This window comes from Pseudophryne corroboree, chromosome 1 (assembly GCF_028390025.1).
Source record: "Pseudophryne corroboree isolate aPseCor3 chromosome 1, aPseCor3.hap2, whole genome shotgun sequence".
NCBI classification, from domain to species: domain Eukaryota; kingdom Metazoa; phylum Chordata; class Amphibia; order Anura; family Myobatrachidae; genus Pseudophryne; species Pseudophryne corroboree.
The window spans coordinates 846107700-846179788 of NC_086444.1; the positions used below are offsets into that span (position 1 = coordinate 846107700).

Here is a 72089-nt window from a genome sequence, read left to right on the forward strand (position 1 = left end):
GAGCCACGTGTAGTGAGAATCTGGGGGTTTGCTCTTCAGTTTGCGCGGCACTCTGGCAAAATACGGGAGCCTCCCTCGGGTACCGGTAGGCAAGTCTGCTTGGTGGGTGGGTGGTCTGAGACTCCGGAGTCCGGCAGCATTTCCCCCCCTGCAGCCCGCCCCCTCTCCTTTACAGTCAGTGCTGCCGCTATTGGACGCTCAGCCCACGCTGTTAAACAGCAGACACAGCCCAGCCAGAGTGCTCACCTGCTCCGGAGCTGCTGTCGGCTGCCTCTTCCTCCAGCTAACCCCACAGACAGGTGTGCCTGCACCCACAGCGGAACACATGTCTGCCCAGCGGGGGACTCGCCAGTGCTGCCACATTAATACACAACAGGGCAGCCAATTGGGTGGGTCAGCGCACATTGCGCCTCCATCACAAGTGCGCTGTGTGCAATGCCCACTCTGCACACACGTGGTTACGGCCCTGTGCTGGGTCACGCGACCCAGAATATTTCAACAGGGTGCTTGTACACCGCACAATATCCCGGGTTGCTGCTCCTTCACAAGCAATAACCCCAGATATTAATGGCAATGTAAAAGGTATATCAGGTTCTCTTTCTCTGTGCAAATCCTCAGGATCTGTACAAGGATTAGAGCATTCAGGGCCTGATTCAGGTTTGTTAGTAATGCAAAAAAGCACACAACTGGGCAAAACCATGCTGCACTGCAGGTGGGGAAGATGTAACATGTGCATGAGAGAGTAGCTAAAACTGTGGCTGGGCATGCTGGGATATGTAGTTTCACAACATCTGGTGAGCCACAGGTTGGCCAGACCTAGTATAGTGTATGCCCACCTTCACCCTTATACCCCTACACCACCACTAAATGCCGGTTATTGCCGTGATGGCTCGGTGTAAACGGATTCACTAGGCTTTAGTTACCCAGGAATTCAACACGGCTAGCTTGCAGTTTTGGCCACGGGAAGGACCCGGGTCGCTGTGCAGTGTAAACGGGTTAGCCGGGTCGAGGCTACCCGGGACCCGTTTACTGCATAGAGAAGAGGCGGGTTTGACCCAGGGCCAGATTAAGGGAGGGGCAAAAGGGGCGGTCATCCCGGGCCCACCACACATTTGGGGCCCCCACAGCCAGGAGTGTAGTAGTCGCCACCCTCCCGTCGGCTCAGCTCTGCTGTTCATTAACAGCACCACCGAGGAGGTGTTCCTTGCACAGCATTTCATAGTCTCGCGGGATATCAGTGCAGCATCCCGCAAGACTATTAAATGCTGTGCGAGGAACATCTACTCGGCGGCGCTGTTAATGAACAGCTGAGCCGCCGGTAGGCGGGAGACTACTACACTCCTGGGTGTGGGGGCCCTGACTCCGGCATCTGCTGCACCGCCGGACGGACAGGTAGCGTGCGAGCATATGTGTGTGTGTGTTGTGTGCAGCATGGGTGTATGTGTGTGTGTTGTGTGCAGCATGGGTGTATGTGTGTTGTGTGCAGCATGGGTGTGTGTGTGTAAGGGGGGGGGGCTCAGGGGTCTGTCATCAATTGTAGTGGGGGCCCCCACAACTTGCTTAGCCGGGGGCCCCCACCATGCTTAATCCGGCCCTGCCCAGGTCACCTTTAGTGTGAATGTATACAACCTGGATTTTTAGAATAGATCCAGGTTGGAAGAAAAGTGTCTGATTGGCTGTCGGCTAGCCGCTAATGGCTATAACATAACCAAGCTTAGTTTAGACACACATTACACAGCAGACTCTGGAAATGCTGTATACTTACAGGAAGTTCACATATGAGAAGGGCAGATCAGAAATGGAGGTATGGTAATACTTGCTGATAACTGGGTATGGAAGGGGGAATGTGAGTGGGAGCATCTTAGTAGTAAAAAAAAAACAATGACCTAGCAAGTAGCATAGCTTTAAAGCAAAATGTATTTAAGTAGGAAATAAAACCACAAATTTGCCATTATCAAACATCAAAGGATGAATAAATTACATGAAAGCGCCCCCTTTAAATACACACCAAATTCCAGGGCAGACCAACTTGGTTCAGTGTGAACTCATCTGACCAGGGAATTTCCCAGGTTTTTGGTGTAGTGTGAATGGGGAGACCCAAGAAATTCACAGGTAGATAGACCTGGGTCATAACCCTGTATTTCCCAGGTCTTATGTCTGAAAGGGGTATGATTGGGGTATATAGTTTATAATAAATGATGGGTTTTCCATGCAGGACATAATAAATGCAACTTTGAAAAGCGGCCACTTAGTAAATATAGCACATTTTATTGTACTGTTCTTGCAAATTCTCATGATTTACAACACATTGCAACTATATTTCTATTCCATTTGTCATCATTAAGGGTAGAGAGCATAAAGCGTGATACATCTCCACGTGATACGGTGTTGGTAATTGGGTACCCCTTTTCATTTGGAACAAAATATCCTTCATGAGTCAATATTTCTTTCTCTGCAGAAGAGAGTACAAAACATTATTAGCTGGTTCTAACTATGTACTAGGGTGGGATGTTATGGTGCCTGAGTTTGGCAGCCATGTGTGATGCCAGACCAAACTCATACTTTTTTTAAAGGGGCAATCACTTACAATGCAAAACCATGCCTTGTAAGCCATTGCCCGTCGAATTCATGCGGCATAACTTCCCACCCCTATATTTTGACAACAAGTAGCAGGGCCGTAGTAACAATGGGGCGGATGGAGCTGCAGCTCCAGGCCCCCCATTGAAAACAGGCCCACAGGATCCCCTGTAGCTCAAATAGTGCTGACAGAAAAAAAACAACTTTTTTTTCTGTCATCACCAATAGTATTCTCCCGTTCGATTCGAGTCCAGTCACTGCCAGGCAAGCCTCAGCTTATTATGCCCTCCGTCTCAACCGACCAACAGATGAACACACAGTCGCCTCCCACCCCGCGCTGTCAGCTGAAGTTCGTATCTAGTAGGGAAACAAGCTCCGCCCCCATGCCACGGTAAGCTCCGCCCCTGATTGCGATAAGCTGCACCCCGGGTCCGTTTGCTGCTGTTCCCTTGATTTCCGAAAGTACCTCATCTGAAGCTGAGTCATTGGACCATCATAAGATCCGGCCCCTTGTCCTCCCACTGCAGTGCTGAGGTACTGTACAAAAAAAGTACTACTCTGGCTGTATTGTGAACTTGAAGAGGGGTAAGAGGCATGTACTGTACTCCTATGCCCAGTCTCACGCTGCGGATCTGTGTCCTCATCAAAAATCACAGTGTTAAAAGTTCTATATATTTATATGTAGTGTGTGTGTGTGTGTGTGTGTGTGTGTGTGTGTGTGTGTGTGTGTGTGTGTAAAAAAAATGTGTGTGTGTATATATATATATATATATATAAATTAGTAAACAAATGTCCATAGTGCCTATACAGTATGTTTTAGCTGTTGGTTGCATATCTTCCCTAATGCCTTCACATTTAAAAAAAAAACCACTGGCCATACTCTCTCCCTACCATTTGTGTGTCTCACCACCATCTTATTTAAATGAAGACGGGCTATACTGTGTGGAGTAGTGTGAATAAGTGACTGTGTGACACAATGTGTATAATGGCTCAACTGTGATGTAATGTGACTAATGGACGCTACTGTGCTGTGTAATGTGAGTAACGTTCGCCTCTGTGTGGTGTAATGTGACTAACGGACACCTCTGTGTGGTGTAATGTGAGTAACGGATGCCTCTGTGTGGTGTAATGTGATAACGTATGCCTCTGTGTGGTGTAGTGTAAGTAACGGACGCCTCTGTGTGGTGTAATGTGAGTAACGGACACCTCTGTGTGGTGTAACGTGAGTAATGGACTCCTGTATGTTGTAACGTGATTAACGGATGCCTCTGTGTGGTGCAATGTTCTGTAAGTAACGGATACCTCTGTGTGGTGCAATGTTCTGTAAGTAACGGATGCCTCTGTGTGGTGCAATGTTCTGTAAGTAACGGACGCCTCTGTGGGGTGTAACATGACTAACGGACACCTCCGTGGGGTAACATAAGTAATGGACGCTTTTGTGTGGTGTAATGTGAGTAACGGATGCCTTTATGTGGTGTAGTGTAAGCAGCGGATGCCTCTGTGGTATAATGTACTGTAAGTAACGGATGCTGCTGTGTGGTGTAATGTGAGTAACGGACGCCTCTGTGTGGTGTAATGTGAGTAACGGACGCCTCTGTGTGGTGTAATGTGAGTAACGGACGCCTCTGTGTGATGTAATGTGAGTAACACACGCCTCTGTGTGATGTAATGTGAGTAACGCACACCTCTGTGTAGTTTAATGTGACTAACGGATGCCTCTGTGTGGTGTAATGTGAGTAACGGATGCCTCTGTGTGGTGTAATGTAAGTAACGGGCGCCTCTGTTCTGTGTAATGTGAGTAACGGACGCCTCTGTGTGATGTAATGTGAGTAACACACGCCTCTGTGTGATGTAATGTGAGTAACACGATTGTGTGATGTAATGTGAGTAACGCACACCTCTGTGTAGTGTAATGTGACTAACGGATGCCTCTGTGTGGTGTAATGTGAGTAACGGATGCCTCTGTGGTGTAATGTAAGTAACGGACGCCTCTGTTCTGTGTACTGTGAGTAACGGACGCCTCTGTGTGATGTAATGTGAGTAACACACGCCTCTGCGTGATGTAATGTGAGTAACACACCTCTGTGTAGAGTAATGTGACTAACAGACGCCTCTGTGTGGTGTACTGTAAGTAATGGATGCCTCTGTGTGGTGTACTGTGACTAACGGACGACTGTGTGTGGTATAATGTGAATAACGGACGGCTCTGTGTGGTGTAATGTACTGTAAGTAACGGACACCTCTGTGTGGTGTAATGTGAATAACGGACGCATCTGTGTGGTGCAATGTGACTGACGCTACTGTGCTGTGTAATGTGAATAATGAACTGTACTGTGTGGTGTGGTGTGACTAATGGACACTACTGTGGTTGACTGAAGGCGCAGGGGGCCGTTGAGAGAGATTGGCCCGGGATAACACATCCCCTGCCCCCCCCCCCCTCCCCTCTTAATCCATCTCTGCTGCAAAGGCACACAATAGGCCCTTCATAAATTGCAGCTCCAGGCCCATGTGGGCATTAATCTGGCACTGACAAGTAGTATAATAGTCTGTTTATTAGGGTGCAGTTAGCTTCTTAAGAAAGGAAGATCACATGCAAGGTGGTCTTTGCTTGGCAAAGTGTGTTGGTACTATACTACCAGGGAGTACTGCAAGAAACTGCAACTTCCCAGGCATCACAAGTAGAAGAGTTTAATCCAGAAAGATTAATAGTTAATTTTTAGGACCAATTATTATTTGCAAGCTAATTTATTTAATAGATAAAAGCACAAATTACATTGAAGACTCCAAAATGCCATTCAAACCCCTGCTTGAAAGTAACAATATGATTGTGTATAATCCTCTTTATAAGCAGGCTTAATATAGAAACAATACTTTCAAATTTTTCACAAAATAACCTAATACTCATTCTTATTGGGAGCGTCCCGTTAAGAAAAATGTGAACCTAAGCTAGATACACACTGGACAGATGTTTCAGAAATAATCCACAATGTATTTATATTTTTATTCTTCTGACATTAAATCTAGAAAACAACCAATTTCCAGTGTATAAATGGTCATTATATATGAACGAAGAATTGGCCCTGGGTACTGTGTACCAGGGGCGGATTGGGATGGAAAACCAGCCCGGGAAATATCTGGAAGCAGCCCTAGTGGGGGCGGGGTCTGAGGGGGTGTGGTTGGCTAAGGGGGCAGTACCCCCTTGATAGGACTTGATTCTGAGTTGGACTCGGTTGTGGAATCCTTGCATCTTTTGCTGTTTGTGACCTTATGTTAATGCTGCTCCACTGCCCTTCCATGGTGTACATCCGTGCATCTGAATGTGCATGGACTGAGGTGCCCACTTTCACCCCACTGAAACTTTCACTGGCCGTATGCTGGGTGCAGATCATCCTCTAATGTGAGCAATACACCATCTTTATAATTAACCACTTTCAGCTACATGCCCATTCTACATCACATCTGCGTCTGATAAGCCAACCTCCTGTAATCACCTAGGAATGCCCAACACATTCATTGTACCCTTTTATGTGCGTCTGTAACTGTACTGTGGCTCTGTGTAAACACCATCAAGAGCATTCGCAGTACAACCTAGACGCAAAAAACATTGCACAAGAAAGAAAGAAGAACACATTGGCACCCGACAGGAACAAATAAAACACATTGGACCAGGCTTGTCTGCAGTACTTGCTCCAAGAGTGAGTGATTGGCTGGGGGATTACTGATAGTCTAGAAGGCTGGTGGGGTGTGGTGTGGGCAGGGGTGTAGTAGATGTTCCTGAGGCCTTGGGGGTAGAACGGATAGTATATGTACCTGGGCTGTATGTCTGGAAGGCTAGTGGGGGGGGGGTCTTAGGGCCCAGTGGCCCAATACACTGCTGTATATACAGTTTGCATACATAAATAGGTGTAGATATCTATATATTTAGAGACAGAGAAAATGTGATTTTAATATACTTTTCAAAAAAATTAATAACATATAAGTTATTATGAATCGAACCAGGTCAGCAAACCAAAATATCCAATGCAAACTGTATCTACAAATATATAACAACGATTACAAATAATTGTCACATGAATGTACCAGCACTATCGTACAGCTGAATTCAATTTCTTATCGGACCAATGTTATGAGTGACTGTATTGGTCATCAATAAAAAAATAATTTTTCTCATTGTCAGTAGTCAGGACAGGCTTTGGGTCTCGTACTATATGTGATCAGGTACAGCAAACAGCAGCTAATAATCCACCAAAAATAATGAATGCTTCCAATGTAATTGCTATTAACTATCCATGAAGGCATGTGTGCAATAGTGATTAGTTGGTCCCTGCCCCTGCCCTCTTACGTCCCAGGATGGGACCTTTCAACTATGCACTTGCAGAGCTTGCAGACAGTGTTCACCTTACACCCACCCCTTGCTATCCAATCAGATTGTTCCCCAGATGATCCTTATCTCCCAGCACACTGTCTGCAGGCAATGTTGGGAGAAGTAAATAACCCCTACAGTGCCAGGCTACTGGCTAGCTACAGCAGCCTTATGTATGCCTAGTACAGGTATTTCTGTGTGTGCATGCAGGGTTCTGCTGTTACACGTGTGTTGGGAGTCCTCATCCCTATGGATTGTGTCAGTGCACCTGCTATATAGTACTGTATCAGTTCCAATGCTCCTAACCCTGGCCATAGGAAGGGCAGTAAACAGTTAACAGCAAGGAGCTGCAGGACGGGAGATGATTAGGGAGAAGGCTGGACACACCTCGGGGCTGCTCTGTGTGGAACGGACGCTCTGCATCAGTTCTCAGTGAGGAAGTAGATGACATGGACAGTGAATAACAGTACCTGACACTTATGAGCGAGCAGTCCACCTCTGACCACCCTGGCAGCATTTTCCAGCCACAGCTCCTGCACAGCAAAAGGCAGTGGAAACAGAAGTGATCCGGCGGCAAGGACGTACATGCCACTTGTTCCCACTGAGACCTAGCACTGCTGCTGCTAGAGCCCAGCAGCCGCCTACAGTGCCCTTCATGCTAAGCCGCCCACTACTCCCGGCAAACGGCACCAGGAAGTCGCTAGGTAATGCAGATGATAGCGTCCGGGTTGTGTTCCAGCAGCTGGAACACATCCCGGATGCGCGGCAGCAAGAGCTGGCAGCCACTGTCAGTGTCAGCCAGCCCGCAGATAAACACATGGAACCGGCCAACCGGGTACTTCACCGGTACCCCGGTGGGCCAATCCGCCCCTGCTGTGTACACACTGGGCAATAATCAGACCAAGCAGCTGAGAACTGGCGGTTCAGCGTCCCTGTTGTACAGTGTGTATTCAGCTTTATTGTTGGTTTTAAAGATGGTTATTTTGGGCCTTCCCTGGTGGCGCTTTTATGCTTCCAGCCTTATCTGGAGTAAATCCAAAATTCTGTCTTGGGGACCTTGCTGCTTCCAAAAGACCTTGCAGTCAATGGCTCCTCTGCATGGGATTGTTCAAAGTACCACAGTGAAAGAAGTGAAAATAAACCTCTTCTGAAGCAGTCTTGTTTTCTTCCAGTAACTAATAAAGTAAAGAAGCCTTTTGTGGGTTGTTTGTGCCCAATCCCAGAGAGGTGGGAATGTCACAGCTCACTGGACCTCCAGATTGTTGGGTCCGGTGACAGTAGTTCTCCCTTGATTGCAGCCCGCTGACTCCCCTCCTTACAGCATACCTGGTGCTGGTCAGCAATAACCATACTTACCTACTCTCCCGGAAGCTGCGGGAGGCTCCCGTTTTTTGGGGTAGCCCCCCGCACCCCCGGAAGAGTGGGCAGGTCTCCCGCATCCTGCTCGCACCCTAGTGATGTGAGCAGGATGGATAGATAACCTCCCCCGGGTCCGTCGGGTGGAGAAGGGGTTAAAATGACGCAAATCGCGTCATTTTAGCCCCCGCATCGGGAAATGCCGCGATTTGCTGGGGCTTAGTGATGTCACAGTCCGGCCCCGCCCCCCGAAGGCACCTGCAGCGTCTCCTCTCCGGGCTTCTCCCGGAGAGGAGAAATACAATGTAGGTAAGTATGGCAATAACCCTCCACCGCCATAGTACCAGAGGTTCTGGCTTTTATCATGGCAGCTGCTGTGGGGCTGCCTGGTGTCTACTCACCTCTGGCTCTGCTACAAGTGGCTGTGGCTTCCATAAGGATGCACGTGATGCTCTGTTCAAGATTTAAAGGCACAGGTGCACCAAAAGTGTGACCTCATGCTGCCCCCCCCCCCCCCCCCATTTGAATTTATCCCTAGGGGGTGCTATCACTGACAACGTAAACAGGTATCATGCATGTAGTTAGAGTAGGTCTATTCTGCATTTCTCTTACGTCCTAGAAGATGCTAGTGTCCACATTACTACCATCGGGTATAGACGGGTCCACTAGGAGTCATTGGCACTTTAAGAGTTTTGAGAGTGTGGCCTGACTCCTCCCTCTATGCCCCTCCTACCAGACTCAGTTTAGAAAATGTGCCCGGAGGAGCCGGTCATAGCTAGGGGAGCTCTACAGAAGTTTATTTTACTGTTTATTATTTTACAGGGAGGCTGCTGGCAACAGCCTCCCTGCATCGTGGGACTAAGGGGGGGATTAGTGTCCGCCATGCGGGGTCTGAGCCACTATCTCCGCTAACAGAACACTGAGCTTCTGAGAGGATAGAACGTTCCCCGCCACAGGGGATCACTCACCCCGGCAGCATGCTGCCACCCCCTTACAGAGCCAGAAAATCAGTGGCGAGTGAGTCACTAGCAAGCGGGGAGCCTGTGTGAAGATGGCGGCAACAGGGTATGGAGCGCAGTACTAACTGCACTCCGGGGCTCAGCAGTACATAGTGCGGCGCTGTGAGGGGCGCCCTGAGCCAGTGCCTACACCCTACACTGACCTCTCAAGCCTGTCAGGGTCCCGGGATCGCTGCCAGCACAATTCCTCAGGCCAGTATAATCTCCAGAAAAGCGGGAAGACAGCGCCATTAAGGGAGTGGAGCTTCCCCTCAGAGCGGACCCAGCAGCGTTCAGCGCCACTTTCTTGCCTAGATAAACGTCAGTGAAGAGCAGTCCCTCCACAGCAACTCCAGCTATCTCTTACGGTACCAGGGGGTTGTAGAAGGGGGGCGGGGGAGGCTGTGTAAAGACTGTGTAACCTATTAAGGTGCACAGTCAGCGCCGTTTGGGCTCTCCCTATACCATTGAAAGCGCTGTGTGTGGGTTGGCTCCAATCTCTGTGTCTCTCTTGCCATTCTTGGGGGTGAAACTCTGTCTAGTTTCCCCTGTGTGTGTGTGTGGAGTGTCTGTGGTCTCCATTTAGCTATGTCCAGGGACTATGTGTCATGTGCTGCAGAGGATATGTCCTCTCATTCCATGTAATCAGGATTGCACTGTTTTAGCGCAGATACCAGAAAGGGAGCCTGAATGGTTATCCTCTATCAAATCTATGATAACTCAGATCTCTACTAGGGTTGCACAGAATGAATCTGCAACTCAGGCTTTACAGAACTCTGTGGCAGTTTGGTCCAGTTCTGTTTCCTCAGGGCCCCCCTCTGTTGGTTCCCACAAACGTGCTCTTGCCCAGATTATGCAAGATGACACGGATACCGATTCTGACATGGCAGACGGTGATGGGGATGTGCTGCGGGGGGCCCGCATCTCTTGCAAAAGGGGTGCAGTTGATGATAGAGGCTATCAGGGATGTGTTGAATATTGCTGATATAACACCTGAGCAGGTTGAGGAGGCTTACTTCACTGACAATAAGAAAGCCTCGCTAACCTTCCCTGCGTCCAAAGAATTAAATGCTATATTTGAAAAAGCGCGTGAAAACCCGGAGAAAAAATTCCAGATCCCTAGAAGGGTTCTGGTTGCTTTCCCCTTCCCTGAGGAGGATAGGGGAAAAATGTGAAAACCCACCCATAGTGGACGCGTCTGTATTCAGACTCTCGAAAAAGGTGGTTTTACCTGTCCCAGGATCTACCGCCTTAAAGAGCTGGCTGATCGCAAAATTTATGCTATGTACGCTCAAGTCCATATACACGGCTTCAGGGGCGATACTACGTCCTACTATTGCCTATGCATGGATTTCCAAAGCTATTGTAAAGTGGTCAGGCACATTACTTGAGGATTTGGATACAATGGATAAAAGTGACGTTGAATTGTTTTTACATAACATTCAGGATTCTGCATGCTTTATAGTGGAATCCATGAAGGACCTGGGTTCAATGGCTGCAGGAATATCTTCCATGTCGGTCTCAGCTCGTCGAGGATTGTGGCTGCGCCAGTGGTCTGCCGACACGGAATCCAGGAGAGGTGTGGAGACCCTACCCTTCACAGGTCAGGCTCTCTTTGGGGAAGCGTTATATGCATGGATCTCCACGGCTACACCTGCCACGAAGAAACCGTTTTCTTCAGCTGCATCACAGTCCTTTCGAGTTGCTAAAACAATAAAGGCCAAACCGTCCAACACCTTTAGAGGAGGTCGACGAAAATCCAAGAAACTTGCTGCTGCAGGTTCCCAGGAACAGAAGCCTGCTTCAGGTACGCCAAAGTCCTCAGCATGATGGTGGACCGCGCGTCCTGGAAGTAGGGCCGGTGGGGGCGAGACTCAGACATTTCTGGGTGTCGTCCGGCCTGGATCCCTGGGTACAAGATATTGTGTCCCAGGGATACCGGCTGGAATTTAAGGATCTCCCTCCTCACCGGTTCTTCAAATCAGGCTTGCCAGCTTTGCCGACAGACAGAGCTACTCTACTGGGAGCCATCCAGAAGTTGGACGAGGCACAGGTTATTGTACCAGTTCCTCCCCAGATGCAACACAAAGGTTACTATTCAAACCTTTTCGTGGTGCTGAAACCAGATGGTTCGGTCAGTCCATTCTGAACTTAAAATCACTAAACCTCTTTCTGAGGGAGTTCAAGTTCAAAATGGAGTCTCTAAGGGTGGTGATGTCAGGTCTGGAGGAGGGGGAATTCCTGGTATCCCTGAATATCAAGGATGTATACCTCCACATTCTGATTTGGCAGCCGCATCAGGCTTACAGTATCTCCGATTCGCACTGTTGGATTGTGATTTTCAATTCCAGGCCCTGCCATTCGACCTCTCCACAGCACCGAGGGTGTTCACCAAGGTGATGGCGGAAATTATGGTTCTCCTTCGCAGACAGGGGGTGAACATAATTCCATATCTGGACGATCTGCTGATAAAGGCATCGTCCAAGGAGGAGCTGTTACAGTCCATAGCTCTCACGACCCACCAACTTCTCAAGGAACATGGTTGGATCCTGAATCTTCCAAAATCACATTTGGAACCAACCAGGAGGTTGTCCTTTCTGGGAATGATACTCGACACAGAAGTGCAGAGGGTGTTTCTTCCAGAGGAAAAAGCGTTGATGATACAAACAATTGTCCGGGATGTCCTGAAGCCAGCCCGGGTGTCGGTTCATCAGTGCATTTGCCTTCTGGGGAAGATGGTGGCCTCTTACGAGGCTCTGCAGTACGGGAGGTATCATGCTCGGTCCTTCCAACTGGATCTCCTGGACAAATGGTCGGGATCTCATCTACACATGCACCAGAGAATACGTCTGTCACCAAAGGCCAGGCTCTCACTCCTCTGGTGGCTGCAATTACCTCACCTTCTGGAAGGCTGCAGGTTCGGGATTCAGGTTCCATAAAGGTCCAGATTTCGGCCATATCCATTTTCTTCCAGAAACAGTTGGCTGCCCTCCCTGAGGTTCAGACCTATTTGAAGGGAGTTCTGCACATCCAGCCTCCCTTTGTGCTGCCTCTGGCACCCTGGGAACTTAACGTGGTGTTGCAGTTCCTCCAGTCGGACTGGTTTGAGCCTCTACAGGAGGTTGAGGTCAAGTTTCTCACGTAGAAGGCTATCACTTTGTTGGCCTTGGCTTCTGCTAGACGTGTGTCGGAGCTGGGGGCTTTGTCATGTAAAAGCCCCTACTTGATTTTCCATGAAGATAGAGCTGAGCTACGGACACGTCCGCAGTTCCTTCCGAAGGTTGTGTCGGCATTTCATATCAACCAACCTATTGTGGTGCCAGTTGTTACTGACTCCTCAGTTTCATCAAAGTCCTTGGATGTTGTAAGGGCTCTGAAAATCTATGTGAAGAGGACTGCTTGTCACAGAAAATCGGACTCTCTGTTTGTCCTGTATGATCCCAAGAAACTTGGGTGTCCTGCTCCTAAGCAGACAATCTCTCACTGGATCAGGTTCACTATCCAGCATGCATATTCTATGGCAGGATTGCCGTGTCCTACATCTGTTAAGGCCCACTTTACTCGTAAGGTGGGTTCGTCCTGGGCGGCTGCCGGGGGGGTCTCGGCTTTACAGCTTTGCCGAGCGGCTACTTGGTCTGGGTCAAACACGTTTGCACAGTTCTACAAGTTTGATACTTTGGCCTCTAAAGACCTCCGCTCTCCCTCCCGTTCTGGGAGCTTTGATACATCCCCATGGTACTAATGTGGATGCCAGCATTCTCTAGGACGTAAGAAAAAAAAGGATTTTAACTACCTACCGGTAAATCCTTTTCTCGTAGTCCGTAGAGGATGCAGGGCGCCTGCCCAGCGCTTTGTGATCCTGCAGTGGTTACTTAGTTCAGTACTGCTTAGTTCTTGGTTAAGTACTGTTTTGTTTCTTGGTAAGTAATATTGTTCAGCCGTTGCTGATGTTTCAAGCTAGTTAGCTTGGGTTGCCTTGTGTGTGAGCTGGTGTGAATCTCGCCACTATCTGTATAAAATCCTTCTCTCAAAGATGTCCGTCTCCTCGGGCACAGTTTCTAGTCTGAGTCTGGTAGGAGGGGCATAGAGGGAGGAGCCAGCCCACAGTCTCAAACTCTTAAAGTGCCAATGGCTCCTAGTGGACCCGTCTATACCCCATGCTACTAAAGTGGATCCCAGCATCCTCTAAGGAATACGAGAAAAGAATTTACCGGTAGGTAATTAAAATCCTATTTCTCTTACGTCCTAGAGGATGCTGGGGACTCCGTAAGGACCATGGGGAATAGACGGGCTCCACAGGAGACATGGGCACTAAAAAGAACTTTAGATATGGGTGTGCACTGGCTCCTCCCTCTATGCCCCTCCTCCAGACCTCAGTTTGATACTGTGCCCAGAGGAGACTGGGTGCATTACAGGGAGCTCTCCTGAGTTTCCTAAAAGAAAGTATTTTGTTAGGTTTTTTTATTTTCAGGGAGCCTGCTGGCAACAGGCTCCCTGCATCGAGGGACTGAGGAGAGAGAAGCAGACCTACTTAAATGCTAGGCTCTGCTTCTTAGGCTACTGGACACCATTAGCTCCAGAGGGAGTCGAAATGCAGGTCTCTCCTCGCTGTTCGTCCCGGAGCCGCGCCGCCGTCCTCACAGAGCCGGAAGATAGAAGCCGGGTGAGTATAAGAAGACTTCAGATCTTCACTGAGGTAACGCGCAGCGGTAACGCTGCGTGCCATTGCTCCCACACAGAACACACACGGCAGGCACTGATGGGTGCAGGGCGCAAGGGGGGCGCCCTGGTCAGCAATTTACACCTCTCGGACTGGTAAAAATAGATATATTGGCTCTGTGGGCTGTATATGAGTATCCCCCGCCAGTTTTTGAATAGATTCGAGCGGGACCGAAGCCCGCCGCTGAGGGGGCGGAGCTTGACCCCTCAGCACTAACCAGCGCCATTTTCTCCACAGCACACGGTAAGAAGCTGGCTCCCCGGACTCTCCCCTGCTGAACGGTAACAGAGGGTTTTAAAGAAGGGCGGGGGCACATAATTTGGCATAAATCAATATATATATAAAAAGCGCTATCTATCTCGGATTTTTTTTTTTTCAAAGTAATTGGCGCTGGGTGTGTGCTGGCATACTCTGTCTCTCCTAAGGGCCTTGTGGGGGAACTGTCTCCAGATTACAGATTTCCCTGAGTGTGTGGGGTGTCGGTACGCGAGTGTCGGCATGTCTGAAGCGGAAGGCTCGTCTAGGGAGGAGGTAGAGCAAATGAGTGTGGTCTCTCCGTCGGCAACGCCGACACCTGACTGGTTGGATATGTGGAATGTTTTAAATGCAAATGTGAATTTATTGCACAAAAGATTGGACAAAGCAGAGTCCAGGGAATGTACAGGGAGTCTAGCCCTGCCTTTTACTAAGTCGCAGGAACCTTCTGGGTCTCAAAAGCGCCCACTATCCCAAGTAGTAGACACAGATACCGACACGGATTCTGACTCCAGTGTCGACTATGATGATGCGAAGTTGCTGCCAAAATTGGCTAAAAGTATTCATTATATGATTATTGCAATAAAAGAGGTGTTGCATATCACAGATGACCCCTCTGTCCCTGACACGAGGGTGCGCATGTATAAGGAAAAGAAACCTGAGGTAACCTTTCCCCCATCTCATGAGCTAAACGAGTTATTTGAAAAGGCTTGGGAAACTCCAGACAAAAAACTGCAGATTCCCAAAAGGATTCTTATGGCGTATCCTTTCCCGGCTAAAGACAGGATACGGTGGGAATCCTCCCCAAGGGTGGACAAAGCGTTGACACGCTTATCCAAAAAGGTAGCGCTACCATCTCAAGATACCGCAACCCTCAAGGATCCTGCTGATCGCAGGCAGGAGACTACCTTGAAGTCAATTTACACACATACTGGTACGTTACTCAGACCGGCGATAGCGTCGGCTTGGTTTTGTAGCGCTGTAGCAGCGTGGACAGATACCTTATCTGCTGATATAGATACGCTGGATAAGGAAACCATTTTATTGACCCTGGGTCATATTAAGGATGCTGTCCTATATATGAGAGATGCTCAGAGAGACGTTGGCCTACTGGGTTCAAGAGCCAACGCTATGGCGATTTCTGCTAGACGAGCCCTATGGACCCGACAATGGACGGGTGATGCCGACTCGAAAAGGCATATGGAGGTTTTGCCTTACAAGGGTGAGGAATTGTTTGGGGAAGGTCTCACAGACCTAGTTTCCACAGCTACTGCAGGTAAATCAACTTTTTTGCCTTATGTTTCCTCACAGCCTAAGAAAACGCCACATTATCAGATGCAGTCCTTTCGGTTGCATAAACCCAAGAGAGTACGGGGATCTTCCTTTCTTGCCAGAGGTAAGGGCAGGGGGAAAAAGTTGCCAACTACAGCTAGTTCCCAGGAGCAGAAGTCCTCCCCGGCCTCTACAAAATCCACCGCATGACGCTGGGGCTCCGCTGAGGGAGTCCGCCCCAGTGGGGGCACGTCTTCGACTTTTCAGCCACGTCTGGGTTCACTCACAGGTGGATCCCTGGGCAATAGAAATTGTTTCCCAGGGTTACAAGCTGGAATTCGAAGAGGTGCCTCCTCGCCGGTTTTTCAAATCGGCCCTACCGACTTCTTCCCCGGAGAGGGAGATAGTTTTAAATGCAATTCAAAAATTGTGTCTTCAACAAGTGGTGGTCAAAGTTCCCCTGCTTCAGCAGGGGATGGGGTATTACTCAACCCTGTTTGTGGTCCCGAAACCGGACGGTTCGGTCAGACCCATTTTAAATTTAAAATCCTTAAACCTATACTTAAAGGTTCAAGATGGAATCGCTCAGAGCGGTCATCGCCAGCCTGCAAGGGGGGGATTATATGGTGTCCCTGGACATAAAGGATGCATACCTTCATTTCCCCATATATCCGCCTCATCAGGCGTTCCTGAGATTTGCTGTACAGGATTGTCATTACCAATTTCAGACGTTGCCGTTTGGGCTTTCCACGGCCAAGGATTTTCACCAAGGTAATGGCGGAAATGATGGTGCTGCTGCGCATGCAGGGTGTCACAATTATCCCTTACTTGGACGATCTCCTAATAAAAGCGAGATCAAGAGAGCAGTTGCTGAACAGCGTATCACTTTCGCTGAGGGTGTTGCAGCAGCACGGCTGGATTCTCAATATCCCGAAGTCACAATTGGTTCCGACGAACGTTTGCCTTTCCTAGGCATGATTCTGGAAACACACCAGAAAAGGGTTTATCTCCCGATGGAAAAGGCCCAAGAACTCATGAATTTGGTCAGGGACCTCTTGAAGCCAAAAAGGGTGTCGGTACATCACTGCACTCGAGTTCTGGGAAAGATGGTGGCGTCTTACGAGGCCATTCCTTTCGGCAGGTTCCATGCGAGGACTTTTCAGTGGGACCTTCTGGACAAGTGGTCCGGGTCACTTCTACAGATTCATCAGATGATCAGCCTGTCCCCCAGGGCCAGGGTATCTCTCCTGTGGTGGCTGCAGAGTTCTCACCTTCTAGAGGGTCGCAGGTTCGGCATTCAGGACTGGGTTCTGGTAACCACGGACGCAAGCCTCCGAGGTTGGGGAGCAGTCACGCAGGGAAGAAACTTCCAAGGTCTCTGGTCAAGCCAGGAGGCTTGTCTACACATCAACGTACTGGAATTAAGGGCCATATACAACGGCCTTCGTCAAGCGGAGAATTTGCTTCACGACCTACCGGTTCTGATTCAGTCAGACATCACCGCAGTGGCTCATGTAAACCGTCAAGGCGGAACAAGGAGCAGAGTGGCAATGGCAGAAGCCACCAGGATTCTTTGCTGGGCGGAATGTCATGTAAGCGCTCTGACAGCAGTCTTCATTCTGGGAGTGGACAACTGGGAAGCGGACTTCCTCAGCAGACACGATCTACATCCAGGAGAGTGGGGACTTCATCAGGAAGTCTTCACAGAGATTGCAAGTCAGTGGGGACTGCCTCAGATAGACATGATGGCGTCACGCCTCAACAAGAAACTACCGAGGTATTGCGCCAGGTCAAGGGATCCTCAGGCGGTAGCAGTGGACGTCCTGGTGACACCGTGGGTGTTCCAGTCGGTCTATGTGTTTCCTCCTCTTCCTCTCATCTCCAAGATATTGAGAATTATAAGACGAAGAAGAGTACAGACAATTCTCATTGTTCCAGATTCGCCTCGAAGGGCCTGGTATCCGGATCTGCAGGAGAGGCTCACAGAAGATCCGTGGCCTCTTCCTCTCAGAGAGGACCTGTTACAACAGGGGCCCTGTCTGTTCCAAGACTTACCGCGGCTTCGTTTGACGGCATGGCGGTTGAACGCCGGATCCTAGCGGAAAAGGGCATTCCGGATGAGGTCATTCCTACTCTGATAAAGCCTAGGAAGGACGTGACAGCAAAACATTATCACCATATATGGCGAAAGTATGTATCTTGGTGTGAGTCCAGGAATGCTCCTCCGGAAGAATTCCATCTGGGCCGTTTCCTTCACTTCCTACAGACTGGAGTGAATTTGGGCCTAAAATTAGGCTCCATTAAGGTTCAGATTTCGTCCCTATCTATTTTCTTTCAGAAGGAATTGGCTTCTCTCCCAGCAGTACAGATTTTTGTGAAGGGAGTGCTGCATATCCAGCCTCATTTTGTACCTCCAGTGGCACCCTGGGACCTTAACGTGGTGTTGCGGTTCCTTAAGTCTCACTGGTTTGAACCAGTTAAAACGGTGGAATTAAAGTATCTCACTTGGAAAGTGGTCATGTTGTTGGCCTTGGCATCGGCAAGGCGAGTGTCGGAGTTGGCGGCTTTATCTCACAAAAGCCCCTATCTGATTTTCCATGTGGATAGAGTGGAGTTGCGGACTCGTCCTCAATTTTTGCCAAAGGTGGTTTCATCTTTTCATATGAACCAACCTATTGTGGTGCCTGTGGCTACGCGGGACTTGGAGGATTCCGAGTCCCTTGATGTGGTCAGGGCATTGAAAATTTATGTGGCCAGAACGGCTCGGGTTAGAAAAACAGAGGCACTGTTTGTCCTGTATGCAGCCAACAAGGTTGGCGCTCCTGCTTCGAAGCAGACTATTGCTCGCTGGATCTGTAACACGATTCAGCAGGCTCATTCTACGGCTGGATTGCCATTACCAAATTCGGTAAAGGTCCATTCCACTAGGAAGGTGGGCTCTTCTTTGGCGGCTACCCGAGGTGTCTCGGCATTACAGCTGTGCCGAGCTGCTACTTGGTCGGGTTCAAACACCTTTGCAAAGTTCTACAAGTTTGATACCCTGGCTGATGAGGACCTCATGTTTTCTCAATCGGTGCTGCAGAGTCATCCGCACTCTCCCGCCCATTTTGGAGCTTTGGTATAATCCCCATGGTCCTTACGGAGTCTCCAGCATCCTCTAGGACGCAAGAGAAAATAAGATTTTAAACCTACCGGTAAATCTTTTTCTCCTAGTCCGTAGAGGATGCTGGGCGCCCGTCCCAGTGCGGACTACATCTGCAGGACTTGTATATAGTTTTTGCTTACATAAGGGTTATGTTACAGTTTTGATCAGTCTCGGGCTGATGCTATTTTGTTTCATACTGTTAACTGGTTCGTATATTCCAGGTTATATGGTGTGGGCTGGTATGAATCTTGCCCTTAGATTAACAAAAATCCTTTCCTCGTACTGTCCGTCTCCTCTGGGCACAGTTTCTCTAACTGAGGTCTAGAGGAGGGGCATAGAGGGAGGAGCCAGTGCACACCCATATCTAAAGTTCTTTTTAGTGCCCATGTCTCCTGCAGAGCCGTCTATTCCCCATGGTCCTTACGGAGTCCCCATCATCCTCTACGGACTAGGAGAATAAGATTTACCGGTAGGTTTAAAATCTTATTTTTTAGAGATGAGCATCATATGGTTGCTCTGGTTTAATAACTGGAAGGGTGGACAGATTTTAAACTGCCCTCTGTCTCTGGGAACAAGGCTTTTCCATCCTCTATTGTGTAGTTTATTTAACATGTCTAATATTGCTCGATAGTTATCCAGCAATTAATTTTAATATTATTTGTACCTTGTAAAGTAATGTCATACCATGCATACCTGTTGCAGGTTTGTTCTGAAGTCCTGGTGGTCTTACAACAGTCCAATTAAGATCAGAACATTCTTTTTCCAGGTATTTTTCCATCTCAAACATGTTTGTAAGCACACTTTTGATTATAGGTATGAGTAGTTTGCGCACAAGGAATGAAGCATTCTGTGCTGAGCTAGCTGTAAAGAAAAAAGACAATTGTTTATATAGAGTGTATGTAATAAAAATGCTATCACTTGTATTGTACATTTTTCACCTAAAATTCATAAAGTAATAGATTTAGGCCCAGATTTATCAAGTCTTGAAGAGTGATAAATAGCACAGTAATAAAATGCCAGCCAATCAGCTGCTAACTGCCATGTTACAGGCTGTATTTGAAAAATGACAGGAGCTGATTGGTTGGTACTTAATCTCCATGCAATTTAGCTTAAAGGCTTGATAAGTCTAGGGCTTAATGCTTATTTTTCACTTTACAGGACATATGGGGCTAGATGTAATAGGGTGCGATTTGTAGGTGTCTAAAAAATCGCACCAAATCGCACGTTTGTAATGTGCAATTTTTTACTAAAAATTGCAAATGTAATAGGGTGCGAATATTAAGATTAAAACGAAATGAGCATGAGATTATTGCCGTTTTAGTAAAGGAAACATGCGATTTTTAGTAATAAAAAAGTGGTTTTTAGGTGGTTTTTATTACTTAGAAGCATGCACAGATCAGTGAGATCCGTTCATGCTTCTGTATGGAACAGAAAAGAAAGTGTTAACAATTAAAAAAAAAACGACATACAGGTCCCCCCAAAAAGCATAATCAACCCTGGGCTCTTTGAGTCGTTCCTGGTTGCAAAAATACGGGGCAAAAATTAATTGGTGTTCCCCCGTATATATTACCAACCAGTTCCGGGCTCCTGGACCTGTCCTGGTTCCAAAAATATGGGGCACAGAAGAAGTAGAGGTTCCCCATATTTTTCAAATTAACACCGGGCTCCACTAGCCAGGGAGGTCATGCAGCAGCCGGGGGACACTTTTATGCAGGTCCCTGCGGCCACAGCATCACTCCCCTCAACTAGTCACCCCTGGCCAGGGTTACCTGGTGGAGTGGGGACCCCTTAAATAAAGGGGTCCCCCACTCCAGGCACCCAAGGGCCAGGGATGAAGCCCCGGGCTGTCCCCTCCATCAGTGGGCTGTGGATGGAGGGCTGATAGCCGTGAAAGTGTTAAAACAAATATTGTCTGTTGCTGTGGAACTACAAGTCCTAGCAAGCCTTCCCCGCATGCTGGTACTTGGAGAACCACAAGTGCCAGCATGCAGGGAATTAAAGGCCACACTGGTACCTGTAGTTCCACAACATAAGAAATACTCCAAAAAAGACAAAACACACACACACACACACACCGTGATAGTACAAGTTTATTAGCACACATTTACACACTCACACATACTTACCTACATCCCACGCCGTTATTCTTGTCCCCTTGTCCAAGCGGAATCCTTTAGGGTACCTGTTTTGTTTTTAAATATACTCACAAGTAATCCTGTGTAGATCTGTCCTCTTCGATCCATGTAGGCATCCCAGGGGTTAAAATAAAAAAATGCATTGACCCGAAACAACGAACATGTGGAAGTGTATGTGTAAACATACACTTCTACTACGCGAATGAGGACCCTCTACCAATAGTATTATTACTAGAGGGTGACACCAGCCAATCAGGGGCCGCTGCAGCTTCCTGATTGGCTCTATGTTGCTAGGGTACAGCCAATAGCGGCTTCCCCAGTCTAATGCTCCATTCATTACTAGGCTGTGTGACGCTTAATTGATGTAACCGCAAGGGTCAGCATTAATTGACCTTGTAGTTTGTGGGGAAACCACAAGGTCAATTTTGAAAGGCAATGCATGCTGCTATGGGGCCCAGAGCTGAGAGGGGCCACCTTCCCTGTCACAATTACATGTGCTATGCTATATACATTTTTCACCATTGGGTGATTCATAGGGGCCCTTACAACCTTTTGCCTTGTGGCCTGCAATAAATCCAGGTAAGCCCCTGAACCTGCTCATTGTAATGTGGTATAAAATTAAATGGAGGGAATTTTATTGTTACATAATATGAACACTGTAATATGGCACAATATGAAGTGGAGGCACTAAAGTGTGGCATAATATGAACTGGGGCATTGTTATGTGGCACAATATGAAGTGGAGGCACTATATATAGTGTGGTATAATATGAACTGGGGCATTGTTATGTGGCACAATATGAAGTGGAGGCACTATAATGTGGTATAATATGAACTGGGGCATTGTTATGTGGCACAATATGAAGTGGAGGCACTATAGTGTGGTATAATATGAACTGGGGCATTGTTATGTGGCACAATATGAAGTGGAGGCACTATAGTGTGGTATAATATGAACTGGGAGCACTGTAATGTGGCATAATAAGAACTACGGAAACCATGGGGGTAATTCATATCTGATCGCTGGGCTGCGTTTTTTGCTGCCCTGCGATCAGATAGTCGCCGCCAACAGGGGGAGAGGAAAATCGCTGTGCAAGTGTGCAATCGCTTCTGTTGCAGAGCTGCACAAAAATCAGTTTGTGCAGTCTCTATGCAGCCCAGGACTTACTTATCCTGTGCAATAGAATGCTGCTGATCGAGGCCGGAGCTGATGTCAGACACCCACCCTGAAAACGCTTGAGCCTGCCTGCGTTTTTCCACACTCCCTGAAAACGATCAGTTGCCACCCACAAACGACCTCTTCCTGTCAATCTCCTTGCGAATGTCCGTGCACAATCCTGTCGCTGACCAGTGATCCCCGTTGCCGCCGTGCGACACGCCAGTGCAGTGCATGCGCAGTTCGGATCTGATCGCCCGCTGCGCGAAAACGTGTGTTGCATAATGTGTACAGGCAGCCCTATAATGTAACAAATCCCCCCCCCCCCCAGAAGTGCAAAAGCATCGTACAGCAGCGATGCTTTTGCACTTGAGGAGTAACTCCCGGCCAGCGTAGCTCCTGCGGCTTGCCGGTAGAATCTCTTTGCTGCCCAGGTCGCAGTGGCTGCGTGTGACATCACGCAGCCACCGCGGCCCGCCCACCCAACGATCTGGCCACGCCTGCGTTGGCCGGAACGTGCCCCCTAAGCGGCAGCTTAACACCGCCATCCAGCCCACTCCCGTCCAGCGATCGCCTCTGCCTGTTAATCAGGCAGACGCGATCGGTAGGCAACGACGGCCTTCAGCCATCTGGCATGCGCCGGCGCACCACGGCGCCAGTGCATGCGCAGTACTGACCCGATCGCACTGCTGCGATAAACTGCAGCGTGTACGATCAGGTCAGGATGACCCCCATTGACCTCTTGGCTGCTGAGCTTTTTCTCACCCCTTAACTGCACCTATTTTGGTACTTTTTGGCTGGTCAAATTTCAACATCAAAATCAGTATATTATTATTTTATTCAGTACCAAAGACAAATTATCTTTTTATTTTTATTTTTTTACTTTACTTTCCAGAAAACTTAGAATTAAAAAATAATTAAAAATAATACCATTATTTTGTTTATAATTCATCACGATAAATAAATCTACCCATAACGGCATTATTTATAACTGATTTTGCAAGAAAGAGAACTAATTGCAAATGTGCTTTCTCATATGTCCTAGAGGATGCTGGGATCCACTTCATGACCATGGGGTATAGACGGTTCCGCAGGAGCCATGGGCACTTTAAGACTTTTCAAGGGTGTGAACTGGCTCCTCCCTCTATGCCCCTCCTCCAGACCTCAGTTATAGGAACTGTGCCCAGGGAGACAGACATTTTGAGGAAAGGATTTACTTTTATACTAATGGTGAGGTTCATACCAGCTCACACCTCAACCATGCCGCACAACATGGCATTCAACATAACACACGCCAACAGGCATGAATCATTTACAGCAACATGCTAAAAACAAATGTAACACACTTGTTTAACTAACTGAACAAAACTGCAGGTAAAGTACGCACTGGGTCGGGCGCCCAGCATCCTCTACGGACTAGGAGAAAAGGATTTACCGGTAGGTATTGAAATTCTGTTTTTGTGATCCTTGCTTCAGAATTATTCCACCTTTCCAAAACAGAAAACAGCTAGATTCTGCCTATAGGTTTTCATAGTAAAATCTACACTTGAAGATGCTAATTCAATTGTTTTGCTACTTTTAATTAAACTCATAAATTGTGAAAAGATAATATGGTAGTGTGATGTTAGTGTATTAGAATGCTTAATATTTGTAGACACTCCCTTACTAATCTGTGTAAGCCTGCATCTTCAGTGATGGTCCCTGGGACCAGGGGGATGCTGGGAAGTGGGTTGTGCAGTGTGCCTGGAGTTGGTGAGGCAATAAACAGCACAGCAGTGAACTCACATGTCTCTGTGTCCTGATGACTGGATTTACAAACGTATGAACAAAACATGGTGTCAGAAGAAGTTTAACTTGGACTGCTAGTGCACTCAGAGTGTGAAAGAATCTTGCAGAAGTCTGTGGATGTGATACCCTGTGTCTGCAAAGCCTGCTGTGTGCTCCTATCTTCAAACAGTGAGTAACCATGGATAAACTAGCTCCTCCAACCGGCATGCTGATGTCTGGTAACTTGTCTGAAAACTGGAAAAGATTTAAGCAAAGGTTTAATATATATCTTGCTGCATGTGGAGCTGATTCAGAGTCTGACCAAACGAAGGCACCCATTTTCCTCCATGTGATAGGAGAGGATGTGCTGGACATTTATAATAGTTTTCAGTTTGATGAGGGGCAGAATATGGTGCTATCTTCTATAATGCAAAAGTTTGAAGATTACTTTGTGCCAAGGAAAAATGTGACATATGAAAGATATAAGTTTTTCACATGTGATCAGAAGTCTGTAGATGGATTTGATCAGTATGTTACAGAGCTGCAATCACTCAGTAAAACCTGTGAGTTTGGTGATTTAAAGGATTCACTGATTAGAGATCGTATTGTCTGTGGAATACCTGATAATGGACTCTCAGAGAGATTGCTGAGAGAGCAAGACCTAACACTAGAAAAGGCAGTGACTATGTGTAGATCTGCAGAAATAACTAGATTTCAAACCAAAAAGTTACACAAGGAAGCTGATGTGCATGTAGTGCAGAAAACAGAGCCATGCAAACCTCCATTCTCAAGAATGAAGCAGTCTAAGCCACAGTCTAATAAGGAAATGTGTAGTAGATGTGGAAATGCTCACAATCCTAAAATGTGCCCTGCTTATGGTAAAACCTGCATGAAATGTGGTAGACTTAATCACATTGCCAAATGCTGTAAAATTAAAAGTAAAACAACCAAAGTGCATGCTGTTAAACAAACAGATGAATTCTTTGTGGATTGCATTGAACTCTGCAGTGCAGATAAGAAAGAATGGATTGTCCCGTTAACTGTGAACGAGATTGTCATTCCCTTTAAGCTTGATACTGGTGCGCAGGTGAATTTAAAATCATTTCAAGACTATAAGACTTTTAGAGTAAAACCTAAAATTCACCCAGCCAAAGTGAAAGTTACAGGGTACACTGGGGAGGAAATTTCTGTGAAAGGTACATGCTTAGTGACACTGAAATATAAGGGACAACAGTTTAAAACATCTCTACTGATTGTGGATAAAAATGTGCAACCAATTCTAGGATTAAGTTCCTGTGAGAAACTAAGCTTGCTAAAGAAAGTTTTTATGGTGACTTCACAAGTAGAAGATGACTGCAAATCGATGTTTACAGAATACAGAGACTTGTTTGAAGGTCTAGGTTGTTTGCCTGGAGAGCATAAAATAAATATAGACACGCAAGTTTCTTCAGTGATACACCCCTGTAGAAAAGTGCCGTTTGCGCTGAGAGAAAAACTGAAACAAGAGTTAAATCGCATGGAAGCCTTGGGTGTGATACAGAAAGTTGATGAGCCTACTGAATGGGTAAGCTCCTTAGTAATTGTTGAAAAGAAAAATGGACAACTCCGAATATGTCTAGACCCCAGAGATTTAAACAAAGCTATTAAACGAGAACATTTCAAACTACCAACCAGAGATGAAATCATGTTGCAATTTGTGGGAGCAAAATGGTTCAGTAAATTGGACGCATCTTCAGGATTCTGGCAAATGAAGCTAGATGAGGCCAGCTCAAAGCTTTGTACATTTAATACACCAGAAGGTCGATACAGATTTCTTCGACTACCATATGGAATATTGTCTGCTCCAGAAGTATATCACAAAAAGATACACATGATTTTTGAACATATTCCAGGTGTTAAAACAATGATGGATGACATTATTGTCTGGGGATCTACAAAGGAACATGATTCTAGATTGAGACAAGTAATGGAACTTGTCATGAAAGTGAATCTAAAGCTAAACAAGGACAAATGAGAATTTGGTGTGAATACACTTACCTTTATGGGCGACGTGGTCTCGGATCAAGGTGTAAAACCAGACCCAAGGAAAATATCGGCCATAGTGAACATGGAACGTCCTAACAACAAAGACGACGTCAGAAGATTCCTAGAAATGATTACTTACTTAGGAAAAGTTTATTTCTCAACTCTCTGAACGAACAGCCTCTCTTAGATGGTTGTTGGACAAAGATAACGAGTGGATGTGGTCACATGAACAAGAAGAAAGTTGGCAAAACTTGAAACAGATCATTACAGAGCAACCAGTGCTAAAATTCTTTGATCCTGCAAAAAGAATAAGAATTTCAGCAGATGCTTCACAATTTGGCCTAGGCTCAGTGCTGTTACAAGAACATGAGGATACATGGCAACCAGTAATCTATGCATCAAGAGCGCTGACAAGTGCTGAAACAAGGTATGCTCAGATAGAAAAAGAACTTCTAGCGATCACATATGCATGTGAGCGATTTCATCAGTTTGTGTATGGTCAAACATTTACAGTGGAAACTGACCACAAGCCATTGATAGCTATCATGACTAAATCATTACATGACTGTCCCATGAGAATTCAACGAATGCTTATCAGACTACAGAAATATGATGTACACTTGCTGTACTGTCCCGGCAAATACATGTACACTTTCTCGTGCTGTGGACAAAAGTGAAGGTTCCAAAAGTCTGATGGATGAAGAGATAGAAGCCTATGTTAATTTGATCGTAGCTTCTCTACCAGTGTCTCTTGCAAGACAAGAACAGATTAGGAAAGAAACTGAGACAGATGACACAATGAAAGTGTTGAAAGATATCATTCTGAAAGGTTGGCCAGCAGAAAAACATGCGTGCCCACTGTCTATCCATGATTATTGGATGTACCGCAGTGACCTTACAATTGTCGATGGTATTATTTACAAAGGCAATAGGTTTGTCATACCTGCACGACTAAGAAAAACTATGCTGTGCAAGATACATGAAGGCCACTTAGAAGAAGAAAAATGTAAGCGGAGAGCGCGTGAAGTTATGTATTGGCCAAGAATGAACCAAGACATAGCAAAGACTACAGCTACATGTGAATTATGTCTTTCGTATAGACCGAAACAACAAGTCGAGCCACTGAGTCCTCACGCAGTGCCAGAGAGACCGTACCAGAAAGTTGGCGCAGATTTGTTTGATTGTAATGGGAAAACGTACATTGTTGTGACTGATTATTACTCTAACTACCATGAGGTGAAGACACTACATACAACTACTAGTAAAGCCGTAATCAATTGCATGAAGTCAATCATTGCAAGGCATGGTGTTCCTATGGAAGTGTTCACTGACAATGGTCCTCAGTTTTCCAGTGCTGAATTTAGACAATTTGCTGATGAGTGGGAATTTGTCCATACTACGTCAAGTCCCCACTATCCACGCTCAAATGGGTTGGTGGAAAGTTCAGTAAAAACTGTAGAGTCTCATGAAAAAAGCTCAAGAAGCTAAAGAAGATTTCTACAAAAGTCTTTTAATCTACCGCAGTACACCTTTACAGAATGGACTTTCTCCTGCACAAATGCTGATGGGAAGGAGGATTAGAGCAAATCTCCCGATACATGGTGAACTGCTTAATACACATAACTCAGCGTTGGTCAGACTGAGTAAGGAACGTCAACAGGCGAAACAGAAACTGTTCCATGACAGGCGAGCAAAAAGCTTATCTGATCTAAAATCGGGTGACCAAGTCCGTCTCAGAGATCACGAGAAAGGTATTTGGGTGCAGAAAGGTATTGTGCAAGCACAAGTAGCACCAAGATCTTATACTATACGTACAGAGCGTGGAACGGAAGTAAGAAGAAATCGTGTGGATTTAAGATCTCAACCTAACCATAATGAAGACAACATGACTGAAGAATACCCTTCATCTGACATGTATGATGATCCTGATAATGGTGAACAAACCACGATTCTAGAAAGGTCCAACATGGTCGATGAAACACAGACTGTGTATGAAAGACCCAAAAGGGAAATACGCAGACCTGAGAGACTCATTGAAACGTGTTAGATGATGTTCTTAATATGACGTTGTTAATTGTTGCATTGACGCGTACAGGGCTTATCTTTAAAGAAAAGAGGATGTGATGTTAGTGTATTAGAATGCTTAATATTTGTAGACACTCCCTTACTAATATGTGTAAGCCTGAATCTTCAGTGATGGTCCCTGGGACCAGGGGGATGCTGGGAAGTGGGTTGTCCAGTGTGCAGTGTGCCTGGAGTTGGTGAGGGAATTGAGGGAATAAACAGCACAGCAGTGAACTCACATGTCTCTGTGTCCTGATGACTGGATTTACAAACGTATGAACAAAACAGGTAGCCCAATAAGGCAACCCATTTCAAACAAACTACTGTAACTACTAATGTTGAACTCCCCGCTTTCAAACAAGAGTGCCCACAAATCTATACTGTAGCTGCCATTATGAGGGTGATTGGGTACCTTTATTTCCCTCACCCTGTTCTCGGTCTGTGGGTTGTCTGGGAGATAGCACAGGATACTTGTCTCAGTGAAGGTTATTTATATTCTTGGATTGTGATGCTAGGCTCCATGTATTTAATCTTGGTATTTGAGCTATATGAGTGGTCAGCAGACTGCTGAAATTAAACTTTATTTAGCAAAATACTATTTTGCCTCTCGAACTGACCTAAGTCTATGCACAGTAAAGCAATGTGTTTTCTGCTTTAATGTGTACAACTTTCTTCTGTTGCCTCTACAGTAAAGTGGGTACGAGTTAATTCTCTCCATAAACATTTGAAAGACATATGGTTTACTTACAGTGACTGGAACTGCTTTTGCAGAGATCTCGCAAAGCTAATATAGCAGTAATACAGACATTTATAATGTAACTCCTCCCAGTTTGAGGCATGTCACAGAAAGCTTCTCTAGGGATCAGTGGGTATATCTGCCAGTACTTGGGCTTTGTAGTTGGTACTATGTTTAATTTAAACCTAACAAGGATTCTTTTGCTGAATTTTCATGTAGACATATAAACATGAGTACAGAAGAAAACATATGCTGTTATAACAATATATAAACATGCTTATTCATATGCCAACTGTTTCTATCCATAGAAATACAGAATTTGACTGTAGATATTAACTAATTGGCCCATCTAGTCTGCCCCTTTAGGGTTACTGTAATAGGGTTGTGGCAACAGGATTAGGGGTTAGGTTATAGGTTAACGGTTACATAGAAAGATAATCTGACCACAGCTAAGAATCTCACTTCACCATTGTCTCTTACTAAAATCTCAATAATAAATGTTTCATTAGTATGGCTAATTTGATAATGCCTTTTATCAGATAGATAAGTTGTTTAGCTGTCAAACAAATCCAGCAACTAACAGGAGTTTGTTCTACAAGACCTAGGTTGCCAGACTAGTGTAGAGAGCTGTTTCGTGTTTATAATAAGAATTTACTTACCGATAATTCTATTTCTCGGAGTCCGTAGTGGATGCTGGGGTTCCTGAAAGGACCATGGGGAATAGCGGCTCCGCAGGAGACAGGGCACAAAAAAGTAAAGCTTTACTAGGTCAGGTGGTGTGCACTGGCTCCTCCCCCCATGACCCTCCTCCAGACTCCAGTTAGGTACTGTGCCCGGACGAGCATACACAATAAGGGAGGCATTTTGAATCCCGGGTAAGACTCATACCAGCCACACCAATCACACCGTACAACTTGTGATCTAAACCCAGTTAACAGTATGACAACAGAAAGGGCCTCTTAAAGATGGCTCCTTAACAATAACCCGAATTAGTTAACAATAACTATGTACAAGTATTGCAGATAATCCGCACTTGGGATGGGCGCCCAGCATCCACTACGGACTCCGAGAAATAGAATTATCGGTAAGTAAATTCTTATTTTCTCTATCGTCCTAAGTGGATGCTGGGGTTCCTGAAAGGACCATGGGGATTATACCAAAGCTCCCAAACGGGCGGGAGAGTGCGGATGACTCTGCAGCACCGAATGAGAGAACTCCAGGTCCTCCTTTGCCAGGGTATCAAATTTGTAAAATTTTACAAACGTGTTCTCCCCCGACCACGTAGCTGCTCGGCAGAGTTGTAATGCCGAGACCCCTCGGGCAGCCGCCCAAGATGAGCCCACCTTCCTTGTGGAGTGGGCTTTTACAGTTTTAGGCTGTGGCAGGCCTGCCACAGAATGTGCAAGTTGAATTGTGTTACAAATCCAACGAGCAATCGACTGCTTAGAAGCAGGTGCGCCCAACTTGTTGGGTGCATACAATATAAACAGCGAGTCAGATTTTCTGACTCCAGCCGTCCTTGCAATGTATATTTTTAAGGCTCTGACAACGTCCAACAACTTGGAGTCCTCCAAGTCGCTAGTGGCCGCAGGCACCACAATATGTTGGTTCAGATGAAATGCTGATACCACTTTAGGGAGAAAATGCGGACGAGTCCGCAGTTCTGCCCTATCCGAATGGAAGATTAGATAAGGACTTTTATAAGATAAAGCCGCCAATTCAGATACTCTCCTGGCAGAGGCCAGGGCTAGTAACATAGTCACTTTCAATGTGAGATATTTCAAATCCACCTTTTTCAATGGTTCAAACCAATGGGATTTGAGGAAATCTAAAACTACATTTAGATCCCACGGTGCCACCGGAGGCACCACAGGAGGCTGTATATGCAGTACTCCCTTGACAAAAGTCTGGACCTCAGGGACAGAGGCCAATTCTCTTTGGAAGAATATTGACAGGGCCGAAATTTGAACCTTAATGGATCCCAATTTGAGACCCATAGATAATCCTGATTGCAGGAAATGTAGGAAACGACCCAGTTGGAATTCCTCCGTCGGAACCCTCCGATCCTCGCACCACGCTACATATTTTCGCCAAATGCGGTGATAATGTTTCACGGTGACTTCCTTCCGTGCCTTAATCAAGGTAGGAATGACTTCTTCTGGAATGCCTTTCCCTTTTAGGATCTGGCGTTCAACCGCCATGCCGTCAAACGCAGCCGCGGTAAGTCTTGAAAAAGACAGGGACCCTGCTGTAGCAGGTCCCTTCTCAGAGGTAGAGGCCATGGTTCGTCCGTGAGCATCTCTTGAAGTTCCGGATACCAAGTCCTTCTCGGCCAATCCGGAACCACTAGTATTGTTCTTACTCTTCTTTGCCGTATGATCTTCAATACCTTTGGTATGAGCGGCAGAGGAGGAAACACATACACTGACTGGTACACCCAAGGAGTTACCAGTGCGTCCACAGCTATTGCCTGTGGATCTCTTGACCTGGCGCAATATTTGTCCAGTTTCTTGTTGAGGCGAGACGCCATCATGTCTACAATTGGTCTTTCCCAACGGTCTATTAACATGTTGAAGACTTCTGGATGTAGACCCCACTCTCCCGGATGAAGATCGTGTCTGCTGAGGAAGTCTGCTTCCCAGTTGTCCACGCCCGGGATGAACACTGCTGACAGTGCTATCACGTGATTCTCCGCCCAGCGAAGAATCTTGGCAGCTTCTGCCATTGCACTCCTGCTTCTTGTGCCGCCCTGCCTGTTTACATGGGCGACCGCCGTGATGTTGTCCGACTGAATCAACACCGGCTTTCCTTGCAGGAGAAGTTCCGCCTGGCTTAGAGCATTGTAGATTGCTCTTAGTTCCAGAATGTTTATGTGAAGAGACTTTTCCAGACTCGTCCATACTCCCTGGAAGTTTCTTCCTTGTGTGACTGCTCCCCAGCCTCTCAGGCTGGCGTCCGTGGTCACCAGGATCCAATCCTGAATGCCGAATCTGCGGCCTTCTAATAGGTGAGCCTTCTGCAACCACCACAGAAGTGACACCCTTGTCTTTGGTGACAGGGTTATTCGCAGGTGCATCTGCAGATGCGACCCTGACCATTTGTCCAACAGATCCCTTTGGAATATTCTTGCATGGAATCTGCCGAATGGAATTGCTTCGTAAGAAGCCACCATTTTTCCCAGGACTCTTGTGCATTGATGTACTGACACTTTTCCTGGTTTTAGGAGGTTCCTGACCAGATCGGATAACTCCTTGGCTTTTTCCTCTGGAAGGAAAACCTTTTTCTGAACCGTGTCCAGAATCATTCCTAGGAACAGCAGACGAGTTGTCGGGATTAAATGGGATTTTGGAATATTCAGAATCCACCCGTGTTGTCTTAGCACCTCTTGAGATAGTGCTAAAGCTGTCTCCAGCTGTTCTCTGGACCTTGCCCTTATTAGGAGATCGTCCAAGTATGGGATAACTAATACGCCTTTTCTTCGAAGAAGAATCATCATCTCGGCCATTACCTTGGTAAAGACCCGAGGCGCCGTGGACAATCCGAACGGCAGCGTCTGAAACTGATAGTGACAGTTTTGAACAATGAACCTGAGGTACCCCTGGTGTGCGGGGTAAATCGGAACGTGTAGATACGCATCCTTGATGTCCAAGGATACCATAAAGTCCCCTTCTTCCAGGTTCGCTATCACTGCTCTGAGTGACTCCATCTTGAACTTGAACTTTTTTATGTAGAGGTTCAAGGACTTCAGATTTAGAATAGGCCTTACCGAGCCATCCGGCTTCGGTACCACAAATAGAGTGGAATAATACCCCTTTCCTTGTTGTAATAGGGGTACTTTGACTATCACCTGCTGAGCGTACAGCTTGTGAATGGCTTCCAACACCCTCTCCCTTTCGGAAGAGACGGTTGGTAAGGCAGACTTCAGGAAACGATGAGGAGGATCCGTCTCTAATTCCAACCTGTACCCCTGAGATATTATCTGCAGGATCCAGGGGTCTACCTGCGAGTGAGCCCACTGCGCGCTGTAATTTTTGAGACGGCCCCCCACTGTCCCCGAGTCCGCTTGAGAGGCCCCAGCGTCATGCTGAGGTTTTTGCAGGAGCCGGGGAGGGCTTCTGTTCCTGGGAAGGAGCTGCCTGTTGGTGTCTCTTCCCTCTTCCTCTGCCTCGTGGCAGGTACGACAAGCCCTTTGCTCTCTTATTTTTGTAGGAGCGAAAAGGCTGCGGTTGAAAGGTCGGTGCCTTTCTCTGTTGGGGAGTGACTTGAGGTAAAAAAGTGGATTTCCCGGCAGTAGCCGTGGCCACCAAGTCTGATAGACCAACTCCAAATAACTCCTCCCCTTTATACGGCAAAACCTCCATGTGACGTTTTGAATCCGCATCGCCTGTCCACTGTCGTGTCCATAAGGCTCTTCTGGCTGAAATGGACATAGCACTCACCCGAGATGCCAGTGTGCAAATATCCCTCTGTGCATCACGCATATAGATAAATGCATCCTTTATTTGTTCTAACGACAGTAAAACATTGTCCCTATCTAGGGTATCAATATTTTCAATCAGGGATTCTGACCAAACTACTCCAGCACTGCACATCCAGGCAGTTGCTATAGCTGGTCGTAGTATAACACCTGCATGTGTGTATATATTCTTTTGAATAACTTCCATCTTTCTATCTGATGGATCCTTAAGTGCGGCCGTCTCAGGAGAGGGTAACGCCACTTGTTTGGATAAGCGTGTGAGCGCCTTGTCCACCTTAGGGGGTGTTTCCCAGCGCGCCCTAACCTCTGGCGGGAAAGGGTATAATGCCAATAACTTTTTTGAAATTATCAACTTTTTATCAGGAGCAACCCACGCTTCATCACACACGTCATTTAATTCTTCTGATTCAGGAAAAACTGTTTGTAGTTTTTTCACACCATACATAATACCCTGTTTTACGGTATCTGTAGTATCAGCTAAATGTAACGTCTCCTTCATTGCCAAAATCATATAACGTGTGGCCCTACTGGAAAATACGTTTGAATTTCTACCGTCGTCACTGGAATCAGTGCCCGTGTCTGGGTCTGTGTCGACCGACTGAGGCAAAGGGCGTTTTACAGCCCCTGACGGTGTTTGAGGCGCCTGGACAGGCATTAATTGATTGTCCGGCCGCCTCATGTCCTCAACTGACTGTTTAAGGGAAGATAAACCATCACGTAATTCCACAAATAAAGGCATCCATTCTGGTGTCGACCCCCTGGGGGGTGACATCTGCATATTTGGCAATTGCTCCGCCTCCACACCAATATCGTCCTCATACATGTCGACACCACGTACCGACACACACCGCAAACTCACAGGGAATGCTCTAATGAAGACAGGACCCACTAGCCCTTTTGGGGAGACAGAGGGAGAGTCTGCCAGCACACACCACAAAGCGCTATATATACAAGGGATATCCTTATATTAAGTGCTCCCTTATAGCTGCTTTAATATATATATATATAGCCATTAATGTGCCCCCCCTCTCTGTTTTACCCTGTTTCTGTAGTGCAGTGCAGGGGAGAGACCTGGGAGCCGTTCTGACCAGCGGAGCTGTGACAGAAAATGGCGCCGTGTGCTGAGGAGATAGGCCCCGCCCCTTTTTCGGCGGGTTCTTCTCCCGCTATTTTTCCAGTCAGGCAGGGGTTAAATATCTCCATATAGCCCCTATGGGCTATATGTGAGGTATTTTTAGCCTTGTATAAGGTTTATATTTGCCTCTCAGAGCGCCCCCCCCCAGCGCTCTGCACCCTCAGTGACTGCCCAGTGAAGTGTGCTGAGAGGAAAATGGCGCACAGCTGCAGTGCTGTGCGCTACCTTATGAAGACTGAGGAGTCTTCAGCCGCCGGTTTCCGGACCTCTTCACGCTTCAGCATCTGCAAGGGGGTCGGCGGCGCGGCTCCGGGACCGGACTCCACGGCTGGGCCTGTGTTCGATCCCTCTGGAGCTAATGGTGTCCAGTAGCCAAGCAGCAAATCCACTCTGCATGCAGGTGAGTTTACTACTTTCCCCCTAAGTCCCACGTTGCAGTGATCCTGTTGCCAGCAGGACTCACTGTAAAGAAAAAAAAAACCTAAACTAAACTTTCTCTAAGCAGCTCTTTAGGAGAGCCACCTAGATTGCACCCTTCTCGTTCGGGCACAAAATCTAACTGGAGTCTGGAGGAGGGTCATGGGGGGAGGAGCCAGTGCACACCACCTGACCTAGTAAAGCTTTACTTTTTTGTGCCCTGTCTCCTGCGGAGCCGCTATTCCCCATGGTCCTTTCAGGAACCCCAGCATCCACTTAGGACGATAGAGAAAATACAAATACCTACTATCCGTATACCATGAACTCATTATCACCATCCTGCTCACTCCACTCTGACGCATGGCGCTCACAATGGCAGTCGTGGAGTCTGTGTATCCACTGATAGAGGAAAACATCTTAGTTGGGAATCCCAAACATGATAGAACTGCATCCTGTCCTTTAAAATGTTCTGTTAATGATTCAGGTGAAAATATGTTGCCTTCTACCACCTGCAAAAATACATGTGCCTATTAAATCATTTATTTACAACAATTATACATTTAAAGTGTAACTGTAACCAATTACTGTACATTGCCATACATAATTATTCCATAGTTATCTAACCTCCAAGAACATTTGGGGTACTCCCCAATTTTTGCTTGCCCAACAGGCTCCAAGAGGAGTAGATCACCCTACCACAACCCACAGACTCCCTAGGGTGGTGTGATGATGTGAATCCCATGGAATCACTCCACCCTGGGCCTCACTTCAGTGTTCATGGATCTGCTATTCTCAGCATTATGCTATGAGAGAGTGGGACATAATGATAAGAAGCACCAGTTCTGCCCCCAAAGTGATTAGCTGATGTACTAAGTGGAGAGAGATAAGTAACCACCAATCAGCTCCTAACCAGGGGCGTAACTGTGGGAAGCAACAGAGTCAGCTGTCGCTGGGCTCCTGCTCTGAGGGGGGGCACCTCTCCTCCCGTTCTGTGGTACGAAACTACACATTTCAATTAAGTTCATTGACAGCTGCTGAAATCTCTTCCGTGTCCAACTCCCCCACTGATCCATGCACCTTAAAAGTCACACCCTCTGCATTATAGATACACATTTTACAAGTATCATGCCGAGGATTAGAACCCACTATTACACTGGAAGCAGGCACCTTACTGATGGAGGTATTTGCTCCTGTATAGGAAGCATGAGAATTCTAACTTTATAAAGTTACTTCTGACAATTACACGTAACTTCATATAGTTATAATTCTCCTACTTCCTATACAGAAGCAGATAGCTCCATGAGTAAGGTGATTGCTTTTAGTGTAATAGGTCGTGGGTTCTAATCCTGGATATGACACTTGCAAAATAATTGTCAGAGAATTAATCAGCATTGTGAGTGACTGAGCTGATCTATATAGTGTGTGTGTCTGCACACTACATAGATCTGTGTTGTTGCAATTGTTTTGACAATTCTAACTAGTAGCTGCATATACGCCCTCATTCCGAGTTGTTCGCTCGCTAGCTGCTTTTAGCAGCATTGCACACGCTAAGCCGCCGCCTACTGGTAGTGAATCTTAGCTTTGCAGAATTGCGAACGAAAGATTTGCATAATTGCGAATAGAAATTTCTTTGCAGTTTCTGAGTAGCTCGAGACTTACTCTGCCACTGCGATCAGTTCAGTCAGTTTAGTTCCTGGTTTGACGTCACAAACACACCCAGCGTTCGCCCAGACACTCCCCCGTTTCTCCAGCCACTCCCGCGTTTTTCCCAGAAACGGCAGCGTTTTTCCGCACACACCCATAAAACGGCCAGTTTCCGCCCAGAAACACCCACTTCCTGTCAATCACACTCCGATCACCAGAACGATGAAAAATCCTCATTATGCCGTGAGTAAAATACCTAACTTTTGTGTAAAATAACTAAGCGCATGCGCTCTGCGAACCTTGCGCATGCGCAGTAAGCGACTAATCGCAATATAGCGAAACTCGGCAACGAGCGAACAACTCGGAATGAGGGCCATAGTGAGAATCTGAAGGCTTGTTATGCAGGAGCAAATAGCTCTATCAGTGAGGTGTCTGCCTTCAATGTAACAGGTCATGGGTTCTAATAGTGGGTATGACCTGTAAGAAACGTGAGATGTAAAATAAATGACAATGAAATGCATATATACTTTTCTGTTCAGAACACTCCATATATATACACACACACACACACACATATATATAGTATTTATAATATATATATATATATATATATATACACTGCTCAAAAAAATAAAGGGAACACTAAAATAACATCCTAGATCTAAATGAATGAAACATTCTTATTAAATACTTTGTTCTTTACATAGTTGAATGTACTGACAACAAAATCACCCAAAAATTATCAATGAAAATCAAATTTATTAACCCATGGAGGTCTGGATTTGGAGTCACCCTCAAAATTAAAGTGGAAAAACACACTACAGACTGATCCAACTTTGATGTAATGTCCTTAAAACAAGTAAAAATGAGGCTCAGTAGTGTGTGTGGCCTCCACGTGCCTGTATGAACACCCTACAACCCACACAAGTGGCTCAGGTAGTGCAGCTCATCCAGGATGGCACATCAATGCGAGCTGTGGCAAGAAGGTTTGCTGTGTCTGTCAGCGTAGTGTCCAGAGCATGGAGGCGCTACCAGGAGACAGGCCAGTACATCAGGAGACGTGGAGGAGGCCGTAGGAGGGCAACAACCCAGCAGCAGGACCACTACCTCTGCCTTTGTGCAAGGAGGAACAGGAGGAGCACTGCCAGAGCCCTGCAAAATGACCTCTAGCAAGCCACAAATGTGCATGTGTCTACTCAAACGATCAGAAACAGACTCCATGAGGGTGGTATGAGGGCCCGACGTCCACAGGTGGGGGTTGTGCTTACAGCCCAACACCGTGCAGGACGTTTGGCATTTGCCAGAGAACACCAAGATTGGCAAATTCGCCACTGGCGCCCTGTGCTCTTCACAAATTAAAGCAGGTTCTCACTGAGCACATGTGAGACATGACAGAATCTGGAGACGACAAGGAGAACGTTCTGCTGCCTGCAACATCCTCCAGCATGACCGGTTTGGCAGTGGGTCAGTAATGGTGTGGGGAGGTATTTCTTTGGGGGGCCGCACAGCCCTCCATGTGCTCGCCAGAGGTAGCCTGACTGCCATTAGGTACCGAGATGAGATCCTCAGACCCCTTGCGAGACCATATGCTGGTGCGGTTGGCCCTGGGTTCCTCCTAATGCAAGACAATGCTACACCTCATGTGGCTGGAGTGTGTCAGCAGTTCCTGCAAGACAAAGGCATTGATGCTATGGACTGGCCCGCCCGTTCCCCAGACCTGAATCCAATTGAGCACATCTGGGACATCATGTCTCGCTCCATCCACCAACGCTACGTTGCACCACAGACTGTCCAGGAGTTGGCGGATGCTTTAGTCCAGGTCTGGGAGGAGATCCCTCAGGAGACCATCCGCCACCTCATCAGTAGCATGCCCAGGCATTGTAGGGAGGTCATACAGGAACGTGGAGGCCACACACACTACTGAGCCTCATTTTGACTTGTTTTAAGGACATTACATCAAAGTTGGATCAGCCTGTAGTGTGTTTTCCACTTTAATTTTGAGGGTGACTCCAAATCCAGACCTCCATGGGTTAATAAATTTGATTTCCATTGATAATTTTTGTGTGATTTTGTTGTCAGCACATTCAACTATGTGAAGAACAAAGTATTTAATAAGAATATTTCATTCATTCAGATCTAGGATGTGTTATTTTAGTGTTCCCTTTATTTTTTTGAGCAGTGTATGTACATACATACATATATTTATCTATGTATGGGGGGGGGACACACACACACACACACACACCAATATTTATCTTGCCTCCGGGCATCTGGGACAAATTTACCCCACTGCTCCTAAATGACACTTTTCAAACACAGCCTGTAACATTACAATTAGGATCTGATTGCCTGGTACTTTATCTCTGTCCTCTTTATCACTCTCCAAGGCTTAAGGGGTGTACACATGGAGAGATCAGTGCTTAAATTCTAAGCAATCTGACCATCTACACATTACCCGACCCGCTCGGCAGCGGGTCGGGTAATGTGTAGGGCCCATAAGACATCTCTTGTAAGGCACAGTATGGATGGGAAACACAAACAGAGGTTTATAGCCATTTAACAATGTAGTAATCTGTACAGCCACAGTTCTGTCTTGCAGACATCAGCTCCGTTTTGAAACTATCACTGCCAAGAGGCGCAGGGATTATTTATAAATTATTTTATAAAACTATGGGTTTGCCCACCGGATTTAAGGCTGCATATTTTGAAAGGCAATGCATGTTGTATATTGGCTCTGATTGTGGGGTGGAGGCTATTTGTATCACTGCTGCTTCTTTGGATGTAGCAGCGATATAAAAGTATGCTAACACTTCAGGAGCTGTCTCCTCTGCTGTGGCCAGGAAATCTGCGTCAGAAAACACAGACCCTGGTCGCGGCATGTCCCCATTTTGTAAAATGTCCCCATTGCCTCCCCCATCTTGTTTCCAAGCAGGCTTGGTACTGTGTGTGATCTCACACACAGAGATGTACACATGTGTAGTACAGCATCTGCACATGCATACAGTATGTCTCTTAACATGGGAGTTGTTTGCTTACAACTCTGAATCAGTCCCATTGCCTTAAGCAATTGCTGCTGTAAATCCCACAGAAAAAAAAAACAACTGAAAATCAGCAGTTGGTAAAACTACAAATTTAAAACTGCAAAACTTCTATATGCATTAGTTTCCTATATATAGGACTAAAGTGATTGTAAGCTGGTGGCGTAATAAGCAGCGTGCAGGCCACTCCCGGGTGTCACCTTTCCAGGGGGTGATACCATATTGTCCACTCCTCCAGTGTGGCATTAACCTGCAGCACTCGGCTCCTGTCATAGAAAGAGTCTCCGGAGGCAGCCAGCATGCCCCCGAAGTGAGGTAAATGGGGGCTTCCCCTGCTAAAACCACCCCTCATTTAGTGATGTCAGTGGGACCCCAGTGCCACCACTGTTGTAAGCCCATGCTGTGTAGGTCATATCACTTACATTTCTGGTATGCTTGAATCTAGCTGTAATGGAAGGCTTTGTTCAGTAGTTCTAAATCTATTGGGGAGAATTTTGATTTTAGAAACTGGGCAGTAGAAGGTTATCATTAAAGATTACTGGATTTTAAAACTCACCCAACCAACTACTGTGATGACGTTCTACTGCTCATCATGTATATGTAAACTTCTTAAAATGGACCTGTGACCTACACACAGTACTGCCATCCATTTTGTGGGTTGCGCAGGTATTTATCACTTTGCTGTGAACCAGTGATGATATTGAAGAACTCCTGACCAGGAATGGACATTTGAAGCCCAGTATAAAATGGTTGCCAGACGTCCAACATCGAATCAAGCGATGGCTACTAGCAATCACATGTAAACCATTCAAAGGTATAACTATCGATGGTTACACTTTGCACAAGTGAGAAGTCAGAGCTTTGTTCACGTTAGCTGAGCTGCAGATACCAGGTACTTGATGCATCAATCATCACACATCCCGCAACTCACCGCATGCATATCGGTGTTTACTAATGCCGTATGCATGAATAAAATCAAGAAGGATAGCTCTTGTGGAAAGAGCTGTCCATTGCTATGATAGGACTCTGGGTTTAGGACCCGGAGTCCTATCTGCGCATGCATCGAATGAAGCACGTGCTGCGCAGGGCGCTGGGAGGGCTCCGATTGGATCCATCTCAGAGGGGCAAATGACGGGCATCATAAAGCTATGTACAATGGCTGACAAGCATCAAATACCCATAATTCAATGAAAAAGTACTTGATATACGATACATTGCTACATTATGATTATTCATCCCATAAAGTGTCTGGTGTCACTGTGTGTAAATGACAGCTCTACTTTAAGGTTAGTAGCACCTAAAAACCATCTGGGACTAGCTCTACCAGTGATGAACTACAGGGATGCTAAACATGGGACCACTGCATTTCTGCTTGTTTATGGTATCCGGACAGTAGGTTGACCTTAATTAGGTCGACAGTCACTAATGGTCGACATGTAAAAAGTCGACAGGTACAAAAGGTCAACAGATGCAGATTGTTCACACACATGGTCAACACATCTTTTTTTTTTGGGGGGGGGCTCATTTTCTTCCCCTTTTTCATACTTTACCATCCATGTGGACTACGATTGGGAATAGTAACCTGTGCCGAGCACAGCAATAGCAGAGCGAGGCACCTTGCCCGAAGCATGGAGAGTGAATCGGTACAGTAATTGGGGTTTCTATGTGCTGTGATGGTGAAAATGACACCCAAAAAAAATAAAAATTTGTATTGACCATTTCTTATATCCACCTTTTCCAGTGTCGACCTTTTGTTCCTGTCAACCCTTTCCATTGTCAATTTGACCATGTTGACCTTTCACATGCCGACCTTTTTGTCATGTCAACCAATAGCGGTCGACCTAATGACTGTCAACCCTGTGATCCATACCCCTTGTTTAGAGGGTGGGGCATGAATCATAGTGAAAAAAATGCATGGATTTTCCCTTTTAATAAAAATTAATCAGCACCTTGCTAAGCTAAAGTTAAATGGTGGGACAATCAGTATTTTCAAAGAAAAAAGTTATAAATACTAGAGATGTGCGGCGGGCACTTTTCGTGTTTTGGTTCTGGTTTAATGCTTGTTTTTTGCATCTGGATTGGTTTTGCCAAAACCACCCTTTCGTGTTTTGGTTTTGGATCTGGATGATTTTTGAAAAAAACATAAAAACAGCTAAAATCACAGAATGTGGGGGTAATTTTGATCCTACAGTATTATTAACCTCAATAACATTAATTTCCACTCATTTCCAGTCTATTCTGAACACCTCACAATATTGTTTTTAGGCCAAAAGGTTGCACCGAGGTGGCTGTATGACTAAGCTAAGCGACACAAGTGTGCGGCACAAACATCTGGCCCATCTAGGAGTGGCACTGCAGTGGCAGACAGGATGGCACTATTCAAAAACGAGGCCCCAAACAGCACATCATGCAAAGAAGAAAAAGCGGTGCAATGAGGTAGCTTTATGACTAAGCTAAGCGACACAAGTGTGCGGTACAAACAACATGGGATGTGCTGGAATATGCCCAGATGTAATATACAGTATACACACAATATTGGTGGCACAGGAGAGCGTACCCCTAAACCACACACACACGGCAAACCCTGTAAAAATTATTTGGATAATATAAGTAAAGTATATAACACTTTTATTTGGAGTAAATAATATACAGCACAGGACACCACCACTGGACTGATGCAGCACAAGACAGCACCACTGGACTGGACTTATACGGCAGTACCCCTGGACTTATACGGCAGTACCCCTGGAGTTGTACGGCAGTGTCAGACAGGGTGGCACTTTAAAAAACTAGTCCCCAAACAGCACACGATGCAAAGAAGAGAAAGATTTGCAAGATGGAATTGTCCTTGGGACCTCCCACCCACCCTTATGTTGTATAAACAGGACACGCACGCTTTAACAAACCAATCATTTCAACGACAGGGTCTGCCACACGACTGTGGCTGAAATGACTGGTTTGCTTAGGCACCCACCAAAAAATAAGCAATCAATCTCTACTTGCACAAACTGGCTCTACAGAGGCAAGATGTTGACCTCATCCTCTGATTCCTCACCCCTTTCAGTGTGTACATCCTCCTCAAAGAGTATTAATTTGTCCCCACTGGAATCCACCATCACAGGTCCCTGTGTACTTTCTGGAGGCAACTGCTGGTAAAGGTGTTCCCGGAGGAATTTATAATTAATTTTGATGATGATCATCATCTCCACATTTTGTGGAAGTAACCTCCTAAACCGATCGCTGACAAGGTTACCAGCTGCACTAAACACTCTTTCGGAGTACACACTGGAGGGGGGGCAACTTAGGTAAAATAAAGCCAGTTTGTGCAAGGGCATCCAACTTGCCTCTTTTTCCTGCCAGTATATGTACGGACTGTCTGACATGCCTACTTGGATGCTGTCACTCATATAATCATCCACCATAATTTCAATGGTGACAGAATCATATGAAGTGACAGTAGACATGTCAGTAATTGTTGGCAGGTTCTTCAGTCCAGACCAGATGTCAGCACTCGCTCCTGACTGCCATGCATCACCGCCAGCGGGTGGGCTATGAAATGTTATCCTTTTCCTCGCAGCCCCTGTTGCGGGAGAAAATGAAGGAGTAGCTGTTGACGGGTCACGTTCCGCTTGAGTTGACAATTTTCTCACCAGCAGGTCTTTGAACCTCTGCAGACTTGTGTCTGCCGGAAAGAGAGATACAACATAGGCTTTAAACCTAGGATCGAGCACGGTGGCCAAAATGTAGTGCTCTGATTTCAACAGATTGACCACCCTTGAATCATGGCAAAGCGAATGAAGGGCTCCATCCACAAGTCCCACATACTTATCGGAATCACTCCGTCTTAGCTCCTCCTTCAATTTCTCCAGCTGCTTCTGCAAAAGCCTGATGAGGGGAATGGCCTGACTCAAGCTGGCAGTGTCTGAACTGACTTCACGTGTGGCAAGTTCAAAGGGTTGGAGAACCTTGCACAAGATGGAAATCATTCTCCACTGTGCTTGAGTCAGGTGCATTCCCCATCCTTTGCCTATATTGTAGGTGGATGTATAGGCTTGAATGGCCTTTTGCTGCTTCTCCATCCTCTGAAGCATATAGAGTGTTGAATTCCACCTCATTACCACCTCTTGCTTCAGGTGATAACAGGGCAGGTTCAGGAGTGTTTGCTGGCGTTACAGTCTTCGGCACGCGGTGGCTGAATGTCAAAAGTGGCCCGCAATTTTTTGGGCCACCGACAGCCCCTCCTGCACACCCCTGTCATTTAAAAAAAAAATCTGCACCTCCAGATTAATTGTATGTGCAAAACATGGGACATGCTGGAATTTGCCCAGATGTAATGCACGCACAATATTGGTGGCATTGTCCGATATCACAAATCCCCAGGAGAGTCCAATTGGGGTAAGCCATTCTGCGATGATATTCCTCAGTTTCTGTAAGAGGTTGTCAGCTGTGTGCCTCTTAAGGAAAGCGGTGATACATAGCGTAGCCTGCCTAGGAACGAGTTGGCGTTTGCGAGATGCTGCTACTGGTGCCGCCGCTGTTGTTGCTGCAGGAGGCAATACATCTACCCAGTGGCCTGTCACAATCATATAGTCCTTAGTCTGACCTGTTCCACTTGTCCACATGTCTGACGTCTCTGTACATTCTCGGTATCATAGTGAAGTCGAACCTAGATGGGATTTGATACCGGGGACACACTACCTCCATTAATTTTCTAAGTCCCACTGAACTAATGGCGGATACCGGACGCACGTCTAACACCAACATAGCTGTCAAGGCCTCAGTTCTCCGCTTTGCAACAGGATGACTGCTGGCATATTTCATCTTCCTCACAATGGACTGTTGGACAGTCAATTGCTTAGCTGAAGTAGTACAAATGGTCTTCTGACTTCCCCTCTGGGATGACGATTGACTCCCACCAGCAACAACAGCAGGGGTAGGCGTACCACTTAAGGGTCCTCCGGAGGAATCACAGTTTGGAGAGGACTCATCAGTCTTGCCAGTGACATGGCCTGCAGGACTACTGACGTTCCTGACTGAGGAGGAAGTTGACGCTGAGGGAGTTGTTGGTGTGGCTTGCAGGAGCTTGGGTACAAGAGGAAGAAGGGATTTAGGTGTCAGTGGACTGCCTACGCTCTTACCCTATGTTTAGGAACTTGACACTGACTTCTGATGAATTCGCAGCAGGTGACGTATAAGGGAGGATGTTCCTGGGTGGTTAATGTCCTTACCCTACTTATTACGGATTGAGAGAGGTAACACACGGCTTGACACCTGTTGTCCGAATTTGTGGAGAAATAATTCCACACTGAAGAGGTAGCTTTTTTGGTATTTTGCCCAGGCATCACAATGGGCTTAATCATCCCACGGACAACAACTGTTTCCCCCAGTGCCTGATTTAAACAAACCACATCACCATCACAATCCTCATCGTCAACTTCCTCCTCAGCGCCAGCAACACCCAAATGTTCATCCTGGTGTATTTCAACAGTGACATCTTCAATTTAAATATCAGAAACTGGACTGTGGGTGCTTCTTCCAGCACTTGCAGAGGGCATGCAAACGGTGGAAGGAGCCACCTCTTCCCGTCCAGTGTTGGGAAGGTCAGGCAACCTCCGACACAATTGGACTCTCCTTGGGGATTTGTGATACCATCTTAGAACGCACAGTTCTTTGCTGTGCTTTTGCCAGCTTAACTCTTATCATTTTTCTAGCGGGAGAATGAGGGCTTCCATCGTCATGTGAAGCTGAACCACTAGTCATGAATATAGGCCAGGGCCATAGCCGTTTCTTGCCACTCCGTTTCGTAAATTGCCCTCAGACCATTTAAATTTATTTTTTTGGGGTCTTTTTGCTTTTTGGATTGTTCATGCCCTCTATTATCACATTGGGCATCGGTCTTGGCAGACGACGTTGATGGCATTTCATTGTCTATGTCATGACTAGTGGCAACAGCTTCAGCACTAGGAGGAAGTGACTCTTGATCTTTCCCTATTTTCTCCTCCAAATTTTTGTTCTCCATTATTTTTCTGGAGTTATACAACACAATATGCGGCACAGGACAGCGTATCCCTACACCACACAGGGCAAACCCTGTAAAAACTATTTGGATTAAATATTAATAACCCCTTTAAATGGAGTAAATAATATACAGCACAGGTCAGTACCACTGGACTTATACGGCAGTACCACTGGCTGGATTTATACGGCAGTTTCACTGGAATTATATGGCAGTACCACTGCAATTATACGGCAGTACCACTGGAATTATACGGCAGTACCACTGGACTGGATTTATACGCCAGTACCACTGGACATATGCCGCACTATCACTGGAATTATATGGCAGAACCACTGGACATATACGCCAGTATCACTGGATTTATACGGCAGTACCGCTGGACATATATGACAGTATCACTGGACATATACGGCAGTATCACTGGAATTATACAGCAGTTTCACTGGACATATACGGCAGAATCACTGGACTGGATTTATATGCCAGTACAACTGGATTTATATGGCAGTATCACTGGATTTATACGGCAGTATCACTGGACATATACGGCAGTACCACTGGACTTATACGGCAGAATCACTGGACTGGATTTATACGACAGTACTACTGGACATATACGGCAGTATCACTGGAATTATATGGCAGTACCACTGGACATATACAGCAGTATCACTGGATTTATTCAACAGTACCGCTGGACATATGCACTGGATTTATTCAACAGTACCGCTGGACATATGCAGCAGTACCACTGCACATATACAGCAGCACAGGGACACCACCACTGGACTGATGCGTGACAACACAACACCACTGCAATGGACTGGACTTATACAGCAGCACTGGACATATGGCAGCAGAGAACACTACCACTGTGACTGGACTGATGCAGCACAAGACGCTACCACTGGACTGATGCAGCAAAACACAGCACCACTGGACTGGACTTATACAGCAGCACTGGACATATGGCAGCAGAGAACACTACCACTGTGACTGGACTGATGCAGCACAAGACACTACCACTGTACTGATGCAGGACACTGAGGATGGAGACACGTCCTCACGCTACACTCTCCAATACCGGAGTGAAAATATAAGCGACGCGCGGCTCCTTATATGGAATCCAATTCCTGCGAGAATCCGACAGCGGGATGATGACGTTTTTGCCTCGTTCTAGTTTCCAAGTCAGGCAGGAAAACCCGAGCCGGACTCGGATCTGGGCTCGGGACGTGAAGTCCAGTAGGGTTCGGTTCTCAGGGAACCGCACCCGCTCATCTCTATATTATACAATAGAATGCTAAAATTTCAGGCATGGCAATTTCCCAACAAAGGTGTAGCTGAACCCTGGGGGTGGGCCTAGATCTTCTTAAGTTCCAATCTACCCCTTACCCATACCTCCCAACTGTCCCGATTTTTGCACAAGGAGTCCAGCATTACAGCCTTTCGATGTTGGGAGGTATGCTTACCTCCCCCACTCAAAACCCCCATTTATCATCATAAGGACCATCTAAGCAACAGTAAACGTAAGAGGCATCACAACTTTCTGACCCACAGAATACATTTTAAATCAGGACAGTTGGAACATATACAATAGTTAGCTGTACATGATATACATAATATGCTAATTCACACCAAAACGAGCACTACAAAATTACTCAGAAACCTATTTTACATATTAAACAGTCGGTTGTTTCTATATTGTTATTAACTGTAATGAAAAAAAAAATGTACCAGATTATCAAAAACATTAGGTGAATTTATTATTGTTTACCTTAAGATTTTGGTGCTGAATAGTCATTTTACTGACATTTCTCACAATAGCTGTTACTTGATGTCCATCCTGCAAGGCTTGGGAAACCAAGAACAATCCAGTCTGGCCAGTAGCTCCAAGAATAGATAGTTTCATTTTGATACCTGTTTGTGGCACAATAGTTTTTTATTATATGATTCTGTCAGAATTAAGCTTTTGTTAAAAGTAAGAAGGTGCCGCACATGGGGGCAGATGTATTAAGCCTGAAGAAGGCATAAAGCAGTGATAAGTGCAAGGTGATAATGCACCAGCCAATCAGCTCGTAACTGTCAATTTACATATTAGAGCTGATAGGCTGATGCGTTATCACCTTGCACTTATCACTGCTTTATCACTTCTTTATACCTTCTCCAGGCTTATTACATGTAAATCACGTATCTTAATAAGTGAAGGCTGTTATTTCTTATTTACTATCCATATCAAAGAGTAATTCTTTGTATGCCAAAAATGTGAAGTATCCTGTTTTGTTAGTTTTTTTTTTCTACATGTGTGACTGTTGCAAAATGCTGTTTTTAGTTAGATTATAGCATTTTGGGTTGAAAGTTTTATTCAAAACTGTACTTATGTGTCTGCAGTATGCGGTTATCTGTACATGTGCATGTAGTTACATGACTTTTGTCAGCGAGTATACTGTATGCTGTAATGTTTGGGTTCGCTATTAAATGATATTGCTTTAGGATTTTAGGTACAATATCTCATTTTTATTCGCTGTTGTATATTGTATGTGTGAAATATTACACAAAAGCTATTTTAATACAGAGTATAAATCAGTGAAATTTGTGTTAATGAAAAGGACCTCTGTGAAGGCACTTTGTATATTGGGGGTCATTCCAAGTTGATCGCTCGCTAGCTGTTTTTAGCAGCCGTGCAAACGCTAAGCCGCCGCCCTCTGGGAGTGTATCTTAGCTTAGCAGAAGTGCGAACGAAAGGATCGCAGAGCGGCTACAAAAAATAATTGTGCAGTTTCAGAGTAGCTCCAGACCTACCCAGCGCTTGCAATCACTTCAGACCATTCAGTTCCGGATTTGACGTCACAAACACGCCCTGCGTTCGGCCAGCCACACCTGCGTTTTTCCTGGCAAGCCTGCGTTTTTTGGAACACTCCCTGAAAACGGTCAGTTGACACACAGAAACGCCCCTTTCCTGTCAATCATTCTGCGGCTGCCATTGCGACTGAAAAGCGTCGCTAGACCATGTGTAAAAATACATCAGCTGTTGTGAAAGTACGTCGCGTGTGCGCTCTGTGCCGCATGCGCAGAAGTGCCGCTTTTTCACTTAATCGCTGCGCTGCGAACATTTTTCACTAGCGATCAACTCGGAATGACCCACATTGTCACTAAAATCTTTACAAAGCAATTAAAATATGTTGGACTTTCACAGTACTAACTCAGCTTATTAAAGGGAAATAATTAAATTATGTCTGAATGCTGTCTTTACACTTTAACATTAAACATCATGTTCAAAAACATGTTAGTAAGGCAGGTATTAACAGATCATCCCTTGTAATTGCTAGACAAAAAAAGAAATCCCTACCTGGAGGACGAGGCTAGCCGACACCTTCTTAATGGACTGTGGTAATACAGTGTGTTTGCACATTGTCTTGGTGATGCAATCATGCAGGGGAGGACCAAATTACACAACCACGTTCAAAGTATCACATTACATACTGTGTATCTATGGCCTGTGCAAAGAAGCACATTTCTGAGCCACTCCCTTTGCCCTGCCTTTCCCTAGGCTTCTTGACCACAGTATGATTTATACAGGCCTGGCTCAGCAAAATGTGGGGCCTGCAGCTTACATAGGGGGTAATTCCAAGTTGATCACAGCAGGAAATTTTTTAGCAGTTGGGCAAAACCATGTGCACTGCAGGGGTGGCAGATATAACATCTGCAGAGAGAGTTAGATTTGGGTGGGTTATTTTGTTTCTGTGCAGGGTAAATACTGGCTGCTTTATTTTTACACTGCAATTTAGATTGCAGATTGAACACACCCCACCCAAATCTAACTCTCTCTGCACATGTTATATCTGCCTCCCTGCAGTGCACATGGTTTTGCCCAACTGCTAAAAAATTTCCTGCTGCGATCAACTTGGGAATTACCCCCATAGTACGATCCCATTGACAAATGTAATTCCTCATGCATTGACAGTAAAGGGTAAAACATAATTATGTGTGTTGTACATCGCAACAGCATATGGCAGAGATTCAATGCTAGGCATTTGTGGAATAGCAAAAAAAAATTACTTTTTATTTCCTAAGAGGCCAATTAATCAATAACCATAAAGCCACAGTGCAGCTTTTCAATATAGCTCAGTGCAATTTGCGACAATCTTGTCTATTAAGCTGGGATTGGAATCCTAGCTAATTTACACTGGTGGATATAATTGATTGTTCAAATTATTAGACTTATATTTTTTATGTGTGTGTATATATATAAGAAAGATAACCTCAGCAACTTCTATAAGAAGAAATCACAGAGACTCAGCACGCAAAGTAATATACTTATTTGTTGTATTCCCTGCTTGTTTTAAAGTAACACATGTATACTGTATATGTCAATTTGGCAGCAGTGTCAGGACCAACATGAGACCCTCCCTCTTTCAAAACAGGGTCCCCTCATGTGTGTTCGGCCCAGTATGGGAGGATATTGAACCTGATGGTCGGGAAACTGCGCATGTGCAGGACCCAGGGCCGGACTGGGACCAAAAATAGGCCCTGGCATTTTTGAAGCACACAGGCCCACCTCGGTGTCAGCATCTGACTCCTCCCCTTACTATTCCCGACTCCTCCTACTTCTTAGTCTATGCTCTTACAAATATAATTAATATTATAACAACATACAAGTGTACATCATTCTGTATTAAAATACACACAACCATTGGTTGAAGTGGAAATGTTGAAGTGGGGGTATGGAAAAAATAAGAATTTACTTACCGATAATTCTATTTCTCGGAGTCCGTAGTGGATGCTGGGGTTCCTGAAAGGACCATGGGGAATAGCGGCTCCGCAGGAGACAGGGCACAAAAAAGTAAAGCTTTACTAGGTCAGGTGGTGTGCACTGGCTCCTCCCCCTATGACCCTCCTCCAGACTCCAGTTAGGTACTGTGCCCGGACGAGCATACACAATAAGGGAGGCATTTTGAATCCCGGGTAAGACTCATACCAGCCACACCAATCACACCGTACAACTTGTGATCTAAACCCAGTTAACAGTATGACAACAGAAAGGGCCTCTTAAAGATGGCTCCTTAACAATAACCCGAATTAGTTAACAATAACTATGTACAAGTATTGCAGATAATCCGCACTTGGGATGGGCGCCCAGCATCCACTACGGACTCCGAGAAATAGAATTATCGGTAAGTAAATTCTTATTTTCTCTATCGTCCTAAGTGGATGCTGGGGTTCCTGAAAGGACCATGGGGATTATACCAAAGCTCCCAAACGGGCGGGAGAGTGCGGATGACTCTGCAGCACCGAATGAGAGAACTCCAGGTCCTCCTTTGCCAGGGTATCAAATTTGTAAAATTTTACAAACGTGTTCTCCCCCGACCACGTAGCTGCTCGGCAGAGTTGTAATGCCGAGACCCCTCGGGCAGCCGCCCAAGATGAGCCCACCTTCCTTGTGGAGTGGGCTTTTACAGTTTTAGGCTGTGGCAGGCCTGCCACAGAATGTGCAAGTTGAATTGTGTTACAAATCCAACGAGCAATCGACTGCTTAGAAGCAGGTGCGCCCAACTTGTTGGGTGCATACAATATAAACAGCGAGTCAGATTTTCTGACTCCAGCCGTCCTTGCAATGTATATTTTTAAGGCTCTGACAACGTCCAACAACTTGGAGTCCTCCAAGTCGCTAGTGGCCGCAGGCACCACAATAGGTTGGTTCAGATGAAATGCTGATACCACTTTAGGGAGAAAATGCGGACGAGTCCGCAGTTCTGCCCTATCCGAATGGAAGATTAGATAAGGACTTTTATAAGATAAAGCCGCCAATTCAGATACTCTCCTGGCAGAGGCCAGGGCTAGTAACATAGTCACTTTCAATGTGAGATATTTCAAATCCACCTTTTTCAATGGTTCAAACCAATGGGATTTGAGGAAATCTAAAACTACATTTAGATCCCACGGTGCCACCGGAGGCACCACAGGAGGCTGTATATGCAGTACTCCCTTGACAAAAGTCTGGACCTCAGGGACAGAGGCCAATTCTTTTTGGAAGAATATTGACAGGGCCGAAATTTGAACCTTAATGGATCCCAATTTGAGACCCATAGATAATCCTGATTGCAGGAAATGTAGGAAACGACCCAGTTGGAATTCCTCCGTCGGAACCCTCCGATCCTCGCACCACGCTACATATTTTCGCCAAATGCGGTGATAATGTTTCACGGTGACTTCCTTCCGTGCCTTAATCAAGGTAGGAATGACTTCTTCTGGAATGCCTTTCCCTTTTAGGATCTGGCGTTCAACCGCCATGCCGTCAAACGCAGCCGCGGTAAGTCTTGAAAAAGACAGGGACCCTGCTGTAGCAGGTCCCTTCTCAGAGGTAGAGGCCACGGTTCGTCCGTGAGCATCTCTTGAAGTTCCGGATACCAAGTCCTTCTCGGCCAATCCGGAACCACTAGTATTGTTCTTACTCTTCTTTGCCGTATGATCTTCAATACCTTTGGTATGAGCGGCAGAGGAGGAAACACATACACTGACTGGTACACCCAAGGAGTTACCAGTGCGTCCACAGCTATTGCCTGTGGATCTCTTGACCTGGCGCAATATTTGTCCAGTTTCTTGTTGAGGCGAGACGCCATCATGTCTACAATTGGTCTTTCCCAACGGTCTATTAACATGTTGAAGACTTCTGGATGTAGACCCCACTCTCCCGGATGAAGATCGTGTCTGCTGAGGAAGTCTGCTTCCCAGTTGTCCACGCCCGGGATGAACACTGCTGACAGTGCTATCACGTGATTCTCCGCCCAGCGAAGAATCTTGGCAGCTTCTGCCATTGCACTCCTGCTTCTTGTGCCGCCCTGCCTGTTTACATGGGCGACCGCCGTGATGTTGTCCGACTGAATCAACACCGGCTTTCCTTGCAGGAGAAGTTCCGCCTGGCTTAGAGCATTGTAGATTGCTCTTAGTTCCAGAATGTTTATGTGAAGAGACTTTTCCAGACTCGTCCATACTCCCTGGAAGTTTCTTCCTTGTGTGACTGCTCCCCAGCCTCTCAGGCTGGCGTCCGTGGTCACCAGGATCCAATCCTGAATGCCGAATCTGCGGCCTTCTAATAGGTGAGCCTTCTGCAACCACCACAGAAGTGACACCCTTGTCTTTGGTGACAGGGTTATTCGCAGGTGCATCTGCAGATGCGACCCTGACCATTTGTCCAACAGATCCCTTTGGAATATTCTTGCATGGAATCTGCCGAATGGAATTGCTTCGTAAGAAGCCACCATTTTTCCCAGGACTCTTGTGCATTGATGTACTGACACTTTTCCTGGTTTTAGGAGGTTCCTGACCAGATCGGATAACTCCTTGGCTTTTTCCTCTGGAAGGAAAACCTTTTTCTGAACCGTGTCCAGAATCATTCCTAGGAACAGCAGACGAGTTGTCGGGATTAAATGGGATTTTGGAATATTCAGAATCCACCCGTGTTGTTTTAGCACCTCTTGAGATAGTGCTAAAGCTGTCTCCAGCTGTTCTCTGGACCTTGCCCTTATTAGGAGATCGTCCAAGTATGGGATAACTAATACGCCTTTTCTTCGAAGAAGAATCATCATCTCGGCCATTACCTTGGTAAAGACCCGAGGCGCCGTGGACAATCCGAACGGCAGCGTCTGAAACTGATAGTGACAGTTTTGAACAATGAACCTGAGGTACCCCTGGTGTGCGGGGTAAATCGGAACGTGTAGATACGCATCCTTGATGTCCAAGGATACCATAAAGTCCCCTTCTTCCAGGTTCGCTATCACTGCTCTGAGTGACTCCATCTTGAACTTGAACTTTTTTATGTAGAGGTTCAAGGACTTCAGATTTAGAATAGGCCTTACCGAGCCATCCGGCTTCGGTACCACAAATAGAGTGGAATAATACCCCTTTCCTTGTTGTAATAGGGGTACTTTGACTATCACCTGCTGAGCGTACAGCTTGTGAATGGCTTCCAACACCCTCTCCCTTTCGGAAGAGACGGTTGGTAAGGCAGACTTCAGGAAACGATGAGGAGGATCCGTCTCTAATTCCAACCTGTACCCCTGAGATATTATCTGCAGGATCCAGGGGTCTACCTGCGAGTGAGCCCACTGCGCGCTGTAATTTTTGAGACGGCCCCCCACTGTCCCCGAGTCCGCTTGAGAGGCCCCAGCGTCATGCTGAGGTTTTTGCAGGAGCCGGGGAGGGCTTCTGTTCCTGGGAAGGAGCTGCCTGTTGGTGTCTCTTCCCTCTTCCTCTGCCTCGTGGCAGGTACGACAAGCCCTTTGCTCTCTTATTTTTGTAGGAGCGAAAAGGCTGCGGTTGAAAGGTCGGTGCCTTTCTCTGTTGGGGAGTGACTTGAGGTAAAAAAGTGGATTTCCCGGCAGTAGCCGTGGCCACCAAGTCTGATAGACCAACTCCAAATAACTCCTCCCCTTTATACGGCAAAACCTCCATGTGACGTTTTGAATCCGCATCGCCTGTCCACTGTCGTGTCCATAAGGCTCTTCTGGCTGAAATGGACATAGCACTCACCCGAGATGCCAGTGTGCAAATATCCCTCTGTGCATCACGCATATAGATAAATGCATCCTTTATTTGTTCTAACGACAGTAAAACATTGTCCCTATCTAGGGTATCAATATTTTCAATCAGGGATTCTGACCAAACTACTCCAGCACTGCACATCCAGGCAGTTGCTATAGCTGGTCGTAGTATAACACCTGCATGTGTGTATATATTCTTTTGAATAACTTCCATCTTTCTATCTGATGGATCCTTAAGTGCGGCCGTCTCAGGAGAGGGTAACGCCACTTGTTTGGATAAGCGTGTGAGCGCCTTGTCCACCTTAGGGGGTGTTTCCCAGCGCGCCCTAACCTCTGGCGGGAAAGGGTATAATGCCAATAACTTTTTTGAAATTATCAACTTTTTATCAGGAGCAACCCACGCTTCATCACACACGTCATTTAATTCTTCTGATTCAGGAAAAACTGTTTGTAGTTTTTTCACACCATACATAATACCCTGTTTTACGGTATCTGTAGTATCAGCTAAATGTAACGTCTCCTTCATTGCCAAAATCATATAACGTGTGGCCCTACTGGAAAATACGTTTGAATTTCTACCGTCGTCACTGGAATCAGTGCCCGTGTCTGGGTCTGTGTCGACCGACTGAGGCAAAGGGCGTTTTACAGCCCCTGACGGTGTTTGAGGCGCCTGGACAGGCATTAATTGATTGTCCGGCCGCCTCATGTCCTCAACTGACTGTTTAAGGGAAGATAAACCATCACGTAATTCCACAAATAAAGGCATCCATTCTGGTGTCGACCCCCTGGGGGGTGACATCTGCATATTTGGCAATTGCTCCGCCTCCACACCAATATCGTCCTCATACATGTCGACACCACGTACCGACACACACCGCAAACTCACAGGGAATGCTCTAATGAAGACAGGACCCACTAGCCCTTTTGGGGAGACAGAGGGAGAGTCTGCCAGCACACACCACAAAGCGCTATATATACAAGGGATATCCTTATATTAAGTGCTCCCTTATAGCTGCTTTAATATATATATATATATAGCCATTAATGTGCCCCCCCTCTCTGTTTTACCCTGTTTCTGTAGTGCAGTGCAGGGGAGAGACCTGGGAGCCGTTCTGACCAGCGGAGCTGTGACAGAAAATGGCGCCGTGTGCTGAGGAGATAGGCCCCGCCCCTTTTTCGGCGGGTTCTTCTCCCGCTATTTTTCCAGTCAGGCAGGGGTTAAATATCTCCATATAGCCCCTATGGGCTATATGTGAGGTATTTTTAGCCTTGTATAAGGTTTATATTTGCCTCTCAGAGCGCCCCCCCCCAGCGCTCTGCACCCTCAGTGACTGCCCAGTGAAGTGTGCTGAGAGGAAAATGGCGCACAGCTGCAGTGCTGTGCGCTACCTTATGAAGACTGAGGAGTCTTCAGCCGCCGGTTTCCGGACCTCTTCCCGCTTCAGCATCTGCAAGGGGGTCGGCGGCGCGGCTCCGGGACCGGACTCCACGGCTGGGCCTGTGTTCGATCCCTCTGGAGCTAATGGTGTCCAGTAGCCAAGCAGCAAATCCACTCTGCATGCAGGTGAGTTTACTACTTTCCCCCTAAGTCCCACGTTGCAGTGATCCTGTTGCCAGCAGGACTCACTGTAAAGAAAAAAACCTAAACTAAACTTTCTCTAAGCAGCTCTTTAGGAGAGCCACCTAGATTGCACCCTTCTCGTTCGGGCACAAAATCTAACTGGAGTCTGGAGGAGGGTCATAGGGGGAGGAGCCAGTGCACACCACCTGACCTAGTAAAGCTTTACTTTTTTGTGCCCTGTCTCCTGCGGAGCCGCTATTCCCCATGGTCCTTTCAGGAACCCCAGCATCCACTTAGGACGATAGAGAAATAAAGGTTGTAACCAAGCGCGCGCCGAAGGCGCGTGCGCTTCAGAAAAGGGGCATGGACACTCAAAATGGGGCGTGTCCTTCATTGTAGTTTACCACACCATATACCCCTTATACACATTATGCACCACAATAGTAGGAGCCCTTATACTATCTAGTACTGGTGCCCCTTTCACATACCACACAGTGTGACCCGAAATTCACATTATACCACACAGAATGAGCCGAAATTCACATTATAGCACACGGTATGAGCCGAAATTCACATTATACCACACAGAATGAGCCGAAATTCACATTATAGCACACAGAATGAGCCGAAATTCACATTATAGCACACGGTATGAGCCGAAATTCACATTATAGCACACAGAATGAGCCAAAATTCACATTATAGCACACGGTATGAGCCGAAATTCACATTATACCACACAGAATGAGCCGAAATTCACATTATACCACACAGAATGAGCCGAAATTCACATTATAGCACACGGTATGAGCCGAAATTCACATTGTAGCACACAGAATGAGCCGAAATTCACATTATGCCACATGGAATGAGACAAAATTCAGGGAGAGTGACAGCAGGGACTTAGGGAGAGTGACAGAGAGAGGGATAGCAAGGGCATACAGTAGGGACTAGGGAGAGAGAAAGGCAGCAGGGTAAGATGACCTATTTTGCTGCAAGCAAGATTTACCAAGTTGAACTGCATGCACAGCCGCCGAAAGGTGGACAATAACGAAGTGTGGAAGCGCACATCATTCATCGTCTGTAGCATACACACTGGCGATATCACAAACAATATCGCTCAGAAAGCTGAAAATTAGTGATATCGTGTGTGATATCGCATAGTGTTTATGGACCTTTAGTTCTGTCCCACCAGTGACTGTGCTGTGCAATGTGGAATACAAAAGAGATGGATAGGACTCAGCAAATGAAATTGCCCTTTGTACAGAACCATCAAGCAGTGATACTTGTAATTTCCTTTAAAAGCACAAAGTCTTTTTAATATTAAATGACTAGCAAATTGGACTGCGCTACAGGTTAAATAATGAAGGTGAAAAGGGGTAGTCTCAGCCTTTTTATAAAGGCATTAGCTTGTGTGCACAGCTGAAAGGCACTGCAGGGGTTAACACCAATAGTCACTCTTCAAGTGTATGTACTGCCCGCTGTTTTACCTTTAGCCTTGTTATCTCTATGCTTGGACAGACGGGGGTTACTGCAATCACCTCCTGTGCTGTGCTCCCACCAGCAGCAGCTAGTGTCATCGTCTGCTTTGTGTATGTGGGGCTTCTCAGCTGCATGCTACAGTCCACAGCCGTCACGTGGGGCAGACTGCTAGAGAGCCCGTTCGGTGGACGGACAGTTCAGCTGATGACATAGAAGTGGGCGGGCGTAGCACGTTTCACGGCTCCTCGGCTCAGAAGCAAACTGCTGCTGCTGCTCGGCTGGACCGGCCCACGTGGCCATCGACCCTTCTGGCATTTGCCAGAAGTGCCAGATGGCCAGTCCGGCCCTGGCAGGACCTGTTATGTGCATGTGTAGAACGGGTCCTGCGATCACATCACAGGGATGCAAATGCCTCTGCCTGATTGACAGAGAGACGTTCTGGGGAAGGGGCAGCCAGCGTTGCCTGTTTCCTGGTAGTGGCGAGTCCAAGGACTGCATCGGCCTCGGCAAGCCTTAGTAACCCGATGATCATGATGTTCATCTCATATGTGAGTGCATCACAAATGCAGGAAGGAGGTGGGATGCACCTCCTCCTGTATTTGCATTGCTTTGAATTGCATTTACAAAGCTGCTTTGCAATTGCAATCTTTTTCTGAATTATGTCCATTGTCTGATGATCACCGAACAATGGCCCTCATTCCGAGTTGTTCGCTCGGTATTTTTCATCGCATCGCAGTGAAAATCCGCTTAGTACGCATGCGCAATGTTCGCACTGCGACTGCGCCAAGTAACTTTACTATGAAGAAAGTATTTTTACTCACGGCTTTTTCTTCGCTCCGGCGAACGTAATGTGATTGACAGGAAATGGGTGTTACTGGGCGGAAACACGGCGTTTCAGGGGCGTGTGGCTGAAAACGCTACCGTTTCCGGGAAAAACGCAGGAGTGGCCGGAGAAACGGTGGGAGTGCCTGGGCGAACGCTGGGTGTGTTTGTGACGTCAACCAGGAACGACAAGCACTGAAATGATCGCACAGGCAGAGTAAGTCTGGAGCTACTCTGAAACTGCTAAGTAGTTAGTAATCGCATTATAGCGAATACACCGGTCGCAATTTTAAGAAGCTAAGATTCACTCCCAGTAGGCGTAGGCTTAGCGTGTGTAACTCTGCTAAATTCGCCTTGCGACCGATCAACTCGGAATGAGGGCCAATGGGCGGGATGCAGCACAGCCTATCTTGCGGTCAAACCTCCGAAAATTAAATTTATGGAAGTTAACCCCTCCCTTCAGCCCTCTAATTTCTCAGATGAGCAGCCACTGGGTAATCAAAGTCGCGATGGTCCTGGTCCAATGGTGATTAACCGATGTTTAAAAAATATATATAAAAAAAAAATGTTTACAAATATAAAAAAAATATATATAGCTTTTTTTTGTTCCACTCGCGTATTACCCCCTTTGAAGTACCTCCAGTAACGAAATACTGCAGCATGGCGAATTGTTTCGACACCATATGCTTGCCGTAACATTTCATGAGTCTCATTTCTGCTTTAGCCAAGTTTAACACAAAAATCAATCACACATCTCTGACGTAATCTCACAGACACGTCTTTCCTTTCTCACGCCGTCAGTTATTAGGGTTGTGTGGACACTGGTGGCCAGAGTACATAAGTGTAGCCGGCCAGCCTCCTGTTCTCTCCCTTCAGTGCTCACACTTCCCACCCCCCACCCTGGTGTCCTGAGCAGTCAAACTGTAAACAGGCTGCCAGGCTCGGGTAGTGGGGGTGAGCCAGAGCTCTGTCAGACGGTTACTGTAAGTGGAGACGCGGATGGTGTCATAAGTGTGTAACCCAGTGGAAAGAGCTCATACTGACAGCCAGCAGCCACAGCATGCATCCCAGCACTGATAGCTGGCAGCGGCTGCAGCAATAAGAATGCTTGTGGCCGGAGTCAGAGGCGGAACTACCGCCAGTGCAACCAGTGCGTTGCACTGGGGCCCGCCTCTGTCCAGGGGCCCAAAGCATGTAATGAGTCAAACTGACTCATTACATGCCGCTGTGCGCTGCGGGCAACCGCTGCCCGCAGCGCACAGCCGCCCAGAGAGGAGAGGAGCAGCGGTTCGGGGGAAGGAGGAGGAGGGAGGTGGAGGAGGGAGCCGCAGCAGCGCTTTGTTACTGGTTGAGGCGCTGCTGCTGCTTCTCTGCTTCACTATAGGCTGTCTTCCGAGAACAGCCTATAGTGAAGCAGAGGGGCAGCAGCGCCTCCACCAATAACACAGCGCTGCTGCGGCTCCCTCCTCCTCCTCTCCTGCCCGGGAATCGTCTGACGCTGCACCGAGGAGCCTGAGCCAGCGGAGAGGGTAAGTATAATTCTTCTTTCTTTCTTTTCTTTCTACAAAAAAGAGGGACTGTCTGCCACAATGTGTAAAAAGGGGGAATCTGCTTGCCGCAATGTGTAAAAAGGGGGAATCTGCCTGCCGCAATGTGTAAAAAGGGGGAATCTGCCTGCCGTAATGTGTAAAAAGGGGGAATCTGCCTGCCGCAATGTGTAAAAAGGGGGAATCTGCCTGCCGCAATGTGTAAAAAGGGGGAATCTGCTTGCCGCAATGTGTAAAAAAGGGGGTATCTGCTTGCCGCAATGTGTAAAAAGGGGGAATCTGCTTGCTGCAATGTGTAAAAAGGGAATCTGCCTGCCGTAATGTGTAAAAAGGGGGAATCTGCCTCCCGCAATGTGTAAAAAGGGGGAATCTGCCTGCCGTAATGTGTAAAAAGGGGGATGCTGTCTGCCGTAATGTGTAACAAGGGCACGCTGTCTGCCGTAATGCGTAACAAGGGCACGCTGTCTGCCGTAATGTGTAACAAGGGCACGCTGTCTGCAATAATGCGTAACAAGGGCACGCTGTCTGCCGTAATGTGTAACAAGGGCACGCTGTCTGCCGTAATGTGTAACAAGGGCACGCTGTCTGCCGTAATGTGTAACAAGGGCACGCTGTCTGCCGTAATGTGTAAAAAGGGGACGCTGTCTGCCATTATGTGTAACAAGGGCACGCTGTCTGCCGTAATGTGTAACAAGGGCACGCTGTCTGCCGTAATGTGTAACAAGGGCACGCTGTCTGCCGTAATGTGTAACAAGGGCACACTGTCTGCCGTAATGTGTAACAAGGGCACGCTGTCTGCCGTAATGTGTAACAAGGGCACGCTGTCTGCCATTATGTGTAAAAAGGGCACGCTGTCTGCCGTTATGTGAAAAAAGTGTACGCTGTCTGCCGCTATGTGTAACAAGGGCACGCTGTCTGCCGCTATGTGTAACAAGGGCACGCTGTCTGCCGTTATTTGTAAAAAGTGTACGCTGTCTGCCACTATGTGTAATAAGGGCACGCTGTCTGCCGTTATGTGTAAAAAGGGGACGCTGTCTGCCGTTATGTGTAAAAAGTGCACGCTGTCTGCCGTTATGTGTAAAAAGGGCACGCTGTCTGCTGCTATGTGTAAAAAAGGCACGCTGTCTGCCGTTATGTGTAAAAAAGGGGGACGCTGTCTGCCGTAATGTATAAAAAGGAGACGCTGTCTGCTGTAATGTGTAAAAAGAGGAATCTGTCCGCTGTAAGGTGTAAAAGGGTCTCTACCTGGTGTAGTGGTGCTACTGTGCGGCGTAATTTGAATAATGGAGACTACTGTGCACCGTTTTATGAATGGTATTATTTTGTGGCCACACCCCTTCCCCACGAAGCCACGCCACTATGTATTTTTGCACGCGCGTAGCGCGCACTGCCCCTGTTTTGCATGCAGGGGTGGGGCTCTGATGCCGTTTCTTGCACACAGTGCTAAAATGTCTAGTTACGGCACTGTTGCTAGGTATCCACTTCCCTGAGCAGGTCCCCCTCACCAGATCCTCTCCAGGGGTGAGGGGGTGGACTTGGATGGGATGGGGGGGGGGGGCCCAAGCCATTTTGTCGCACATGGGCCCACCGCTTGCTAGTTCCGCCACTGGCCGGAGTAGTGCTGATCCGAGCTAAACACATCACCTGGGTGGCTACAGCTGAATGAGCAGAGTTGCCGATCCATGGAAGCCAGGCAGGAGAGTCGCAGAGCTAGCAGCCCCAGCAGTGGTAACCAGGTTTTGGTTGACTCCCTGGCATAGTGTAACAAAGGGCAGAGAGTGCTGAGCAGCTTCATTGACAGCTGATGGGCGGAGCTTAGGTAGTATCTGAAGGCAGAGTTCCTTGTCCCAAGCATTCAGGAGGCTGCTGCAGAAATAGAGCTGCCCAGGCAGCTGAGCAAAGAGTCGTGGGAAGGGCTGTGATCCAGGCATGTCAGCTGGGGCGCTATAAGGGGGAAACTGCCAAGCCTGGGTGGCCTGGCCAGAGAGGGGGCCCATCCCTGGCTCCTACAGGTGATTCCTGGAGTCTCCAAGTATTAGTGGGAACTAATTTGACAGGCTGCATGGGTCAGAGCTGGACAGTCAGCATCCTTCAGGCAGTGGGGAGTAGCAGCACGTCATCTCAGGCTTCGGAGACTGTGACAGGATGAGGCAGACAAAAAGAGTACTGGGGTGAGGAGGCTGGCTTCCTACAGGTGCTGGCGGCTCGAGCTCTTGTATCTATGGGGGCAGTTTGTGTGTAGCTATGGGGGCAGTGTGTGTGTAGCTATGGGAGAAGTGTGTGTATGTGTGTGTAACTATGGGGGCAGTGTGTGTGTGTGTGTGTAGCTAAGGGGGCAGTGTGTGTGTGTTTGTGCAGCTATGGGGCAGTGTGTGTAAGTGGCTATGAGGGCAGTGTGTGTGGCTATGGTGATAATGGCCTTCATTCCGAGTTGTTCGCTCGGTAAAAATCTTCGCATCGCAGCGATTTTCCGCTTAATGCGCATGCGCAATGTCCGCACTGCGACTGCGCCAAGTAAATTTGCTATGCACTTAGTAATTTTACTCACGGCTTTTTCATCGTTCTGGCGATCGTAATGTGATTGACAGGAAATGGGTGTTACTGGGCGGAAACAGGCCGTTTTATGGGCGTGTGGGAAAAAACGCTACCGTTTCCGGAAAAAACGCAGGAGTGGCCGGAGAAACGGAGGAGTGTCTGGGCGAACGCTGGGTGTGTTTGTGACGTCAAACCAGGAACGACAAGCACTGAACTGATCGCAGATGCCGAGTAAGTCTGAAGCTACTCAGAAACTGCTACGAGGTGTGTAATCGCAATATTGCGATTACTTCGTTCGCAATTTTAAGATGCTAAGATTCACTCCCAGTAGGCGGCGGCTTAGCGTGAGCAACTCTGCTAAAATCGCCTTGCGAGCGAACAACTCGGAATGACCTCCAATGTACGTGTATATGTACTTTAGATAGGTATAGGAGAAGGGGTGTGTCCCTGCATATTTTGTCAGTCTGGGGAACCCACAATTTCTGATGTTAGCCCTGTATGTCAGTGTTTTAAATATGTGAAAAAGAGAGAAAATTTAGGGGTCTATTCATGAAGCAGTGAAGCGTGTAGAAGTGAGCCTGTGGAGAAGTTGCCCATGGCAACCAATCAGCTGCTCCATACATTTGTATAGTATGCAAATTATAAATGTTACTTCAACACTGATTGGTTGCCATGGGCAACTTCTCCACTGCCACCATTTTCACTGCTTAATGAACAGACCCCTTAAAAAGTTATGGTTTGCATATTTATAAAATATAATTTCTTCTTTGGGTTTGACAGGGGCTCCACAGGGTAGACAATGAGGTTTGTAGGTGGTGGTAAAGGACCGGGCACCAAACAGTTAAGCTTTTGGAATCCCAAGATGCTCTGGTCCTCCTCCCCTATACCCCGCCTCTATACTCAGGCATCCCCAGTTTCCAGTGCTGTCAGGAGCCGCACCTTTAACCACTTAACTGACGACTTATTTCGCTAAAAACCGCTCCGAAATTGTTTTTTTTTTGTTTTTTAATGAGTGAATTAGGTGAAGAATATGACGTTAACCCTATCCCAAATGATTTTAGTAAAAAAAAAAGGGAATTTTTTTAAAAAGATTTTTTCAAACATCGAAACATCAATTGGGAACATCGCGACCATCGCGCCTTTCATTTTGAAAGCCGGGACAGCCTGAAGGTATATAAGGGGGGGGGGGGGTCTGGGGGTGGCTTGGGAGGGTTAATTTACTCTCCCCAGCGGCTGCCATTGTCTGCAGCCGCTGGAGGGGGGGAGGGGATCCTGCCGTGCTGACCGATCGGCAGCACGGCAGACACAGGGGGAGAGTGTAGGGAGGCAGAGGGACCTTCCGCAGATGCTCCAACATGACCCGCCCCGCTAGGTTCAAAATGCTCTGTTTCTGGACTTCCCTCTTAATTTATGATTTCCATCACCTGTGTTGAACTAGTTAAATGATAAGAAAGATGTTTCTTCACAAGTGATGGCAATAATAAATTAAGAGGGAAGTCCAGAAACAGAGCATTTTGTACCTAGTGGGGCGGGTCATGTTGGAGGGTATGCTTCCGGTACCTCTGACAGCAGCAGCGAAGGGAAGTTTATCTTCCCTAACGCTGCTAACACTCTCTATCTGACTGGTCGCATCCTGTGCGACCAGGTCAGATAGAGCACTTGTAGGCATGGTCGCCTATGCCACCATGCCAGGCAAGTGGTTAAAACAGTGGGGGCTGATTTTATTTTATGTGTTCTTTTATTTTCTAGTTATGTAATGACACTTGAGCAGCAATGCTAGGCAGTCCTATGGACTCCAGCACTGCTGCACCATTACGCCCCCCGCCCCCCCCCCCCCTTCCCCTGATGGTAGCCCAAACTTCTGCATGACAGTACTTCCAGCAGGGTGAGGAAGCGCAATTAGCACCTCTGATCCTCTCGACCCTAGGACTGCACACTGGCATCATGGGGCAGGTAAGGTGGGTCCCCACTTGAAGGGACACACGTCTTTATTGCAGTCCACCTCTGGTACCGGGAGACAGACATGAGGCACCATTGTGGACCTCAGTTCGACCGCTTGACTCCACCAGGACTATAAAATACTGGTGCAGGCTTTTTACAGAGGCCAGAGTACCTGGTGGTAACGCTAGCTTAGGGGAGGACAGCCGTTTGCCTGCAGCCCCTCCCTCCGCTCAGGGCGTCAGTCCACTGCGGTTTTCCCGCTGCTGAGCTGCTCCTCCTTCACCCTCCTCCCCTTCTGAGACCAGAGTCAGCCATTTTCAGCACAGGCCTCTGGGAACACTTGATCTAGTCTCCCTGTATACCTCTCCAAGGAGCTGTTTTGTTGTGACTTGTGCTTGCTCTGCTGTCTGCTTTCTTCTTCTGTCAGCATATACCTATCCCTTTCTTTATTCCCTGTTACCCTAAATTCCAGGTGTTGAAGAGTTCTCTATTAGTTATCACCCCCTGCTCATTGCCATATTGTGTGCACATGTAGCCATGTCTGGCAAAGGCAAGAGCCGCAAGGAGACTGAGGCACCTCTGTTAACCTCATGTAGGTCCTGTTTGGCAGGTCTGTCCTCTCAGGACAGTAATCACGATGGGTTATGTGCAGCATGTTATATCCCACCTAACCTGCCAGCCCCTACCCAGCCAGCACCTTCAGTCTCTGGCCAGGTACCCCCATGGGATTTCTTCCAGTTACTGGGTCAGATAGCTGACTGCCTGGCAACTCTCACTGTTACTCCCCCTGTGGGAATTCCTCAGCTGGTACATACTGCTATTTCAGTCCCGGCTATGCCTGTCACAACCATAAATCCATCCTGGGTGGGCGTGCTCTCTAGTTCTGTGCAGAGCCTGACACAAAACTCTCTAACCTTTCAGCAGTTGATAGAACAGGGGTGGAGAACCTTTTTTCTACCAAGGGCCATTTGGATATTTATAAATTCCTTCGGGGCCATACAAAAATTATCAACTTAAAAATTACCGTGCCCCCAGTAATTATGCCCCTTAGTGGTACAGAGTGCTCGTGCCAAAAAATGGGTGTGGCCAATTAAAATGGGATGTGATACACATATGCCCCCAATAGTGCAGTGCCAGATACACACATGCCAGTGCAGTGCCAGATACAACAATGCCCCACAGTGCCAGATACACAAATGCCCCCACAGTGCCAGATACACAAATGCCCCACACATGCCCCCCCCCCCCCCCCCCCCCCCCCCACTGTGCTGCTCACTGCTGCTGTGTGTCAGGGGAGGGGAGGAGTGCGCAGCTATGTCGGGTGGTGGTGGCGATGTTTAAGACCTCAAACCAGCCGCCGGTTCGTGAGCCAATCAGAGCTCGAGGACCGGCAGCGGCGGCTCCTGATTGGCTGCCGGTCCGCGAGCTCTGATTGGCACATGAACCGGTGGCTGGTTTGAGATCCTACCCGCCGCTGCCGCCGGACATAGCTGTGCTCTACTCCCTGTCCTGACAGCTGAGACACACCGCGGCCGGACTGAGGGGTGACGCGTCTCACTGACACACAGCCTTATATGGCCCGCGGGCAGGAGGTTTCCCACCCCTGTATTAGAAAGTGACAAACCTTTTACCCTCAAGGGCCATTAGGCGTACTGTGTCTTCCTCTCAATCCACACCACTCACAGATTCTGAGGCATCATCCGGTGAGGACAGAGAGACGGATGTCTCACTCACGGAGATACCCTATGGGGAGGAGGGTAGCGTTCAGCTCTAGATGTGTCTTCGCTGGTAGTAGCAGTAAAATTTGTTCTAAAAATTAAGGAAGACGACCCTGCTCCTGATACTAAAACCTCACAGTTTTTTAAACGCCGTCTTCCTTAAAGGAAACAATGGATCGGAGGATGGAAACCTGCCTTTAATCTATTTATTCCCTCACAGGCTTTATCAGCAGACCTACTCTAGCGGCAGCCTGGGTGGCCAAAGCCATTGAATCCTGGGATGACGCACTGGAAGATGAACTTCACTCAGACATTGCTCAGGAAATTCTGTCACACATCGCAAGCATCAGAGAAGCTGTTGCTTATTTAGGCAAGGCAGTCGTGGATGCTGGTCTCATAGCCTCAAAGGACTCGGCTACCTCAGTGCTGACTCAACACATCCTTTGGCTCCACGCATGGAAGCGGACATGGATTCTAAGAAAACCTTGGAATTCTTACCTTTCACAGGGGTTGTACTCTTTGGAGCAGAAATGGATAAAATAGTTGCATCCTTAGCAGCTGCTAAAACTGCTTTCCTGCCCTCAATGCCACAGATTTTCGCTTTTCATGCCTTTCACCCACAAGGTAAAGCCAAAGGAAAAATGTTCCCTAGACAATCAACCTCTACAAATTCCACAAAACCAAGATCTAAGCAGGCCTGGGCTGTATGACAGCCCCCGGCGAAGCGTGATAACAAGCCTACAGCCTGATAGGACAAGCCTTCTCCTGGGGGACCCCAGGGTGGGTGGACAACTTCTGCAGTTTACCAATGCCTGGCGCCAGACTACCACAGATGCCCCTGGGTGCAAGAAGTGGTCTCTCACGGGTACGCAATCTCATTCAAGAGATGGCCCCCTTAACAATTCTTTTGCACATGCCATCCTACGTACCCCAGCAAGCCTCTGGCCCTGCAGACGGTTATTCAATCCATCATGCAATCAGGGGGACCGGGTTCTATTCAACTGTTCCTGGTGCAGAAAATAATGGATCTCATCAACCCATTCCCAACTTCAAATCTCTCAACATGTTTGTCAGAGTACTCAAGTTAATGGAGGCGGGAGACTTCGTTGTGTTTCTGGACATCCAGGATGCCTACCTGCATTTTCCTAAAGCACCTTCTCATCAACGATTTCTGCGGTTTGCTATTCTACAGCAACATTACCAATTTCGGGCACTACCGTTTGGAATTTCCACTACACCCATGGTCTTTACCAAAATTATGGTAGTTATCGCAGCACAGCTCCATCATCAAGCAGTCAGAGTACTGCTTTATCTGGATGACCTGCTCCTCCTGGTGAACCCCTTGGAGGTCCTTCACCACCATCTGCAGCTGACTGTTGCATTCCTGCAACAACATGGCTGGAACATCAACTGGAATAATTCGTCCCTCACTCCTTCACAATGCATGATCCATCTGGGAGCTCTCCTAGACTCTTGCGTCCAGAGTCTTCCTTGACCTCAGACAAACTCTTGACGTTACAGCAATGGATATGCTGCTTGCTCAGGAGTCGTCGTGTGACCATACACATAGCCATGCAGTTCCTGGGATCCATGGTCTCCACATTTGACAAGGTGGAGTACACCCAGTTCCACTCCAGGACTCTCCAACACCTGATCCTGTCCCATTGGAATGGATACCCACTTCGGATCAGTTCCCAGATGATTGTCCCTATCTCCGGAAGCTTGTCTGTCTCTAACCTGGTGGCTCCAGACAACCCACCTGGATAAAGGATGACCCTTCTGGATTCCGGATTTGGTACTGCTGACCACGGATGCAAGTATCAGAGGATAGGGAACAGTTCTCCTTTCAAGGCCATTGGACCCCGCCAGAAAGTGGCTTACCAATCAATGCTCTAGAGTTGTGAGCAGTCTACAGAGCTCTGCTTCTGGTGCAGGGCATTCTTCAGGGAAAACCTGTACAGATCCAGTCCAACAACGCCACAGCAGGAGCCTACCTCAATGATCAGGGTGGCACCCGCAATCAGTTGGCAATGACGGGAGTGTCTCAATTTCTTTCACATTCTTCAATGGGCCGAACACCACCTTCCCGCCATTTCGGCAGTCTTCATACTAGGAGTACTCAATTGGGAGGCAGACTTCCTCAGTCATCATGCTGTACATGCCGAAGAGTAGTCACTACACCTGGTGATGTTCCAGCTTCTGGTGCACAAGTGGGGCTTGCCAGATGTCAACCTCATGGCCTCCAGACACAATCACAAGGTTCCGGTATACAGGTCCAGGACAAGGAACCCCGCAGCAGCCTTTGTGGATACCCTGACCGTGTGGTGAGACTTTTATCTTCCATATGTCTTTCCTCCGGTTGCTCTTCCGGGGGTCCTTTGGAAGTTCAAACAAGAAGGAGGCACCATTATATTGATAGCATCGACATAGCCCAGACGTCATTGGTTTTCTTATCTGCGTAGCCTGTCTGTGGAGGATCCATTTCCACTTTCCCAGCGACCAGGTCTGCTGCCTTAGAGCCCCTGTCTACACCAGGACCGAGCTCACCTGTCTTTAACAGCATGGCTCTTGAGTCATCCTTCCTAAGGGGGTAATTCAGACCTGATTGCTAGCAAGCGATTTTTGCACTGCTGTGATCAGAAAGTCGCCGCCTAAGGGGGGAGGGTATTTTAGCTGTGCAAGTGTGCGAACATATGTGTAGCAGAGCTGTACAAACAGATTTTGTGCAGTCTCTGTGCAGCCCAGGACTTACTCAGTCGCTGCAATCACATCAGCCTGTCCAGGACCGGAATTGACGTCAGGAACCCTCCCTGTAAACGCATGGACACGCCTGGGTTTTTCCAGACACTCCCTGAAAACGGTCAGTTGACACCCAGAAACGCCTTTTTTCTGTCAAACTCCATGCGATCGCCCGTGCGAACGGATCCGTTGCACAATCCATCGCTGAGCAACAATCCGCTTTGTACCCATGCAACATGCCTGCACATTGCGGTGCATGCGCAGTTTGGACCGGATCACTCGCTGTGCAAAAACGCACAGCAGCAATCAGGTCTGAATTACCCCCTAAGGGCAAAGGTATTCTCCCAGTCGGTTCTCCAGACCATGCTTAGGGTGAGAAAGCTGGCATCTGTCCGCATCTAATATCAAATATGGTATACATAGCAACAGTGGTGCGCTACACGGCGCTATGCGCCACAAGTTTTTTGGGTGTCCAAGATTCTCGCTTTCCTCCAAGCTGGACTGACTATGGGCTTCCGCCTGGCAACTTTAAAAGTGCATGTCTTGGCCCTGTCCGTTTGGTTCCAATGACAAATTGCTCTTCTCCCAGATGTTAGTACCTTTCTCCAGGGAGTTCTCCGGGTTCAACCTCCATATGTACCTTCGGTGGCTCCCTGGGATTTATCGGTGGTCCTCAAAGCCCTTCAGGAGCCTCTGTTTGATCCTCTGGAATCTGAATCTGAAGTGGCTGGCGGCAAAAACTGTCTTCCTGCTAGCTATTGCATCAGCTTGTAGGATATCTGATTTGGGAGTCCTTTCCTGTTGCTCCCCCTTTTTTATCTTTCATTGGGACAGGACTGTTCTTCGAACTAGGCCTGATTATCTTCCTAAAGTTGTGTCCCGGTTACATCTTAATGAAGAGATTGTGGTGTCTGCCTTTCTGTCTCCAAACCTTTCGACTGGTGAGGCCTCTCTTGACGTGGTCCAAGTCCTCCAGATCTATGTTGATCGTACCAGTTCTATACGGAAATCAGACGCCCTCTTTGTCCTCTATGGCTTCCACAAGAGGGGTTGGCCAGTCGACAAACAATCTCTGGCTAGATGGATTGGTATGACCATTTCACAGACGTACACTCAGGCTGACCTTCCTGTGCCTGCTACAGTCTCTGCTCATTCTAGTCGCTCTGTGAGTCCTTCATGGACAGCATGTCATGGAGCGTCTGCAGATCAACTCTGCAAAGCGGCTACATGGAGTTCTGTCCACACCTTTCTTAGGTTCTATGCCTTCAATACTTTTGCTTCCCTAGATGCTTCTTTTGAGCGCCGGATTCTTTTATCCACTCAGTAGCATCCCCTCTCTTAAAATAACTGCTTTGGGTCATCCCCAATGTCTAACCCTGTGGACCCCCTATGGAACGCGAAGAAGAAAATGAGAGTTATGGTAAAACTTACCTTTGTTAACTCTCTTTCTTCGAGGTCCATAGGGTCCACCGGGCGCCCATCCTGAGGCACCTGGCTTCTATGGGTTACTCTTCTTGGTCACCGGCTGCCTCCTCCTAAAGAGTGTGTGTGTTCTCGTGTGTACCATATCATTTTTCTCTCCTGTCCTGCTCCTGCCATGGTATTGTTGACAAAATTAAGGATGCCTGAACATGGAGGCAGGGTATAGGGGAGGAGGACCGGAGCATCTTGGGATACCAAAAGCTTAATGGTTTGGTGCCTGGTCCTTTACCACCTACAACCCCCAATGTCTTCCCTGTGGACCCTATGGACCTAAAAGAAAGAGCATTAACAAAGGTTTTACCGTAACTTTCATTATTTATGATATCCATATTAAGTAAATTAATACTGTGTGTTGGTTCATTACTGAATGACAGGCTTTTGTGGAATATTCTCTCTACTAGCAGTTAATTCTTGTGTAATTATGTTGACACGGCCAGCAGCAGCCTAATGTTTGTATGGTATATAATGAGAGGTTTCAGCCAGCCTGCTAATGACAAAGCTTGCTTTTAAAGTGAATTGAAAGTGGCCTGTAGTCACAACCTTTACACGTTTTAATTCAGGAAATCTAAATCTTCCTCTGGCCTAACTGCTTTGCGGCAAGTACCAATATCACACTGTTTCCATGTCCCCGTATGCAGGGCCAGTTCAAGCCCGCTCTGCGCCCCGGGCAGGAAACAGGGCGCGGCTTAATACAGGGGGCGTGGTCAGTTACGCCCCCTGTACATTAGTAGCGCCGCTTGAATGCAGAGCGACGTCATCGCGCACCGTTCAGCGAAGGTACTCTCCACGAAGGGAAACTAGATGCTACGCGTCTAGTTCCCTTCACAGGAGGCACAAACGGGGGACACAGCGGGCAGCGGAGGGCACAGCAGTGGCGGATCTTGCCATGGTGCGGCGCCCTCCGGATGGCGCCAGCGCCCTCCGGAAGGCGGCGCCCCGGGCAAAAGTCCTGCTTGCCCGTGGCAAGATCCGCTACTGCCCGTATGGCTACATCACTCTCAGCAATCAACCACATTCCAGCCTGCTGCTTTATTTAAGATCTGTATCATGCCCACTCCCTGCAAATGCCTCACTCAAACATTATTATCTTTCTCCTTCGTGATGTGTTGAACTTTAGCAATGCATTGCATAGTTCAGTGACACCTTATATAGCTACATTAATGATAAAAATATACTTTCATTTTATTGTGTAAACAAAATATATAATAATGAATTATATTTATTTCAGAAAAACATTGTTACTGGTGTGTGTTGCAGTAGGAAAACATTTTGCAATTCACTCTTGATTAGCAGCAAGTGCTTAGACATTCTACAGAGAAGAGGACAGATCTGACAGTCAGACATCAACGTTTATTACGGCAACTTGGCATAAACATGAAGTACTGTAGGGGGGATTTTGTTCCGACACTCTCTAAATGGGTATCCCGGAATTGTGGGAATTGAAAAAGGTGTGACAGTAGTGTGTACTGCACAGATATTCTGAGTACCTGTAAATGCAGATATATCAACTCACCTTGGGGTCGATTCAATTCACTGACAGTTGAATAGCGCCGGGAGTTTGCTCCCAGCGCTATTCAATACAGCGACGAGCGACCCTTAATTGTCGGGAATTCTTCTCTCATCCCCGGGGAATGAGCGAAGAAACCCGACAAAAGTGCTGCCGCGCAGGCGGCGCAAGGCTGATTCTGTCGGGAATCAGCCTTGCGCCAGGGAGTTAAGTCGGAGAATGCCCGTTCTCCCGACAATTCAACCTGTTTAGTCGGCGAGAATGGGCCATCGCCGACTTAACTGGAGCTGAATTGAATAGTGTCGGGAGCTAATTCCCGGCGCTATTCACCTGTCTCTGAATAGAATTGACCCCCTTGATTTGTGTTACACAAGCATTGGTTAGAAATCACAACATTGTCCTGCGGTGGTTGCTCATGCATTGTTCCTCTCTGCAGTCCTGGAATTTTCTTACTCCAGAACAACAAATTACAGTAGGAGACATAGGGGGTAATTCAGACCTGAACGCTAGGGTGCATTTTTTGCATCCCTACGATCAGGAAGTCTCCGCCTACATGTGGAGGGTATTTGCTGTGTGCAGGTGTGCGATCGCATTTGTTGGAGAGCTGCAAAAACATGAGTTTGTACAGTCTCTGCTCAGTCCAGGACTTACTCAGCTGCTGCAATGATCAGGGCCGGAGCTGACGCCAAAAATCCTCCCTCCAAACGCCTGGTCCCTCCTGCGTTTTCCCAAACAGTCCTACAAAATGGTCAGTTGTCACCCAAAAACAGCCTCTTCCTGTCAGTCTCCTTGCGATCGCCCGTTTGGTCGCTTTTTTCACACCATCCCGTTGATATGTACCGATGCCCGGTGCAGTCGTCTGACGCGCCGGCGCAGTGCATGCGCAGTACAGACCTGATCGCAGCGATCAGGTCTGAAT

General features: G+C 47.1%; 1 protein-coding gene across 2 annotated transcripts; it reads right to left on the reverse strand.

Moving 5' to 3' along the window:
* Positions 1 to 2245: 2245 nt before the first annotated feature.
* Positions 2246 to 57030, reverse strand: LOC134912656 (uncharacterized). 2 transcript variants are annotated; one of them, XM_063919929.1, is made up of 5 exons: positions 56888 to 57030; positions 47074 to 47216; positions 34906 to 35107; positions 19380 to 19547; positions 2246 to 2452 (listed from the first exon to the last, which is right to left on the reverse strand). In XM_063919929.1, exons 2-5 carry the CDS (start codon positions 47206 to 47208, stop codon positions 2292 to 2294), a joined length of 666 nt encoding a protein of 221 aa, XP_063775999.1. In that variant the 5' UTR covers positions 47209 to 47216; positions 56888 to 57030; the 3' UTR covers positions 2246 to 2291. The 2 variants fall into 2 exon arrangements, with proteins under 2 accessions (XP_063775999.1, XP_063775998.1); XM_063919928.1 differs by lacking the exon at positions 56888 to 57030 and adding an exon at positions 48646 to 48746.
* Positions 57031 to 72089: the final 15059 nt, after the last annotated feature.

What these genes read in the sequence shown, in the direction of transcription:
- LOC134912656 (XM_063919929.1), bottom strand. Translation starts at nt 47,208, where the DNA reads ATGAAACTATCTATTCTTGGAGCTACTGGCCAGACTGGATTGTTCTTG. An exon ending in TTCAGCACCAAAATCTTAAG is followed by an intron (nt 35,108 to 47,073) that starts GTAAACAATAAT and finishes GTATTTTTGCAG; the next exon opens with GTGGTAGAAGGCAACATATT. An exon ending in TCAGAACAAACCTGCAACAG is followed by an intron (nt 2,453 to 19,379) that starts GTATGCATGGTA and finishes TCTCTTCTGCAG; the next exon opens with AGAAAGAAATATTGACTCAT.